The sequence below is a fragment of the Pezoporus occidentalis genome, unplaced genomic scaffold (genome assembly GCF_034315485.1).
Source record: "Pezoporus occidentalis ecotype Australia unplaced genomic scaffold, CSIRO_AGI_Poc_V1 ctg183, whole genome shotgun sequence".
Taxonomy (NCBI): Eukaryota; Metazoa; Chordata; class Aves; order Psittaciformes; family Psittacidae; genus Pezoporus; species Pezoporus occidentalis.
Genome location: NW_026913673.1, coordinates 1,300,237 through 1,360,584, shown reverse-complemented (window position 1 = coordinate 1,360,584; position 60,348 = coordinate 1,300,237). Strand labels below are relative to the sequence as shown.

Here is a 60,348-nt window from a genome sequence, read left to right as displayed (position 1 = left end):
AGGCTTTAACCATCGTGGACACTCAGTGTTTCTTTAAGAGCAACTGGAAGTGATGGATGTAACCTGGAATCAGCGCAGAGGAGGGCTGCTGAACCATCACAGGCTGTTCCCGTCGCGCACCCGTCGCCCTGGCCCAGATCTGTCTGTACCTGGCTGAGGCAGAGATGTAACAGATTTACAGCACTGGGGACGCAAGGGACTGGTCGTTGGGAAGAGAAACGTGCCCGCCTTACGGACGCTCCTCCAGATACGATCTGCACCTCACCTGGAATTCATTCCTTGCATCAGGTGAACAGCAGCCTCCCGCCACTTCCTTGTGAACAGGATCCCAGGAGAGAAGCCAAGGACTGAAAGGCCCCCGTTGATGAGGAAATGCACTTGATCGGGACCGAGCCAAGGCTGCTGCACGTGGACCAGCGCCAACACAGGGATCTGCATCAGCCAGGACGGAGCAGGAGAGCTGCAGGACCAGGGCATGGTGTCCTCTCCTTCCATGGCACAGGCAGGCAAAGCCAAGGTCTGGAACCTCACTCGAGAGGCTCTTACCCCTGGTTCACCTCACTTTACCTTCCCTTCATCTCCTTATCAGACTGAGCACCCCGAGTAGGGAAAGTACATGCTGTGCCACCAGCGCTGTGGCCTTGGCTTTCTTCTTTGCCCTGGGGCTGTCTGGTTCTAATTGCTGTGCTTCTTACCTTTACCATTCCATTTATTATTTGTTCCAACAGACCTCTGAGGCAGTCACAGCAAAACAAGTAGCAAAGAGACACCCTTAAGCGTGTTAATATTGTGCAAGGATGATTTTAGAGCGCTCTCTGCCATCTCAGCCCAGCCACTGCTCTGGGCAGCACAGCTGCTTCATAGCCTCTAAGTGCTGTGGGAGGCAGCATCTGGGGATGGACTCAGGCAGGGCTGCGTTGGGATTGAAGTCTGAAAGCCAGGAATGTCAGCGTTGCCTTCCCAACTTCTCTATTTGGCACAAAATTCCACCAAACCCACACTTTGGGGGGTGTTCCTTTTGTCACCGATTTATTTTGTGGTTTATTCTTTTTAGACCTTCTTAACACATATTCCTTTTTCCTTGTCCTGTTTTCAAAGCGGTGCTGCAATGTGTGTTCTGACAGCAGCTCCTGCTTTTGTGATGCCCTCAGAAATCCATGACTGAAAGCAGACTGACACTGCTCATGGGTTTAGAAACCAGCCCAGAGCTGGGTTTACAATCAGAGCCCAGATGCTGCAGGTCTAGGGAATTACTCCACTGCAGCTGGTGATGCTACACCAAGGTACATTTTATGTTTCCTCACCCTTCCAAACCCCCAGAGGAGAGCAAATGAGGTGGAGTATGAGGGAAAACAGCACAAATCCTCGACTGTTAAAACTCTGCTACTGTCATGCAAATACATCTGGTTCAGCAGCTCAGAAGCAGACTTCAAAGGACACAGAAGTCATTAGAATCACAGTTCAAAGAAGAAAAGTGAGCAGCTGGTCTGGGCCATCTGGTTGGGGACATAAAATGGGCTCTTTCTTCCCCAGTCAGTGTATGACATTCTCATTAATCGCAGGAGCATCTTAACATTAACCAAGATAATGCTGTTCAGAATGTAAGTCTTAATAAATCATCAAAACTGTTGTCTCAGCAAAGCTACAGTCCGGTCTGATCCTTCCTCCCAGCATGCCAGAATGGTGATTTTAAGTTGGTATTTTCAAAGCAAATTAGTGGGAATTGCATTCCTCAGGCTCCTTTGAAGGTCTCAGGGAGGAATGCGGTCAGGATTCCCCAGGCTGTGGAGGAATCACCTTCTCTATTGATTCCAGAAGCCACCTTTGGTTTAAAAACATACGGAGGAGGTGCCCTCACTTGGGCTGGTTCCATCCCACCAGTGGGATGGTGCTGGGATGGGGCTTAGGCCCAGGACACCCCCCAGCAGACATCTCAGCCAGGGCAAGTTCCAGCCCCAGTGGTGTGAACAGAAATCCCTGGTTTAGCTGCTCTGATCTCAAGGCCCTCAGGGGCTCCTGGAAGTTGATATCCCTGTTGAATACATGGATGACTTCCCTGAAATTCAGGCAGGTGGTTTGATAGTGCAGGGATGTGACAGCTGCCAGGGGGAAGCCAAACTGAACAGGAGCCACAATGGAGAGCTCAAGGGCATGGCAGATACCTGCTGATTTTGACAAAGTGATGATGACCTGGGAGCTGCTGCTGCTTCTCCTGCCTCCTCCTCGCCTTGCAGAGCTGTCAGCTCTGTCTCTTCCTGTAAAAGGCAAAATGGAGAGAGTTCATCTTCATATTATTGCTCTGGGAGCATACCTGGCCCAAAACCTGCACGGGAATTGGGGGTTTTCAGCCCCAGGCTTTCCCAGACACCACTGTTTCCATCAACCCTGCCTTTGCTGGTCTTTCCTTGGAAAAAGGGATGCTTGCAAATGTGTACATGCAGGTAATACACCCCTGGGACTGGGATTTACCTGCACCCTGCTACACATCTACCATTCCCCACAGGCATGTGCACATTCAGCTCCCCATACTTAGTGGGTGTCTCCCAGCCTTCCCGGCTGTTTTCCCAAGCTGTGGCCAGCTGAGAGGACAAACAGCACTGGCTCTGGGCTGGTTTGCCACTGAACAAGACACAGCTACTTGAAACCCTTCCCTAATCTCACTCTCTCCTGAAAACGACTGCTGGGTTATCAGGATGTTAGCGAGAGGCAGCAGCAGAGACTGGGACATGATTTGATAGTTGGGATAATTCCTCCCCCGTAATAAGGGCCATTGCAGCCAAGCCTGGTACAAGGACTTGGTTCCAAGATTTTGGGAACAATGCTACTGCCTTCATGCTCCTCTCCCGAGGGTTTATCCTCCCAGAGCTGGTGAAGCCGGGATGTTTCCATGTCTGCCTTGCCTGGGAGATGATGGGGACCCGGGGGACTGTGGTGAAGCCTGGCTGGTGTGAGCAGAGCCTGCAAACACCTCTACACAACACAGCACAGACTTGCTTTTGGAGTTTCCGACCTAAATCTGTTCTCATTAGACCTTGATGAATTAACACAGAAAAGCTACCTGCCTGGGTCCACGAGGGATGAAGGAGCAGAGGCTACCATCAGTGCCGCTGGGCTGGATCCCAGGAAGCTCTGTGAGGAGCGAGGAACACAGGACCCGAAATCACAGTGACCTGCTGGGAGTTGGAACCACCAGCAACCTGCCAGGGATACACACCAAACATGAGCTAATCCCAACAAAAATAGGAGTGAAATCACAATTCAGATGCATAATTCATGTGCATAATTTTATCTCCGCTGGATATTCCCCAGGGATGTATTCTAGAAAATGCTTGCTTTCCCCTCCCCTCATCCTTCCAAAAGTGCCGTAGATGCAAATCACTGGAGGCAGTGAGGGGTAGGAGCTCTGCTGGGTTACTAAATCAATGCTAAATTTGTCTGAGTTTCTAGCCCATGCCTTGGCAAGTTATGCAGATTGAAGCTGTTGTAGAGACATGCAGGCTTGGAATAATCACAGGATTTTAATTGCTTTCATTGTGAACCCCAGCTCCTGATTGTATCCGCATGGAAAACCAACAGTTTGCACTTGCAACTGCTAAAAATGTTAAACAATAATGGCAATTAAGAGATAATTATAGTTACTCGGAAGCCCGGGTTGGAGTTAGGGCTCCAAGAAGAGATCCCAGCCGACCAGGAAGCGTTGCCCTGTTTACTGCAGACCTCAAGCTGCTCGTTCTGTGATGTGAGATCTGCCAGATTTAATTGCTTAATGATTTTCTATAAAGCATTTAAGTCCCCGCTATCTTCAGCCAGCCCAGGCTCTGCCTGAACTGTACTCGTCAGTGCTGGAGGACAGTGGCAGTGTCAAAGCCCTGGCCCGGCACCCGATGCGTGCTGAGTCACCCAATGGGTTTCTCCTGCTAATTACAACACCGAAAAGGTCCTGGGACTCCTGGCCAGGGGGATGGCAGCACCCATGGGTGGGTCCCTGCTGAAGGAGGACACATGGGTGCTGTCCCTCCACAAACCATGATTTCAAATGGAGCCTTCACAATGTGTGCCCAGGTTGAGCCCATCCAAGCTGACCCAAAGGCCACAGAGGAGCAGACACTTTTGGCCCGGGCATTTGGAACCCTTAAGAGAAATAAGGACTTTTAGAAGTGGATTTGAGAGGTTTTGTCCTTGCCGAAGCATTTTGGGCTTCCCTCAAGAACAAAAAGGCATTTCTTTCTTTCCAGAGCCATGTTCCAGGCCGGGTGCCAGCTGCCTGCGTGCAGGCTGCAGCAGAGGCACGTCCCAGCTCCATGTCAGCCCTGGGTCCTTTCCTGCCAGAGCAGCCCCAGCACAACCACCAAGGAAACCCTGCGAGAAGGGCATGAGATTAAACCCCAAACCTGTAATCAAACCCTTGGTGCAAAGAGATCTGTGTAAGAAGGGATTTACATTCCTCTGACTCAGCTTCAGCAGCTAAAGCCTGGGTCACTCTGTGTGTACACCCTGGAGCTCATCCCTGCTGGCAAACCTTGGGGAAGTCCTTCCATCATGCCCGAGCAGCACCTCATGCTGCTCACCCCTCTGCTGCTCATGTTGGCTGGGGTAAGACATGGAAAAGCCCTTCCCAATGGCCTCAGTGCAGTGGGGCACCCACGCAGGGGGTGCTCAGGCCAACGTGGTGGTGGGAGCACACATCCAGCTCTGCAGATTCCAGCCCCATCAGTGTGTAGGACTCCGTGGCCAGGGCTGCAGGAACAAAGGGTGGCTTTCACCGCACTCACCCTGCACAGGGACTGCTGTGGTGAATTCCTCGGATGCTTTTATGGGCTGCGACCAATGCACAGGGAGAGCGCAGCTCCCAGCAATCTCCTCCCCCTGAAAGCACTCCATTCACACCCGGGATGGAAGGAGGTGAAAGAAAAGGCCATGCATGTGTTTAAATGCAGGGGGGCCTTACTGCATGGGGGGCTTGAATCTATCCCCAAAAGCCTCCCTGTCCAGCAGGCCAGGGCACAGGCAGGCAGGGTCTGGGCAAGCAGCTGAGCTGCAGACAGGCTGCTCCGCAAGGGCCATAAATCAATGGAGATGTGTAAGCAAGGGAAGGAACAAAGGACATGGAGAGGTGCCATGGCCGCTGGCAGCCATGCCAGAGCATGGCATCTGAGGAAAGCCTCTGACCAAGCCTGCATGGGATGAGAGCTGTGGTTGAGATGGGATGAGAGCTCTGGAAACTGGGTTCTCCACCAGGCCACAGCAAGCTCTGTGCATTTGATCTCAGTCCCCAGCACTGGGACAGAAGTGGACGGTGAGGCCACTACAGCAGCCTGTGCCCACAGGCAGAAGGAAACAAGCTACACCAGGGCTGGATAGAACTGCTCCTCCAGCTTAACCCAAGGCTACATCCCTCTGAGAGCAAAGCAGTGCCTGGGGTTGCCCCTGCTCAGGCTGGGCAGCTCCCTTCTTACCCCCTTGTTCTGGGTGCTGAGACCACTGGTGCTCAGTGCAGAAGCAGGGTGCCTGCCTCCTAACAGCAGGGCTGGTGGAAGCACTGACCTGACAATAAGCAGTTATTTGTCTCGTTGGTAATGAGTTATTACTCAGCCTCAGTGAGACATTGCCTTAAGGGAGGAAGCATCTGATCATCTTTTAATAAACACAGTTGACTCCTGCAGCTCCTGTATCTATAAAGCACTCAGAGACACATGGCTTATGCACAGACACTGCTGCTATGAGTCACAGTCTGGGAAAGGGTGTTGGAATCATTGCTCAATAAATAGAACAAAGCAGGGAAACCTCGAGTGGGCAGGGATGGCACAGCCCTGCTTCCTTCCCCGCGTGCCACCGGCCTCCTAAGGACTTACCCGATGGAGACTTGAAAGTGAGATAAAAATCATTTCCATGTCTTCTCTCTTCATCTCAAATCCCCCACAAAAGCACGGAGAGAAGGATCCATCCCCTGGGTACCGCGTTCAGCAGCAGCAGGCTCTGCTTCCGCGTGCTTGAGGCTGGATGGGAGGGAAGGAGAGCACTGACAGGCAGCCTGGGTGTTCCCACCGGAGCAGGGTGCAACGCCCGGCTCCTGTGCAGGACGCCCAGGGTGGGGAGGATGCTGCCATCACTTTCTCCCTTCCTGGAGTCCTAAGTAGTCATGGAGAAAGGGAAGAACATTGTGCCACAGGCGGAGCAAGGCTGGCTCTCCCTGCTAACACCTTCTCCTGGGGCGCTGCACCATGCTCCCTCCACAGAATGAATCCCAGATCATGGCTAGCAGTTACACACATGGAGCACAGCTACCCACAAACAGCCTGCCTGCTCTCCAGTGCCACAAAGGCCACATCTGGAGGAAACATTCCATGTGAGGAACTGAATAACTTGGCTTGTACAACAGAAAGTAACGGGACACTCTCTCTAACCGCAAACCACAGTTACCCACAGCAAACACACATGCACATCTGCAGGCACTGCCCCGCACCCAGACCCCCACCCACAGGCACGTCAGGCTCCCCTGCAAGCAGACATCTTCTGAACCTTGTAAAGCAAGGCAGTAACATGGACTGAGTTTACCCTTCAATGGCATGTTGCCCAAGCACATCTGGAAGCAGTTTCTTTCCCAGGATACATACCTTCCAGCCAGTGCCCCACGTCCAGATGTTTCCGAACACCTTCATGCCCCCGTTGAAACTGAGCAGCCATCCTGGGGATACCCTTGGCTCCTCCAGCACGGGAACAGTTAATGCTCATTGCAGGACACCTGCGCCTGGTGGAAACTGGAGACAGCGGAGCCCAGCAATGGAAAAAGCCAAAGCTAAAAGCTGTGTCCTGCAGCTGCTGGGGAGGCCGAGGGGCAGGCAGCAAGGACAGAGAGCCCCATGCTAACACCTCACATCACCCTCAGCCATTCAGAGGGAAGCTCTGCACACCTTGGGGCAGTCTGTGTCTTCCAGAGCCCCAGGGCTATGCAAGGGATGGATTAGGGGGGAAGGCTGAGTACACAGTGTCCACTGCAGGACTTAGGGCAGCTGAGCAGGGCTCGGTTTCACTGCCTAATTGCTAAGGGTGTGAGTTAGAGCTTCTCTTCCTGAGCCTGAAGCAGGACTCCCACTGCAGTGATGCACCCAAGGAAACACCAAACTCATTTTCTACTCACGTGTCAACTCTGTCCCTCGAGCCTGGGCAGGGCCTCCCCATCCCTCCAGAGCTGGATTTACAGCAGCACCACAGGCACTGGATTCATGGCTGGAAGGGGGCTTTCCCACAGGTGGAACTGGGGCTAGGAAAGTTCCTCACCTCAGGTTTGGATGAGCCCTCCTACGCTGCAGCTGCACTGGCTTTGATTAAGAGCCCTCTGCACCAAGGGGACCCAACCATCCCACAAGGCTACAGAAGCTTTCCTGGAGCTGCAGCATTAACCCAGACCTAACCAGGCCAGACCTGCTTAAACCCTGCAACTACACTTCCAGCTAAAAGGCTGACTGGGACTAGTGAGGAAGGAGCATCATTCCCAGCTTCCCCAAAGGAGAAACCACCTCTGCTTTTCAGCACTGCCAGGCGTAGGTTATAGCAGATTGCCTGTGTGTAACAGCCACACTGCTGCCTGCTCAGGAGTTTTGGGTTCATCTCATTATAGAGCTGCTTTGCATGAGTCATGGTTGTCTGCAGCTCAGCTTCCCCTCCTTTCTCATGCTGGTGTTACTGTCCCACAGCAGAGCTGTTACACTACAGTGCTTGGCAGGCGCCCACAGCGTTTCCAAAATATCAGGAGGCCACAACCCCACATTTAGGTTGCATCAGGAGCAAGACAGCAAGCGGAGGGGGTTGTTTAAGGCCAAGCCCACAGTCCCTGCAGTGCTGGAGGCATTAAATATACATCAGCTTCAGGCAACCGGCAAGAGTTTTAGATCTCACCTTTCTACTGAGCGCAGGGAGGAAGCCTGAAGGGGAATCCTGAAGGGGAAGCCTAATTCCTGCAAAGCAGAGAGACAGCTCAGAGTGTCCTGGAGCCAGGGCCCCAGCTGCTATAGCACCCCATTCGACTGGGATCATTAAGAGATTCAGCCCAGAACCTGCACATCCAGGTTACTGGGCACAGCAGCATCCCATCAGGGCTGCCTGCAGGAGTCATACTCCCCTCAGTCCCACTGTCTGGAGCAGGGCTGGAGGTCAGCACCAGCAAAGATTGGCCACATGCACTCCCCAGGTTGAGGTTCTCCCTCTGCAGACATGTGTCCTTTGGGTCATTAGCACCTTCAAGGGCAAGGAACTCACTGCTCACACTCTGTGGACAAGTGCTGGCTTTGCTTGGGACAGCCGGTAACGAAGAAGAAACTAGAGGCTGTTTAAATGTGTCAATTCACCTTTAATGTTTGAAAAAAAGAAAAAAAAATAAATGGTATTTGAGCCATTGCAGTTATGAAGGGAACAGATTTTGCTCCACGAGAGACCGTGAACAGATTCACATTAGACTCATGCTTGGAAAAAACCAAACCCAAAACATTCTCCTTTCAGATCCAGAGTGGAGTTCTGAATAGACAAAGACCACACGAGTGCCCCAGGCAGCCCAAGGCACATTACCCCAGTGCAGACATTTCCATCAACGTGAAGTTATGACAGCTACATTCGTTCTAGTTACAACATTGTTCTATCGATATTACAAAATTAGGCATACTTTGGATTTTGCACAGAGACAAGAAGGACTTTTACTTCAGGAAGTCATCAACCTGGGTCATCAAGTCTTTCCACAACAAAGAGTCCCTTCACTCTGTTGTTTCCCCCCCCCAGCAATGACTTATTACCAACACAAAGATCATCTCAGTAACACAACTTAGGTGCAACCAGCCTAGTGATATTGTCTATGCATTAGTTAACAAGCCAATAGACCTGATGACAAGCACCAGGCATTTACTTGCCATCACACAGCATTTCTCCACACCCAGATAAAAGAACTTCCTGCAGCATAATCCAAAAGTCAGTACATACTAAGACAACATCACTGCTGAACCTATTGGAGACCAAGACATTTGTCTGCCTTTGAAGCAGATGTCACATGAGTTTCCTTCACACAAACATCACATGTAAGTTTAACTTCTTGGTACTGTGCTTTAAGAACAAAAGCAGATATCAGAACATGGAGGACACTCCTCCAGAAATAGCTTATCAGCTACAGAAAATAAAGAAAGGAGACAGTGGCCACTTACAAGTCTTCCACATGACTAACTTGCTTTAAGGAGAGCATCGAGTTAAGGCAGTGTTGAGACAACTGGCTAAGAACATGCCAAATAGAGCTGTTGTCAGTAGTCACCAATTTGATATCCTACTCCATTGCGGGGACGGGCCATGTGGCTTTAGATCTCAGTATCAAGGTCTAAAGACTTCAGCCACAGGATGCCACTTTCTGCAGCAAGCAGCAGCTCAGGGGGATGGCTGTTGAAGTCTTCTAGACCAGGCTGAGTTGCTTACAAGTCTAGGTCAATGTTTCAGCAGCGCCAAAAATACAGTGATGGACACTGAAAGAGAACACCGAGGGTGCCAGCTGCAAGCCTGTTTATCACAGTCCGAGGTGGAGTTCAACTTGAGTGTGAAAGCCACGTAATCAAGAGCCCCACCAGCTTTCAGGGAAGGTCTAAGTACCTGCACTGAGGTTACTGGGAGAGCCAGCTCTCTACAGTCTGCAGGGTGGGTACAGAGGCTCACACTGGCTTTGCTCCTCTTTACAAGATTAACAGTCTAATAAAACTCGGTAAGGAAGTCAGGATCTTTTGGCCTGCCCAAAGAAGTTTTCCCAGCCTCAAAGAAGGAGTTACCACTGAGGGAGCTGTTGTGGAATAGTTTTATTTCTTCCCACGTAAAGGCCATTGTTTTAAGCATTTACAGGTTTCCTAGTGCAATACAACCAAAAAAAGCAGTAACAAAAAAATGCCGCCTTCTTCCCAGGCAACTAAACAGAAGTAGATTTTTACTGCAACATATACACATTAAATATAGTATACAGTCCATGCAGCGGCATAGCCATGTTAAAGGGAGTCGTGGCTTCAGCCATCAGTGCATTACAGTCCGAATTTCACTTGCTCCTACTTCCTATCCAGACTTGAAGAGAAGAATTGCAACCTGACCCAAGTAAAAATAGATGAAGTGCTTTGTCTCGTGTGTTACATAGCTGCCAAAGTTTCTGCCAACAATGCAGTGCCAAGTTGGGTTGTATTTCTTGTCAAATTCCTGAAGAAAGAGAAGAGAGGCATTAAGGCCAAGAAAGCCCACATGAAAATAGTTCTAAGCACAAATTCTTAGCTGGTTCTGTCCACTCACTATTGCCTCTCCTCCCACCTCCAGCATCTTTTGATTCCCCACTGCAAGACACTGTCATATTAAGCAACCAGACCTCTGCACTGGATAGTTCAAAGGATCAAACACAAGCAAATCAGCTTCTGAGACTTGAAGCACCCATCAGCCCTGGCAGAACCAGCAGACACAAGAGCTCTCCTTGGTGCAGCCTATTCAAGCCCTGTGTGTAGGCTTGCTCAGGGGAATATTTCTCCTCTCCCATTCCAAACCCACTCACAAAAAATAAGGTTCTGGCATGTCTGTTCCAGCAAAACATTTGAGCTTAAAGGTCACCTAAAATAAGGAAGGAGAAGTCTGGCTTTTACTGTTGGGGTCTCTTCACGTAAAGGAAAGATAATGTACACTGAAAGCAAGCAGGCAAATTCACAGGCCAGGCAGCACACAAAAAACTGAGAGGTCCGAGGTGAGCAAGCTGAATGCTGGCTTAATAGTCCTCTATTTAGCAGCTAAGATGGGGTTAAAGACCATTTTCTTCCCTCTAGTTAATACCCAACTTCCAAGAACACCCTTTCCTCCACCAAGACAGAGCCAAAAGAACAGACTAAACGTTCAAGATTAAAGCCAGTGTTAGTCCTCAGACAGCAGCAAGACAGTTTGAGCTCTTTGCAGGTAACCTTTAAAGTAAGGAAAAGGCTTTCTTGCCAGGGCATGAAGGGCCATCAAATTGCTTTCCTCCTCCCAACACACTCACAGGAAATAAAGGCCAGCTTCTTTTCAGATGCCTTTTTTGTGTCACTCACTTTACAGGCTGCATTGCCCCAAGCAGTTTGAGAGAAGTCTTGCCTCAAAGTGATCAGAGAGGTTAGGAGACACCTTTGAATCCTTTCTACTCAAGCTTAGATTACAAGCAAGGCTCAAAAGCCAGGTGCCAGGACTGCACTCTCTATGAAGTCACTTTCCTCCTTCAAAAACTCTTTGCCTGACCATTCAAAGAAGTGGCTAAAGAGAGGACTGACAGCTCCCCAGATGCCATCAAGCATGAGCTCCTGCACATGGGGAGACACCTCTTCCCAAGCCAGGGCAGCTGCCTGCATGTTTTTAAAGCAGCACCTTGCACAGTCCCACCAGCCAGCACAAGGCCCCATCCTCCCCCACACCACCCACCCCAGAGCCAGGAACACAGCAGGGAGAGCTGCACGTGCACAGCTGCCCACTTTGAGTGAATCAGTAATCCCACCCTGCACTGGTACTGCAAGTGAGGCAGCAGCATCTCCGGAGCAAGTCCTAAACAGAGACTGCAGCCAGCTCTTTCTAGGCTGGCAAATCTAGAGGGACAGCACTCAACATTGCTCAGAGCTTGCCAGAGCTCTGCCATAGCCCTCCTCTGACCTTGGAGGAGTCATTCCATCCTCTTGGGAACAGCAGTAAAAAAGCCAAGAAGAAAGCATCTTCTCCCTCCAAACACACACATATCAAACCTCAGACACTCAGGCTCACGACAGGCACACATACTTGAGACTTCCTGAAGCTCTTAGCAAGAGCAGCCCCCTCAGCCCGTAGTTACCTTCTTTATATATGCTGCAATGTCCTTTTCTATGTTGTACTTCTCCATTGCCTGTGTAGCACAGTCCACAGCATCTTGCTGCATGTCCTCAGACATGTCCGCATTCTTGATCACAGCCTTTCTGTCAGACATCGTGAACCTAAGACAGAACATAGAATCCTTTAACTCCTTCCCAAGACAGGAGAAGCTTCCTGTGCATCAGAGGTTGTCCTTTCTATGGCACGCTGCGTCACAAGCAGATACTACAAGCCCCCTGTTACAACCAGGGTGAGTTTCACAGGGCAGTCTACAGTAGTCCCTTGTAGGCTAAGGTGCACCTTACAGCTGGAGCACGGTAGCACTGGCACTGTCTGGAGGTTAGATCAAAGATAGCCCAACATCAACACCTGCATTAAATTCATGCAGGAAAAGCTTACTGTGTGGGAGGAGACGGGATCTGCAGAGAGCCAGAACCCTCCTATAGATCAGTAGGCTAAAGCCAAGTTTGCCTTCCAGGAGCACCAGCAGTTTGGAGCATCACCTGTTCAGAGCCTTGCAAGATCCCAGACTGCCCATCACCAACAGGGAGGCTCAGGAAGCATATGTTAGCAGCAGTGCTTTTATGCACCACCACCATCCCAGGTGTTATAGTTACCACTGCTAGTTTAGCCTGGAAGGAGTGCTGTTGTTCCACATTCAGCCTATCATCATTCCCTCAACCTCACTGCTGCTTTGCCACGGAAACCCAGACTTCAGCTGCTCCCATGGGACAAAGCTGGTCTGACAAGGCAGAAACAGGTTAACACCATGCTGCAGCCTAGAAAGAGGGGCAGGGGAAGCAAGCCCCACCACAGAGCTAGCACAGCCAGGGCCTGGCAAAGCAGCCTCCTTTTTGCCCTCCCACCTGAGAGCCACACCACAGATGCTAGATACCAGCATGCCAGTGCTACTAAAACTCAAAAGCTGTATACTACAGCTGAGCATGCAGCCCTCTTCGGTCTGTGTTAGTTCAGGTGCATCACACCAGTCCCTGAAGCCACTTGCACATAGATCTGCCATGGCCTTCCCAGGGAGACATGGAGCACTGGGAAACTTCCAGTGCAGTCAGTATTATTGCAGAAAACAGAAACTGGGCAATCCCAGCCCTGCAGCCTTTCTTCAAGCAAAGGCCACACACTTGCCCTGTGGAAGGAGGCCTGTGCAGTCCTGCCTCCAACAGACCCCTGGCTCCCCCAGCCACACAAGGCCCAGTCAGGAGGCACATGTTTTATCTGGGGGACTGGTCAAGCAAAGGTCTTCACCAAGAAGGACCACAGCTGCTCACCTTGACAGCAGGTCTTGCCAGAGCATGTTAAAACTGTGGGAATAAGCTCCCTAATGACAAGGAGTACCTCCAATTAAGCCTGCAAAGCACCGTTAAGTTTCCCGAGTCTTTTTACAGTGCTCTAAGTCTTGAATGATACTACCAAGCATGTTTTGAAATAGTGAAACTACACATTTTTAGCTCTACTGGGGAGTGAAGAAAATCTGCTGCAATGATCACTTCCTAGAATAGTCCCAGAAAACTGAAGGAGTAGCTTTGTTACAGCAATTAAAGGAGCCTGCTATCCAGAGAGCAAGAGAATCCACTTACATAATTGCAACCCTATGATTACAATACTTCAATTCTTCACCCTGCCTGCAGTTGAAGGCTTCTATTGCAACCTTAATTTATACGGTTTAGATACAATGTTTAATAGAGCACTGTTATTAACATACGCTAATAGCATCAGGAGGAATGACAGGAACTGAGCTCAAATGCCAACAGAGAGCACACGCCCCTATCACAGCTCTGGAAAAGCCACTTCCAGGCAGGTTGCTCCCCTCCATGCTGTGGTTTAAGCTGGGGGCCAGAAAGCCCAGCAGGACAAGACACAGCTCACAACAGCCCAACCAACCGCCTGTAGATTTGGATTCACTATCCAGGAATGTGGCAATCTCTTGGAAAAAGTCTTCTGGGGGTTCAGCCCACAGGAAAAGGGAAGTAGCAGAAATTCACTCGTGGGTCATTCTTCCAGGAAAGCTTCTTTAGGGGAAGAAGAGAGGCAAGCTCTCGCACACATCAAGCCTTCACACACCTCTGCTACATGCCGAGTTCAGAGGGCCATTACATAACCAGCCACGGAGTGACCTGCAAAAAGCATCTCCCTTCCTCATTGTTTAGGCAAGGAGCATCTCAGTGCAGGCCCGTACTGCCAAGGGCCAACAGCGCCATAGAAAAGGAGAACGATCCTCCTTCAGCAGAGTTGCAAGTGCTGCCCTCCCCACAGCACCACACTGCTCCAGGGCACAGCATCCTCCACAGGCCAACCCACAGCAGGGGCTTGCAGCTGACAGCACTGCAGCAGAGAGGGTCCCCTGTACCCATTGTTGGGCAGGGAGCAGCTCCAAGAGTCACCCCATTCCACCCCCCTGCACAACACAGGGCAGGGCCCCAGTCCCAGCTCATTATCCCACAGGATTAGAGGCATCCTCCCCACAAGCATCCCAGCAACACCACATACACCTCTTTTCCCTAAGCCACAAGATCATGGCTAGCCCTCAGGGCCTCACCACATGAGTGTCGCCCTCTCGGACAACAACCACAAGGCCTCTACATCCAGCCCAGGACAGGACAAGGTTGGGAGGGGGAACAGAACTGCTCCAGCAGCCACCCCTTCCCCAGTGCAGGGCAGGATGCAGTCTTGAGGAAGCCAAGGCCACAGCCCCAGCAGCCATTCCAGAGCAGGACGAAGTCCTGGGGTGGGGGGTGAGGCCCAACCCTTCCCTCACCAGGGCAAGATGAGCTCTTAGAAAGAGTGTAAGAGGTAAGTCCAGCATCCAACCACTCCCCCAGCAGGACAGTGATGGGACTTTGAGAGCTAAATGATGCTCAAGATCAGCACCCGCTCCTTCCCTCACCAGGACAAGATGCAGCTTTGGAAACGAGGTGAGACACAAGCTCCCACACGCACTCTTTCCCCCGGGCAGGACAAGGCCCAGGCCCAGCACCCATCACTTCCCCACCAGGACAGCACGGAGCCCGAAGGTGGCGACGAGGCCCAAGCCCAGCACCTACCATTTCCTCAATCACGACCCTAGGAAAGGGGTGCGGCCCAGCCCCTTCCCCACCACGGCACAACGGGGCCCGGGGAGGCGCTCCCAGGAGCCGGGCGCATGTGCAGGCCCGAGCCCCGCGTGACCTTCACGGGGGGAGCCCCGGGGCCGCCCGAGGCAGCGGTGACCTTGCCCGGAGCGGGGCCGGCAACAAAGCACCGTGGTGGGGCGGGCTCCGACCGCCGCCGGGAGCTCCCTACAGGCCGCGACCGCCAGCCGGCCAAAGCCAAAGCCGCCATCCCCGCCTCCCTCCCTTCCGGGCGGCCGTGCCACCACCTCTTCGCACAGGGAGCGACCGGTACCCACCACCCGGGCCGGCGGAGAGTGTCGCTCACCTTCACAGTGACAGGGCCACCCCGGGAGGGCGAGGCGAGGCACGGCACGGAGAACAAGGCGGTGTGAGGACGCCCGGACCCGCTCCGCTCCCTGCGCCGCGCCGCGCGCTCTGCGCCTCACCGCCGCGCCGCGCTCAAATACAGCCCCGCCCGCTGCGGCGCGCGGCCCGTCGCTTCCCCATTGGCTACACCGCCCCGAACGCCGCGCTCCCATTGGCTGAGCTGAGGCGCTACCCGCCGCCCCGGCCCGTCCGCCCGCGCTGTTCTGCCTACATCCTGTTTCATCCCACAATGCAGCGGGGCGAGCGCGGAGAGGGGCGGGGCCTCGCGGGGGCGGGGCTACCCCGGTTCTGTGAGGGGACGGGACCCGGAGCCGCCGGGACCCCCAAGAACCGGCCCCGGGACCCCGATCCCGGGCGGGCTCATTCCTTTGGAGCGGTCTCTGCTGCCCAAGGGAGCCATGGCTCCTCTGTGGGAGTCCCCTCTGCCGTGGGGACCCCGATCCCGGGGTGACCGTGAGCCCCTGGGAGGGGCCGACTGCCTCTGGTAGACCTGATCTCCTTCGGGGTAACTGCTGAATTCTGTTCCCCGTGCAGCACTGTGATACCCTGGTTTGCATTACTGCTCTGCCTGAAGTAAAGCCGTAGTAAAGCTCAGCTTTAGTAAGTCAGCAGGTGCCAGTGCCGTCCGAGCAGGATGAAGTGCTGTGTGTCCACCACAGCATCCCTGTGGCAGGATCCTTGCGGCGGGCAGGGGCTGGCAGTCAAACCTCATGCTGTCGTTGTGTGCACACCTCAGGGTGGGAGACAGCGACGGAGGCTCATGCTCATAACCACTGCGCTGGGGCTGGCAGCGAGGGAGCACCCATCAGGATCCTGGCACACTGCTGTGATGCTGCTGCTTCGGGCCCTTGGAACTCCGGGCACGCACCTGCCCCATGGGCCTGTCTGCCATGGACACCAGGCAGCCCCTGCTTGGGTTGCTCCGTTTCACATGAGCTGAGGTGCCAAGTGAAAGGAACCACCTGAAGAAAAGCCCGGCAAAACACAGTCCCGGTTCCCTGCTGTGAGCAGTGGTGAGATGGAGACGGTGCTGCCTGCGCTCATCCAGCTTTCAACGAGACCAGTGTTAATTGCACGTGTTGGCCTTGAGAACCAGGTACTGGAATCTGTCTGATGTGATTGCTCAGGGAGGACAAGCACTCAGGGGACAGGCTGGAATTCCCTCCATGGCTGTGTATTTGCCTCCCAAGCAGGCAGCCCATGAATGGGCTGGTCCTTTTTGGCTAATGAGATGGGTATTTCATGGTGTGACCTTTGCAGCCTCTGAGGTACTGGTCAAAACTCCCGCCAGCAAGTAAGATATTTACTACTCCCAAATTTGCCTAAGCTTCAGCAGTAAGACTGCAGGAGCCAGAGAGCAGCAGAAAAAGTGAGGACTAAGTCTGCACTAAGTTTGTAAACCCAGTGCTGGTGGCACAGGACCTGCCTTCAGACAGGTAATAGGAAGGCATCAGCATCCCCTCAGACCCCAAACACATCAGGTGCATCAGTTGGGAGCGGCTGTGGCTCCCTGCTCTCTGCCTGCACCGCACACAGGGGCGGTGGACATCCCATGGCAGCACCAAGAGCTGCTTGGGCCGAGAAGTAAAGTGTCAATAAGTAAATACACAGCCAGAGCAGAGGGTTGGGCTGCAGCCATCAAATTGCAATCTTAGGCTTACACACAGAGATCCCTCTGCATTGCTCTGAGAAAGAGCTGATGCTTTCCCTGCACCCCTGGAGCAGTGTTTTTCCTGCTTTCTCCTGCAGGTTGGCTTTCCTTGCTCCATCTGCAGGAAGGGGAGCGGGCAGTGCCCATCCTGCTGGGATGCAGGCGATGCCCTGCACCCACTGACATGCTTTGGGTCAGCACAGGCCACCCCAGCTGGGCCCCTGGCTTTGGCTGGGCTGCATGCCGGTGCTAATGCAATAACAGGCTTAGCTACAGCCCTTTATGAGCTCCCATCTCAACAACAGTGGGAGTAAATATTGTTATAGTGCTGTTTCCAGGGGCTCTGGATGGCTGGAGGGGGCTGAGGTGCTGATCTTGGGGCTGAGGAGGGGGGAAAGGTCCTGTCTGGGAAATCAGTGGGCCAAAAAGCAGGCTCCAGCATTAGTGGCTGCTTCTGTAACCCCATCCCAGATCCATCCTGCCTCCTTCCCCAAAGAGTCTGCAGCAAGAGGAGGCGGAGGAGCTGTACTCCTGCCCAGCACAGCCTGGCTGTGGCTTGGCGCTGCCCTTGGCATGTGGAGGAGCACGGCCTTGATGGAAGAAAGTGCTCCAGATGCCAGGGAGGGAGCTGCGTTCCTGAACAGTGACAAAAAGCATTTATTTAGAAATTCCTCTGAGTCACTATATAAGGCACTTCACAGGGATTCACAGGAAAAGGGTCTGGCAGCGAGGAGCCGTTTGCCATCTAAGGCTCTGCTCCTCCTGCCCCGTGGCCACGCACTTCCCATGGGACACACTTCCAATCCCAGATGATTTGAAGTCAAAACCCACAGACTGCCATAAGAAATGCAGAGGTCTGGGATCCAAAGGCTGGGAGTGTAGCTGCAGCATCCCACAAACTGTGCATCCATCCTGCACCTCCCCTGTAACACCCCTCACATGAGATTTTTCCTCTTATTTAATCTAAACCCACTTTGCTATAACTTAGCCCATTACTTGTGCTCTGCCCTGCCATGGACGTGGCACACAGATGTATTTTGTAGCATGGGTCTGTAGCAGACGACTGTCGAAATGTCACCTTGGTCTCCTTCCCTCGTGTCTCCTTGTGCTTCTCCAGGCTCCAGCATGAGTCACTCTCTTTTGCCAATAATCAATAAAACCAGCAGAAGTAAAGAACCTTCTTTTATTAATTCCCCTCCTCACTCTCCCCACATGTCCCAAAGGATGTGTGTGAGCACCAGGCACCCTGGAGCAGAGCCGCCACTCCACACTAAGGGAGATTTGGCCACTTCATCATATCAGCACAAACCCTCTCTGTCAGGCCCTGCCTGCTGCAGCTGGAGCACGAACATCACACGCTGCGGGCACTCTTCCTGTCTGGTGACATTGCAATCACCGATAATCATCCTCCTGTGGCTGAGGCATCGAGCAGGGAGCCCGCAGCTCCTTGCAGAGATGCACTGCAAAGCAACTGCACTGAAAGGAGATGTAAGGGTGAGAGGGAAGCACTGTCAGCAGCTCAACCCGCACACAGCTCCCGCCACAGGGGAGCCTTGCAGGGTCAGACCCCTCACAAGATGCAGTATTCTCCCCTGCAAGTGACAGCCCATCCATGAGGCAGCCATGGGGTGAGCTGGATCTGCCCTTCCACAGGCTGCAGTCCCCATCCACCAGCTTCCCAGCTGCTGCAGCCACATCCTCACCTGTTATTTTGTACCAGGAGTTGACTGTTTTGGCAAGTGCTTTGCAAACTGCATGAGGGAGGGTTTGTGATCAGTCCAGGGCTGTGCTTTGATCAGTCTTGTCTGTGAAGCAGTTTTCAGCGCCCTCGTTAATGTACGTTATTGTCTCCCTGAATCCTGCTATAGAACCTGAATAAATCCCGTGGAAAAAGAAAATGCCCTACAAAAGGAAATGTAAAACTCCAGCGAGGACCTGCAATGCTGATGCTGAGGATCACTCAATATAAGACCCCAAGTCCTTCAGTTTATGGTTCACAAATTTGGGAGGATAAAGTGTTTTCACTACTTGCCATCCTCTTTGAGGCACAGATCCAGTCTGGGTGCATTTCTGTCTCCCATGAGTTACTCTCACATCCCATAGGGAATGGGAATCACGTTCTCCTTGTGCCTGATGCTCCGGGCACCTCATCCATGCCTAATCTACAGACCAGAGTGCACAAAACCAGCCCTGGAACTGTCCCCCAGGCTCCCCAGCTGGGAAGAGGGCCACTACCCATTATTGCTGCTGGGATCAGTGTGTCTCAAACCCCCAAGCACGTCCTTGGGCCATGCAATGCCCTGTCCCCAAAGCCACCAAGGCCCTTTGGTGTCTCCGGTGTGCACTATGCAATAGCTAGACTTGTCTACTTGTGCACTAGACAATAGCTCATGTCTTCTGTTGGATCTGCCCTGGAGCAGTGGTAGCTGCAGCGTGGCACCACGGCAGGGCAGCCTGGGCTCATCTCCAAGGCAAACGGGCTTAAAACTGTGACAAGCCGTAGATGGCTTCTTGTCTAACGTCGCTTTCCAGGAGGTAGCGCGTTCCTTGGCATCCTGCAAGCGAGGTAGGAAAAACTAATACTAAACCACTTGTGAGCCTTATTAATATGGATTCAGGTCATCCGCTTGCTGCAAGTTTTGCAAGTGACTCGCGGTGTGCAGTTCATGCAGGAGCTGTAAATAAGAGCCTGGAATCTCAGCGGGGTCCTATCAGTAATACAACATCTGCCTTTGTGCATGCGGAGGGACGAGGGGTGATGCAGCCCAGCCCTGGCTCCCACACCAGCTGGGTGCAGAGAGCTGGGAACTCGCATCAATCTGATCTGTCCCGAAGTGAAAGATGGCTTTGGAGACAACATAAACAAAGGAATCTGGTCCTACAAGGAAGTTGGTCCTACAAGGGGCCCTGCCTCCACATCAAAGGCTTCCTAAATCTCTTAAGGCTGGAAGTGCTGTTGGGATCCTCTACTGCACCCTCCTGTGAGCCACAGGGCCCACCAGTGTTGGTTTCGTGGTTGAGCAGACCACAGCATTGCTCTCGGATGAGCTGTGGGTGCCAAGGCAATGCCGGGTTGCTTTGGGGTGGCTGCAGGTTTGGGGTTTCCTCCTGCAGCACATCCACAGCAGCCTCTCTGTTTCCTCCTTCCTCCCCTGCTCTGAGGCACAGGCTTCAGCCCCATGGGGTGTCCCTGCTTCAGGAACCAACTGGGAAACCAGTGTAAATTGGTGCTCATGCATGGAATAGCTCAGCAGTCATGTGCACACTAACTGGGCATTCATATGCAAACCAACCCTGTGTCCATGCATGGACTAATCCTGCACTTGTGCAAGAGCTCACTGTGACTGTGCAGGTTCACTACAGGACCTTTTTGGTTGCTTCTGCACTGGTCAGGCACTCATGCACCTCCAGGGCACTAATGGGTGAACTAATTAGGTGCTGATGCACTAATTGGGTGCTAATGTGTGAGCATGTTGGGTGCTCAAATGTAAACGAACTGGGCACTTGTGCATTCAGTGATTAGACACTTGTGCATTAATTAACTGGGCACTTGTGCTTGGCCCAACTGGATGCACAGCAGCATTCCCACAGGGCAGGGAATCCCACCAGCGCCAGGCATGGGATGGTACAGCACCACAATACCCGCTGAGCTGGTGGTTCTGTCTCCCCAGCAGCCACACGGGAGCTGATCTCACACCTTCCCCCGAGCTCCCCAGGGTGTGGGAAGCAGCTACTGCCGCACAGACAGCTTAAACTCTGTGCTGGCACAGTATAAACACGAGCTGCTCCAAAAGCAGGCAAGGAGGTCTGCATGGTGTAGAACGATTTAGGTCAGTCTCACTTCTGCAGTGATTTATTTAAGCTATAGCAGTTCCTGGCCTGCGTGAGGGAAGAAATGAGGGGGAAAAAACGACAGAATCCCCCATATTTACACTATTTTTCTGTAATGTTTATGTTGCAGAAGCTACCGCCAGCACCATTTTCATCCAGGCTGGCAGACGTTTCCACTACACACTCACATTACTTGGGGTTGTTCTTCAAGGTAGAGCAACTTACTAAGCATAAAATTAGCCCCAAAAAGCTTCTGAGTGGTTGTTTCTCAGTGGAAAACACGTCCCGTCCTTTGATCACTGCTGAGGCTTTACCAGAAGTGATCCTGCAATGCTAAAAACGACCATCGTGAATGGATTTCGTTGCACTGTGGGTGCAACTCTGCAAACCCACAAACACCCCTTAAAGCAGGACCAGAAATGAGGGGCAGGCACTGGAGGTGATGCTTTGCAAGGCAGCCCTGTATATAAATGTATATTTATACAGGCAAGTGTTCACAGGCTCAGTGACAGCACCAGCCAAACCTTCCTTGCCCTCCTCACCAGCTCGGCCTCTCCTCTGTTAATGCTCTCACTGAACCCTATGGAAGGAGCTGCAATGCTTCATCCCATCAGTAATGGAATTTATACATCCCTGAAGTCTGTAATATCTCTCTGTATATAAGAGGCCACAAGGGATTTTGTTTTAATTAGAGGAATGCTTAAGGTTACTCTGCCTATTGCTTAATCTGCCATGGAAGTACAGCAAAACACACCAGAGTTGATTTATTGGGGTGTAATTCACTCCAGGGGCTGTGAGTGCATCCCATCCCCTGCCTGGCAGCCCCCCAGAGTGGGAGTTACTGGGCAGGATCCTGCCACATTCCCAGTGTGAGGGGTGCTGGTTATTCATGGCGAGACAGGGAGGAGGTGTCAGGAATGCACTTCATGGCAAGGGAAGAGGAGAGGTTTCGAGTGAGGAAACTTGGCAAAGCCTGCAAAGGTGGTGGTTGGTAATGGAATGCAGCAGCTGCTGAGGTCCCATGGCAAGGAAACATCCGTGGAGGAGAGCAAACCTCCGCACAGATGGCATGTGTCCTTGGAAACAGCGTCGGTGGCCTCAGATGGCTCTGCCTCCGTGCTGGGCTCCACGCAGCAAACACATCTGTGCCAATGGAGCACCGGGGACACAGCAGGTTCCCCAGGCTCCTGTGAGCACCCAAACCCCTCTCCTTCATGTAAACCCACCATGTGGGTGTCTGGAAGGTGCATTTCCAGTTCAGCCCAGCCCCACCAGTGCTCAGGGGGTACTTAGGTCCATCACAGCACAGGCAAGCAATCGGTTAGGGAGCAAAGCTGCCTTCTGCTGTGGATAAGGAGGAGTAAAATGGGGAATAATAATAAAAAGAAAGCCCTGAAGACAAAAAATTACTCACTGACATCTTTGATGCTCTCAGAGCAAACAAAAGTACACAGAGGCTCTGCTTTATGTGTGCCCATACAACCAGGCAGCACACATTCATTGTTCTTTCTTCCTCTGCTCTTAACAGCAAAAAAAGCCTCGCAAGGGATGGCCCAAGACCATGGCTGTAAGCCTGATACCATAAAAGACAAGAAAATCGACTTGGTTTTGCTTTGCCCCACATAGTTTGGTGCAGAACAGCCAGTAGCAGATAACCAGGGTGCTTCCACTCCTCATTTCCGACTACATAGTCTAACTTGCTCATTTAAAAGCAGTTGATTTTACCTTTTACCTTCGCCTTTCTCAGCTGTTCATATAGAATTATGCACGTCAATGAAACACTTCCAAAAACTTTAGTTGCATTTAAAACTACTCTGCTTGAAACACATTTTAATGCCTTTCTCACTCATTCTATTTCCTTGTATTAAAATAAACTCAGCCAACCCACAATGATGCCACAAGGTCTGCATCCTGATATCGCTGAAAGCCCCAGCCAAGGAGGCAGCGGGGATGGTGGCATCGCTGCCGGCGGCTCTCTGATGGAAAGCTAATGGAAAGATGGAAAACCTCCTTTTAGAAGCCACTCAGGCCTAGCAAATGAGGGTTATTTTGGGAGGACAAAAAGATTCAGCTCTACCCACGCTCCCAGGGCTCAGCTCAGTGGCACAGCCACCATGAAGATGTCCACAGGATATCTAAATGCAGTGTGCTCACTGATGTGGTTTCCTGGTGGGGAAGGTGACAGATGCCAGGTGTCAAATAAGAAGCCATCGATACTGGTAATGGACAAATACAGCCTGTTTAAGAGCCCGGCAGCACAGGGCTGCCTCACTCAGTGTTTTGTCACCACTCGCTGTTTCAGTTCCCTCTATCAGGACAGCACCACTTGCTCCAAGACAAAACCCAAGTGGTGGGAAAGCAGGTGTCAGATGGGGTCGGTGAGCTCCTGGTGCTGGTGCCTGGGACGTGGGAAGGTGTCGAGGAGAAAGGAGGGAACTGCAGGAAGAGCACAGGGAAATAAAAACGGCAACAGAAAAAGGAGCAAAGGAGCGTTTGAGGTCTCTGCCTAACCACAAGGATCGTTCTCAAATCAGCAACCCAAACAGATACGCTCCTTTTTGCTGTTTATTTTCATTAACAGTTTGCATCCATTTTCCTCCATCCACATCAGGCTGTAGGAACATAAACGTTTTCCCAGGGATAGAAATCAATTAAAATAGGTTTGGCAAGGGGGTCATTTAAACTCTTCAGTCTGTGCTAACCACTGCCCCCAGACATGGTGCAGGAATCAAAGGTGAAATAAGGCACTGAAAATCAGAGTAAATTACAAACATGAGAGCAGAAATCACATCAAATCCCTAAGTTTTATTTCTTTGAAAATGGTTTTTAAATTAACCTTTAATTAACTAACTTTAATTAACGATTAATTAACATTTAATTGCTACTAGCCAGGCAAATACCACATAGGATTTAACTACATTCCATTTCCTTGTGTCCCTCCAGCCAGCTGGGCAGATAGAGACCGGAGTGGGGTGATGAGGTGGCTCGTGGTCCTGCAGGGATGGGCTTGGGCTGCAATGGATGCTCTTGGAAGGGCCCCAGGCATCTGCTCCATAGGATCAGATCTCTGCTGAGCACATCATGCCCAAGCCTTGCGATGCTGTGGCTGTTCTAACGACATAAAGAGAGCAGTGTTTCGGAATATCTATAAATGAACACTTTCATGGCGCCTGCCAGGCATGATCTGAATCCAGGTGCTGTTATCTACACAAAACACCAGGGTTCTCCTGCAGCCTGCTCCTCTAGGTGGCTTTGCTGCTTTAAATCCCTACCTGCGTGTGTCCCTGCAGGAGAAATCACACAGTCAGAGCGCTTTGTGGTGTTTGTTTGCATCACGACATGCTGCAGCATGTGCGTGTGAAAGCGTGGTGCTGACATCTAAACCTACATAACTAAAACAAGCTCTGTCACCATGCACTTGATGGGAATCGTTTCCAACTTGCACATGCTCCCCCTGCCTTAGCTGTACTCAGTTTCCCTGAAAGAAAATCATAGCCTCTATTTTTCTGTCTTTTTCTACAGGCAAATGAGTAACTTTGATCACATTGAGGCACTCTTTAAAATCAAAGGCCCCCAAAATATGAGCTTTACATTTCAATCTCCATAGACACTGTCTGTGCAGCTTCATGTTACTGTCGAAATGGCAAAGGAAAGCATTTGAGCAGCGTATTCACAACTGTTAAGGGAAGGAAAAAGCAAGTTTGGACAATTCAAAGCTTAGTTCTCAAAACCCCTGTCACAACGTAAGGCGCCATTGTGAAAATGACCCTTTTCTTCCAAACAATCTGGGCTTTGATGAATTGTTATTTTGCCACCAAGTAAGATTAGTGAAGACTAATCCCAGCTGGATTGTGCAGTCTGAGGATTAGGAAAAACAGGTTTTGTCTGATGGAGCCAGGCAAGTGGTGAAGGTGATGGGAGCTGCTCACAGAACCGCGGTGCAGCCCGCTCAGCCACGGCTCTGAAATGAAACCAAGTGACCCCATTATAAAGCATTTCAGTATCTTTGCATAAGAAGAAGTACCTGTGGCCCAGGCTGCCTCATCCCTGGCAGTGTTCAAGGCCAGGCTGGATGCAGGGCCTTGGAGCAACCTGCTCTAGTGAAGTTGCCCTGCTTCCGTATACTGCGACACACCATCTTTGCACCATCCATTGACGTTCACAGTTGGAAATCCCTGTTTTCCATCACTCCCATTCTGAGAAGGAAAACTTTGTCATTTTACAGTAGCTGCCTTTTCCACCAGGATTATTTGCCATTTCCTTCCCAGTCATTTCTTTCCTCCATAATTAATGTCTAATGGTTCTCCACATACACATTCAGCCAGAAAGCCAAAAGTGACTCAGACAAAGCAAACAAATGCTCTGCAGCTTATCCAAGTGTTTCAAGCCTCTGCGGATAACACAGGGCTAAGAAAGGTAATGAGGAAGAAAGCATCCCATACTTCTATAAAGAGACACTTCATTAAGGTAATTAAGGCAGCCATTTAAAGGATTATTAACACACAAAAGAAATTATGCAACGGGCTTTTGGGCAGACTCACTAGTATTTTATGGTGCCTTTAAGAAATAAAGTGGTTTAATAAGCTTTTGAAAGGAAAGACTGGTTTGTTGGCAAAGGATGGAGCCTTTCCTGCACTGGGGAAGAGCATATTCGGGGTCTTTGTGATTATTTTGTGAGGAGATGAGTTGTTCTTTGGGCTTTTTAAGGGACAATGAGTATTTCTAGTGAGCTGGCAAATAACTGAATTAGCTGGTTAAATTGTGCTGGTTTAAAGTGATGTTCTATTGCTCCAAAGCACCCACTGAAATCATGTAGATCAGTGTTGGAACCACAGTAGTCACTGTCACCATTCCATTACAAATGCAACAGTGAAGCTTTAAGACTCTTAAAAACATACGAAACCCCTAGAAAGACGCTAGTTTAGACTTCACAAACCTCCTCTTCTGAGGAAGGGCTTTCTCCCAACATCCTTCAGTGATTAATGCCAGTCCTTATTGAACCACAGGCAATCTAACACAGATATCACCAGTGCTAAAATCACTAGAGACAAGCATGACTGATGTCACCTCCATCTGTAAGTTAAACACATCATGCCATTGCCCTGCAAGCCTTTCTCTAAGCTGGGTTTTCTAGAGGAAAATGCGTGGTTAATGAAGAATGAAGCACACAACAGCTCTGAAGAGACATGACACACTTCTCAAATCCCTTAATTAACTTAGGGAGCCTAAAGGGGTTTGCTACGTGCTCAGGTACTGCTCCGACCCCACCACAGTGGTTGCAGAGCCTCAACCCTCCCGGCACTGTGTGGATTTGCTTGTGCTGATAGAAGAGATGCCAAGGGATAAATGAGACATCCAGGCTGCAGGAGTACAACTATTCCAAGGATTTTGACAAGGATCCCTCCCACCTCTGTTCTTTCTTGTGGATATGTTCTGCTTTAAACGGATTTAATTGAAATTATAACCTCATAAATGTAACATAGTCCTGTTGTTTTCTTGCTGCTTCCCCAGAAATCCTTTTCCACCCTTTTTTGGGCCCATTCCTGGCATAACTCTGCAGGCACAACACAGAGCAGGCACTTCCACAGCACCCAGTGCCTGGGAAGCGATGCGCTCATGAACGTGTCCACTTCAGATGTGCCTTTGCCTCCACCTCCAGTGCTCTTGTGTTCTTTTCTTCACTTACAGACACGGAACAAAGCCAAGTACTCTTCCAGATCTGCCCTGTGTCGGTTTGAGAGTCCTTCCAGAGCACACCACTGAGATGAGTCTGATGCAAGAGCCCCTTAGAGCCGCAACACAGCAGCGTCGGGGGGATTAAACCCAACACAGCCATAACCCCGCAGCCATAAAACCTGACCCTACCTCTCTGCTGACGGGCACTGAGAGCAGCAGGCTGGCACGGCTGAGCAGCGCACCCAGGCCTGATTCGGCTCTGCGTGCCCTCAGGGCAGCCATTTTACCTCAGCGTGGCCGAGCCCCAGCCCTCCCGCCTGCCCGGCAGCAGCACCCGCTCCTGGGCACACGGAGCGGGGCCCGAGCGGTGCATTGTGGGACACAGCCTCCCCTGCCCCGGCCGGGACTTTTTGGCGCGGACGCCGCAGCGGACGTGACGTCATACGGCCTGCCGCTGTAAAAGCCGCGGTCGGCCGTTGCGTTGCTCCCTCACCGCGGGCACCGGGAGCCTCCCGGGGAAGAACCGGGCCCGCTGCGGCCTCCCGCGGAGGAACCGAGCTGCCAGCGCGAGTTCGGCCGCTCCGGGTGGAGCCTCTGAGGGGCGAGAAAAGAGGGACTTCTTTTCACCGGATCCGCGCATGCGCGTTATCGAGGAGTGAGGGCGCGGCGGAAGACACCGGCTCCCGCTTCATTCTGTGTGGGCGCGGGAGGTGCTGCGGCCCGGGGTGAAATCAGTGCGCGCATTCCGAGCGTGAGGGAGCCGCGGTCGCCATTTTGAAGCGGTGTTTGGGGAAGGCGGCGCGCTCGCTCCCGTGTGCCCAGCCCGGCCCCGTGCCCGCCGCCCGCCCGCTCCCTGCGCCCCGGCCCTGCACCGCCGCAGCCATTGCCGACCTTGCCATGTCCGGAGGGGGCGTGATCCGCGGCCCAGCCGGCAACAACGACTGCCGCATCTACGTGGGGAACCTACCCCCCGACATCCGCACCAAGGACATCGAGGACGTCTTCTACAAGTACGGGGCCATCCGCGACATCGACCTCAAGAACCGCCGCGGGGGCCCGCCCTTCGCCTTCGTCGAGTTTGAGGACCCCAGGTGAGACCCCCACAGCCTCCCCCCGTAGGGCAGGGCGGCCCGGGACCCACTGCGGCCTGCCCGTGTGTGTGTCCCACAGCGCTGGGCCCGAGGCGGTGGCAGCCGCCCGCGCTGCCGCTCCCCGCCCTGCAGCCCCGGCTCCTTGCGCCGCGGTAACGGGCCCCGCGCCGTTGCGGGTGTCGGGGGCCCATGGAGGGGGGCGACGGGCGGGCGGGAAGCGGGAACAAAGGCGGGGGGGCGGCGCGTGGGCAGGGCGGGGCGGGCGGCCGCGCTCACCGCCCCGTCCCGTCCCGCAGGGACGCGGAGGACGCCGTCTACGGGCGGGACGGCTACGATTACGATGGGTATCGCCTCCGCGTGGAGTTCCCTCGGAGCGGCCGGGGCACCGGCAGAGGTGGCGGCGGCGGCGGAGGGGGTGGAGCCCCCCGGGGCAGGTACGGCCCCCCGTCCCGGCGCTCGGAGTACAGAGTGATCGTCTCGGGTGAGTCCTTGCTCTCTTTTTCTTAACCCCAGTGCTCCCCCGGGGTCCTCCAGGCAGGCTTCCCAGCGGAGAGGTGGTGCAGCTCCAAGTTGTTTTGCCTCGCGTAGCCTGGGAGGAACGCTGTGCCTGCGAGCATCCCCTCTAGGCACGCTGTCTGCTTCCTCAACAGCCTCTGTCGATTCCTTTGAGCTGATGCTGTAGCTGCACGAGGCTAGAGTACAACTCGGTTTTAAAGTCGCTCCTTGCTTTTTACATAGGGCTGCCTCCAAGTGGAAGTTGGCAGGATTTAAAGGATCACATGCGTGAAGCAGGTGATGTATGTTATGCTGATGTTTTCCGAGATGGCACTGGTGTCGTGGAGTTTGTACGGAAGGAAGATATGACCTACGCTGTGCGAAAACTGGATAACACTAAATTTAGATCTCATGAGGTAGGTTTCATACTTTCTTTGGCCAGAATTGGATACAAGGGGCTTAACAGTAGGATTTGAAGGTAAGGAACGTGTGGTGTTTGTTTATATACAAAGCGGCTGAGTAAGTCTGTGGTCAGTTTGTCAGGAGATAGGCTTTAAAGCTTTGTCTGTTTCCGTGCTGCTAGTAAACAATATCTGCAGTCTGTCAGCATGCCTAAAAAGATGGCCCTAAAGCCTAGACTTTTCAATCGAAAGTTCTGTCTATTCAATAGGGAGAAACTGCCTACATCCGTGTTAAAGTTGATGGCCCAAGAAGTCCAAGCTATGGAAGATCTCGGTCACGCAGCCGTAGTCGTAGCAGAAGCCGTAGTCGAAGCAACAGCAGAAGCCGCAGTTATTCCCCAAGAAGAAGCAGAGGATCTCCACGCTACTCTCCCCGCCACAGCAGATCCCGATCTCGCACATAAGCGATCACTAGCTCTGATCTTTTTGTAGAAGCCCATGTTGTACACAGTTTTCCTTTAGTACAGTCTTTCATTATCCTCTTTTTTTTTTTTTAATTCCAACTGTTTTACTCGAATTGGCTAAAGTGTTGAATTGCATTCTTGTGTAAAATCCCTAGTGAGTATTTGCTCCTTCACATCGACATTCCCCTCATGTCTTTGGTAAATTGTATTTTAATTGATGTCAGTCAGGATTGTTTCGGTTTAGTTTCTAGTTCAAATACCAACATTCTTGGAGCTGTGGTATTGCTGTGTAAATGTCTCAGTGTTCAGCTATGGTTTATACGAGCTGGGGATGTTGGGATGTTTGTGGCTAACTTGTCTCTTCTGGGGGATCTTATATTTTATCTTGCCTTTTCGTGTGTCTTTCTGTAGACATATCTGAAGAGATGGATTAAGAATGCTTTGGATTAAAGGATTGTGGAGCACATGTCAATCATTTTAGGATTGTCAAAAGGAGGATTGAGGAGGATCAGATCAATAATGGAGGCAATGGTATGACTCCAAGTGCTATTGTCACAGATGAACTTGGCAGTATTGACCTTATACTGAGAGTCAGGCTAATGGAGTGCGTGCACCTCTGTGTCACGTCAGGCATGGTCTAGTTACTGCAGGCTACAATTGCTCTTTGCTTTAAAACTCTTCTTTTGGGGGGGCAATTGTGGCTAAATACTTGCTTTTGTTTATTCTCTAGTCCATTATTCCATTCTATTTTTAGGTTTTTTAAGGAATAAACCGGGTCGGGGGTGGGAGTTTTGGTTTACTTTGTCATGTAGCATTTGGTTACAAGTGTTAAATGTTCTGTAGTATTTGTGCACTTGTAGTAGATCAAAGGGTATCTTTAAATCGGAGTATAATATCAATACTGCTAAAATCTGCATGTCCTCTGTGTGACTGATACAGCGTTGCTATTGCATTTCTTAAAGTATCAGACTGAAAGCAAAAATACAACCAACAACTTAGACAACCAAGTGGGGAATAACTTAAAGTCTCAGCCCTGCCCCCTCAGACTAATTGTCAATTGACTCACCGATCCGTTTGCGAACTCCAGTTCCCAGCGTTCCCTTCCAGCCGGGAATGCTGTTGTAGCTCAGGCCTGCAGCAGGTGGATAGTGTTAGCAGTTAAAGCTCTTCCAGTTTCGTAGCCCGTTTTTTGCGACCACAAAGCCGTGCGAGCGATGAGTATGTTGGCATTTTCAGTTGACATATTGTAAATATGACAGATGTTTCCTCCCAGTAGTAATTAACATTTCTAAGAAAGAATTATCTGAGCATCACCATTCACGAGTTTGTTTTGGGGAATTGATAGTTATTACTGTACATCTCTGTTAATTGATGGCAAACATAACTGATCATTCCCCAGAATCCTATTTTTTCATTACAGTATCTAACTTTTTGCCTCCTCTTTTTTGGTTTTGCTGGTTATAAAGGTTTGGATTGGAGAGGGCTCACTGGATCCCAATCCTTGGAGCTGGATCATTGGATTCAAATCATAATGTGGATAGGATAGGGAGGCTGAATTACAAGGATTCATGGAGCGGGATCAGATTACCAGGAACATAGGAGTGGATTCCTGCCCCAACCAAACCGCACTCGTGTGGAGTCTTTTTGTTATTCAACTCAATTGGCTATTCCAAAGATACCTTTTTTTTTTCCTATTTTTGACGATGGGAGCCCTTAAGATGCACGATGGAGTTTTTCCATGGTTTTTGGTAAAAGGAGCAAAGCGAGGACCTGGAGAGGTGCGTTGGAGCGATCTCCTTGGAAGGATTCAGCACGAGTAGATGGTAAACGCTTAAAGGGGAAAAAGGGGGGGGTTGTTTAAAACATAAAACCGAAGTCATTTCTCTAAATTTAATGACCAATTGGAGTTAAAGATTGAGCAGGTTTTCAATTGGCTTCTGCCTTTTTCTTTTCCTTTAACAAATAAAATTTTTACAGAAACACACCCGGGGGTTGTGGTTTGTTGCCAAGCTGAGGGCTCCGCTCGCCATCACGGCCCCGCTCGGCCGCACAAAAGCCTTTTGTGCTCCACAGAGATGTAGTGTTCACAGGAAGCGCTGGTGTTTGAGCTGCTCCCAAAGAAAGGGCTCCGTTCCCTGGGAAATGGGTGGAATTTATTACAGGAGAAGGGGGAAAGAAAGACTTCTCGCTGCTTAAAAGAGGATGTGTTAATATTCATGTTGCCTGTGATACTCAAGGGAAAATGGGAGGTTCGGCAGGCTCTGTGCTGGCCCTGCAGTCCTCTTGAGGGCAAATGGGATGTGCAGACCTTGGTGGTGGCTGGAGGCAGCAAGTGAAGATGATTACAGAGGAGCTGATGTAATCTGGTCACAGTCATCCCCAACATCCAGCCTGGGAATGTGGCTCCTTTCTTGTGTGGTGACTCTCATCGCTTAGTATGAAGTCCATGAAAATTCCTTTGGTTATCAAAGTTTGTGTGAAATTTGCAGGGAATTAAAGCGTCAGTGTGGAGCACAGGGGTTGTGGTTCTGCACAGTGTAAGTGTGGTGTACAGGGCTGTCCTGGGGAGCACAGGCTGGGTGGTTGGGTCACTGTTTAAGTGGGTACCTTGGGTTTGTGTGGCTGGGGCTGGGTTTTGGTAGCAGGGGGCTGCAGGGATGGCTCCTGTGAGAAGCTGCTGGTAGCTTCCCCTATGTCTGATGGCACCAATGCCAGCCAGCTCCAAGATGGATCTGCCGCTGGCCAAGGCTGAGCCCTCGGGGATGGAGATGGCACCTCTGGGATCATGCGTTTAAGCAGACGGATAAAGTCCTGCACAACAGCAGCTGGAAGAGAGAGGAAGAGCTCTGCAGACACCAAGTTCAGTGCAGGAGGAGGGAGAAGGTGCTCCAGGCACCAGAGCAGGCATTCCCTGCAGCCCCTGGAGGTGCAGCAGGGGGATTCCCAAAGGAAGCTGTGAGCATGTGGGGAAACCTGTGCAGAAGCAGGGTCGGGGCAGGACCTGTGGTCCCATGGAGAGAGGAGCCCATGCTGGAGCGGGGATGAGCGTGAGGAGCCAAAGATGTGTCTATGAGGTGTACTCTCAAACAATTACTAATTGATGGCAAAGCCCTGTGCCTGAGGGCAAGGTAAGAGCCATGCTGCACACAGAATGCACTTGGCTGCTGGAGTGGCTGTGGGACAATGCTGGGTGGGAAGAGCTGTGGGGATGAGTGGGATGGGGAGCAGGAAGGTGGGGTGGCTCTTGCCAGAGAGCTTTGTTTGTCGGGGAGTGGAGGGGGCAGCATGTGCTCGATGGCATGTAGGTGTGTGCTGTTGGAGGGGAAGTTGGCCTGAAAAACCCCAAACCCTTGTGTGGCCTGAGCTCAAGGAAGGTGAAATGGGAGCGGCTTTAAAGCAGTGGTTTGAGTGCGCTCAGGGAAACAAAACCTCCTCTTGCACAAAAGGAAACCTGAAGAGTTTGGTTTGAATTGGAGTGGTGCTTGGAGCGGATCCCTCTTGACTGCCGAGGGGCTGGGAAGAAGGGGACCTGCATGGGGTAGGAGGAGTGAAGGAGGCCGAGACCCTCAGGGATGGAGGGGCTAAAGTCCCCTCCTCGAAACATGAGGGTCTGGGTTCTGACGCAGGGAGTCCAACGGCACTGGGCGTAAGGAGCTGATTAATGTGCCGAGGCACTAATTGAAGGGGTGGTTCAGCTGATTTCAAGACACAGCAGTACCTGTACATGCTCCGAAGGGGTTGCAGCGTGGTAAGAAGCATCACCTGGTGGGAAGGCCCTTCCTCCCTGGCACAGGAGGGCACCAGATGCTGTGAGGAGGAGGAGGAGGAAACACCAGTGTTCCTCCACGTTGGGATTTGTGGACCGCATCACCTTTGTGCCAAGCTTTTAACACGGAGTTCTCAAAGACCTGATGGGGGGTTTTACCCCTGCAAGGAGGCTGCCGGCCCTCCCTGCTGGGCGGGAATGCTGTGTTTTCACTTGGAAAAGGGGAATGGCGGAATGCTGGAGTTCCTTCTTTCTACCCTGAGGGAAGAGATGTGGGGCTGCTGCAGCTGATCCATGTCCCTGCTTTTAACGCAGCGGTGCTGGAGCAGCTCTGCTGTTCCTGCGCAGGGGAATCTGCTTTTCCTGATGATCCTGTGCTTCCCATAGTGCTGCTTTGGTACAGCTGAGGGCAATTGTCCTCCCTGGGGCTGCGTGGTCCCTCTGTGCCGCCCTGGCTCCACACAGCTGCCTGTTGGCAGCCCAGCACTGCTGGCATTGTGCAGGCACTTCGGGAAGCGCAGCGGTGAGGGAGGGAATCTGTCCTTAATCCCACTGGTAGCAGAGCGCTTCATAAACCTGAAATGGGTGGAAAAGTTGTGGTTTCTCCCAGAAACCACGGTTTGGGGGGTTTGTTGTTTTAATGAACAGAAACTTCTGCTTTAGAACAGCAGAGTCATTCATTGATCTGTTCGTATCGGTTGTGGCTTCAGGTTTCTCGCTCCTGGTAACAGCAGTTCTTAGCTGTACAGCACAATTGGAGCAATTCCTGTGTTGGCTGAAACCAGCTCCAGTAAGGGTAGGTGCAGAATGAGCCTCGCTGCACCTGCGGCTGAGTCTGTTTCAAACAGAAAGGTGAATTCTTCAGAAGGAAACACCCCATCGAATCAAGATTCCAGGCAGCTCCCTGTGGAACCAATGTTCCCTGACATCCCTCTCCCGCATGCCTGCAGAGGTGAGTCAGACTTGCAGGGCTTCATGTAAGCAGCCACACTGTGTGCTCCTTGAAGGGCACAGAGCCTCGCCTGCCCCTCGGCCATAGAATCCTGGAATGGGTTGGGTTGAAGGGACCTTAAAGCCCATCCCAATTCCCTGCCACGGGCACGGACACCTTCCCTGCTCCAAGCCCCTGTGTCCAGCCTGGCCTTGAACACTGCCAGGGATGGGGCCGCCACAGCTCCTCTGTGCCCTGTTCCCGGTGATGCGAGGGTCCAGGCTCAGCCTGTTCCTGCCCCTTCCCCACCGGAGCGCTGCGTGTGTGTGCAACAGTTGTAGGGCCATTAGCATAATTTTATGCACTAATTTGTGTAATCATTAAAGAGCTGAGAAGGGCATTGTTCGCATGAGTAATTACCTCGCTGTTCTAATAGCTCCCGTTCATCCCGGCAGCGAGTTTCATGTTTCTGTGAGTCAGCCAAAGAGCCCTGCTTTGGCTATAACAGTGTTTTAAGCAATATCCCCCTGTTTCGCATGCCTCGGTTGTGCTCTGCGTCGCTGTGACGCAATGGAGCTCATGAGCTTACACCACGCAGATGGCTACTGGGGACGCGGGCCAGCACGCATGCAGGGCTGGAGCAGCTCTGCTCTGGAGCCAGGCTGGGAGAGCAGGGCTGGGTCAGCCTGGAGAAGAGAAGGCTCCTGAAGGGGGGACCTGAGAGCAGCTCCAGTGCCTGCAGGGGCTGCAGGAAAGCTGGAGAGGGGCTTGGGACAAGGGATGTAGGGACAGGCCAAGGGGAATGGCTTTAACGGCATCAGGCACGTAAGGTCAGTGCATTCAGGGAAAAACACAGCCACGGAATTAGAGCAGCCGAGGCAGCGAGGAAATCCGGGCGCTAATCCCTGATCTTTCACTGACACACGGCAAAGCCCGGGCGAGCCGGCTGCCTCCCTGCTCCCAGCCACAGCTGGAACACACGGATAATGCTGCATTACCTTCCCTGCGGGCCTGCCGCGATTAAGAGCGGAGAAGAGCTCACAAATCCTTCGGGAGAGGGAACGGTGGGGATTAGTGCCCGGCTGGAGGGCCGCGGTCCCCCTGCACCCGCTTGTGCCTTTGCCAGCGCCGTGCCCCATTTTCCTTATTCTTTGTTGTTTACTCTTTTCCCAGGGCCCGGGTGTTGGTTAATCCCATTTGGCAGCTATGGATCGTCTCCACGACAATCGATGGTTGTGCATTCGGCTGCATCGCTCAGCTGATCCCACAGGAATGAGCATCCAGCACCAGCAGGAGCCTCGGGCACAGCATCCCTGCTCCACAGGCAGGGACACCTCCCACTAGAGCAGCTTGTTCCAAGCCCCTGTGTCCAACCTGGCCTTGAACACTGCCAGGGATGGGGCAGCCACAGCTTCTCTGGGCACCCTGTGCCAGCGCCTCAGCACCCTCACAGGGAAGAGCTTCTGCCTAAGAGCTCATCTCAGTCTCCCCTCGGGCAGGTTAAAGCCATTCCCCTTGGCCTGTCCCTACATCCCTTGTCCCAAGCCCCTCTCCAGGTTTCCTGCAGCCCCTTCAGGCACTGGAGCTGCTCTAAGGTCTCCCCTTCAGGAGCCGTCTCTTCTCCAGGCTGACCCAGCCCAGCTCCAGAGCAGAGCTGCTCCAGCCCTCACAGCAGCTCCATGGCCTCCTCTGGACTCACTCCAACAGCTCCACGTCCTCCTTATATCTGCGTATCTCTGTAAAACATACATGCGTATAAACACGTTAATATACATGTACCAACCCATATGTATAAATTATATACATGCATAGAACTGAGTATTTGATGCTAAGCATGGGCAATCCTCACTGCACAGCACCAGTGCCCTGGCACTGTGCATCTCTCCGTATACCGCTTGCTCTGGGGTGTCCCTGGTGAGCGCACCCACAGCGCGCAGCCCCATTTAGAGCAGGGGCAATCACTTCGCACATGCCTGGGGACAGCCTCAAAGCAGGAGCTTCCCCTGCCCCTCGTCTCCATGGGTGCAGCCAACGACAGCAGCTTCTTGGTGGGAAGAGCAGCTGTGATGGAGACACCCAAAATAACTCCCAAGGGCAGGGGATGAGGAGTGCGGTGCAGCTCCGCTGCAAGGTGCAGGGGGCAGATTAGCCCAGGCACAGCTGAGGACAAGGAGGTGGGAAGAGATAACGGCACTCTCCCTGCTAAACATAGCCAGGATGGCTCCCGGCCCTGCCGCAGCGCTGAGCATCACTCATGGCTATGGGAGATGGGAGCCAGCGGTGCTGTGTGCCATAAAGGCAAAGCTCGGGCTGCAGGAAGGCAGGGATCTGCCTGTCTTGGGGACGGTGCTGGATTCAGAGGGATGGCAGAGAGGGAGGAGGATGATATTCCAGGGAAGCGGGAGGGTTTCCCATAGCGGGACAGCTGGGAAGGGAGTGTTCAGAACTGCACGGATCGGCCATGGCAGGGCTGTTTGGGATGGGAATGCTTTCACCAGGGAATGCTCGACAGCACGGAGCAGCTGTAACACTATTCCTGCCTGGCTCTTGGGGAGCCCTGGGCTGGTGAATGTGTGTGATGGGAGCTGACACCCAGCTCCATATGGACCTGGGAGTCTCTCTGCCACGCTTGGCATCACACTGGCTTTTCCGTGTCCTTCCTATGCACATGGCTGCAGCAGCAGCACCTCAAAAGTTTGGTGCTAAACACATGAAAACAGGGAACGCAGCGGTATTCCCGCAGGCTCCTGCTTAGGAGGCTCCTTCCCTTTGATAGCTCCTTGCTGCTCCTCCATGGATTGCCATCACGCCTCTCCGCAGCGATCCAGCCGAGCCGGCTGGTGAATTCCTGCATCCTATTTTCCTCCCCTGAAAACTGGAGCGATCCTTCAGATGTGCTAATTATGGGAAGGCGACGGCGCGCTCTGCACCAGCAGCAGCAGCAGTGCTGCCTCCAAGCCCCGGCGCTGGTGCGTGTGGTGGTCCTGGCATCGGTACTCAATGGCACAGGATGGAGAGTGGATGGGTGGCAGCAGGGGGTGGCTGTGGGCAGCCATATGGCAAAAGCCTTCCCTTTCCCTGTGCATGCAAACACGCTCTTTACCCCTGCAGCACCTCCTATCCGTGTTTGCTGCAGGTCAAGGATGCGCTTGTCCAGCAGGCAGTGGGATGCTCTTTGGAGGATGCTGCCCCATCCCATGGTGTAGCTGGCACAGGGCAGCCGTGCTGGCGGCTGAGCCTGCAGTGCGTGCTCCCCGTTGACGTGTGTTACTGTCTCTTTTTAGCTTCCCTAATCACTTGGAGAGGGAAGTTGAAGCTGCAAAGAGAGACGCCAGAGAAGACACGAGCTGGGGAAGCAGCTGAAGGGAAGCTGCCTGCAGGGAGCACATTCTGTCGCTGCAGCTTATTTACACACTCGAGGGCTCTTCAGCCCCACGGAGCTGTGGAATCCACTCGGGGAGCAGAGACAAACAGAGAGGGGCTCCTCCAGCACTGAAATGTTCAATGTGTTCTATTCTGAGCGATGCACACGCAAACTCAACACAGGAAGCAGAGCACGGCGTGCCAGAGATAGGGGCTGGGAAGGTGCTGGGTGAGGAGGGTCCCTGCCATGGGACCCAGCCCATCAGCTCTATAACCATGGGAGGTGTGCAGAGAGCAGATGTTATGACTTTATCACTCATGTCCACGACAGTCCACGCGGGTTCTGCAAGGATAACAGGATAAAATGAACAGAGTTTAGATGGAATTCAGAGTTTAGCCCTTCTGGGCTCCTGGATGGAGGGGAGCTGCATCCTTGCTGCAGCAACACCCACTGGTGCCCATGCAAACAGGCACCTTACCAAGTCCTGTGGCTGAGCACGGTGGAAGAAGCTGCTCCTCTCCGTATGAGTCGTGCCGTGAAGTGGCTTTGACACATGACCCATGGGTATTGCCTCCTCTGGAGGTGGAACACTGGAAGCAGGGGATACCCCAGCAGCATTCCCGACACCAGCTGAGCGAGAAAGGAAGGCAGGTTTGTGTTTGGAAAGGCAGGAAAGAGCACCCTGGGGATGGTTAAATGGGCCACGCATCCTGGTGCCCTAGAAATTCCCTGTGTGGGTACCCGAGCGGCAGCACTGCATGGAGGCTGATGATGCTCTCGCTGTCCCGGCTCCATGGCTAAGGGAGCTGGAAGGTGTAAGTCAAACAGCAGAGCACCTGGAGCCACCTGTGATGTGGGTTTGTCCAAAGCAGCGCTGCTGTAATGAAGATGGGGAGTTTGCAAATCAAACCTTTGTTTATTCTGCTTTGGGGCATATATAATGTATATGTACATCTATAATGTATATGTACATATATAATGCAAATAACGTGTTTTCAAACACTGTGGCTTTTGCATTTCCAGTTATAATTCTGGGTAAAGGGAAGCTCGTCAGGTTTGGCATAGACTTGCCCTTTATTAACAGAGCTCCTCCGAGCTCCTGCTTTGCTTTGCTCCTAACACAGCTCCTCTCCCAGTGTTGGCTGTTGTGGGACGTGCTGGGATGCCTCAGCTGCATGCTGGTGAAAGGAAAGCGGCTTCCAGCTCCGTTTTCCTCTCCTCTCACTCCATAGGAAGGGTTTGAGTTCCCAGTTTTGTTCCCGTAGCCCCTCCTCGGTTGCAAAGCCCCAGGAACGGGGCTCAGCCTCCTCCGTGCTCACCGGGATTTCTCCCATGACTCAGTGATGCTCGGGCAGTTTTCTTAGCCTTTAATTGACGCCAGTGCGAGCCCTCCCAGGTCTTCATGAACGGGCATTAACAAACAAACCCGACCAACAGGGAGGAACGTAGCCAGGAGCAGCAGCGGCGTTCCCCCTGTTCCCAAGGCATTGCTTCCCCTCGGCTCTCCTGCAGCCCCTGCTCTGCTGAGAGCGGTCGCTGCTACTGGGAAACGGCAGGAGAGGGGAATGCGGCGGTGCGCGGGGTGGAACGGAAGATGCTGTGGTTATCCCCGTGCCACAACGGGAAGAGCATCTCTGCGAGCGCAACAACCGCTCTGTGAGCGAGCTGCGAGCCGCTCGGTGTGATCCCAGCGGGGCTCAGAGCGCTCCATGTGCGAGCCCCCTTGGGCTCCTTTATTTGGGTTTGGTTTTCCCAATCCAAGGCTTTTGCAGAGCAGGGTGTGGGGGGGGGGATTTGCGCATCCCCAGCGCCGCCCACCTGAGGCATCGGCACAGGGGGCTGCGTGGTGCCGATGGGGTGGGCAAAAGCAATCAGGCTCCATATTCCCCCAAGGGAAAAGAACCCGAGAGGGGGTCAGAGGGCTCCGGGAAGCCTCATTCCCACAAACTTCCCTCAGGGAGCACACGGACGAGAAACCCTATTACTGTTCTTTTGAACGCAAACAGAATTTGACGTCACCACTTGACCCTGGCACTGGGATTCAAGGAAAACAGCTTGCACATGGCCAGGGAGGCGTGAAACGACCGCAAGCATCCCGAGGGGAACAACGGCTCCATTGCAACGCTCCTGGAAAGCAAAGGAACGCCCGGGGAGGGCTGGGACCCCCAGTGGGGCATCGGAGCGGCGCCGCACCGGGGTTAGGGGCTTTGGGACCTGCCTTTGTGTTACCGGTAGCAGGAGGCGAGACCAACCTGGCTCCTCGCTGAGGTCAGGCTGTGCAGAAGCCGGTGCAGCGGGCACCGAGGCCTCGGGTGCAGCGGGGTCGGCGAGCACGGGATTGAATGGAGCTAAGGGGGGGGAAGCATAATAAAGTGCTGTCAGGCTGTTGTCATCTCCCCCCTTGCGTGAGCAGGGTTTGGGTTCAGAACACCCCGTCCCTGTTGCAGCATCCGGTCACCACACCCGTGTTCTCCCTATCCCCGCCATCCACCCCTTGGGTCCCTCATCCTCAGGTGCCCGCGGTGCCCCCGCATCCTTCCCTGCCTCCTGGAGCACCCAGGAAGCAGGAGGCGTCCTCCCGGCACAGGGAGCCCAGGGCCCCGTCCTTCGCCTCTCAGGGATGCGCTTGATGTGTGTAAACACGTAATTAACGGTAAGTATACACTTAATTGCTTGCGGCTTTGATTTGCATTCGGGTGCTGCGCTGGAGACGCCTCGATGCGAGGAACCCGGTCAGTTCGGACCCCGGCGTGTGCGGGGGGGGGGCCAGGCTGGAGGCCGCGGGGCTGCGCATCCTGAGGGAGGGAGCCTCGAACCGCGGCCCCGCGGGGGGACCGGGGTCAGGGCAGCCCCGGGGATCCCCTCCCCAGCCCCATCCCCGCGGGGCCCGGCGGCAGCGGGCGGGGCGGCACCTGCGGGGCCTCCTCCCGGCGCCGTCCCGCACCCGCGGGCGCAGCCGCCCCCCGCCGCCCCCGCGGCTCCCTCCCTGCGCGGCGGGCGGAGGCGGCGGGCGGGGAGGGAGGGGAGAGGGAGAGGAGGGAGGAGGAGGAGGAGGAGGAGGGCGGGCGGCGCAGGCGGCCCCCGCGGGCCGGGGCGGCGGCGGCGGCGGCGGCGGCGGCCCTGGGCAGCTCGGCCGCTCCTCCATCTTCTCTCGCCACAGCTCGCCTCGGCTTCCCCAGCTCGGGACCGGCCCATTGCCAGCCCCGCGGGGGGGGGCGGCCGGCCCTCCGCGCCGCCCCGGCCCCGCCGCTCGTCCCGACACCCCGCCGCGCCGGCCCGGGTCCGCCGCCCGCCCCGAGGTGAGGGGAGCGGCGGGGGCGGCGCCGCGGCGGCCCGGGCCCGCACCGCCCCGCCGGGCCGCCGCGCCGCCGCCTCCCCCCTCTGGGCCGCAGTGGTGCAGCCCGGAGGTTAGCGGAAGCGGCCGCTCGGCGCTGCCATGTTGAGCCGCCGCCGCCGCCGCCGCTTTGTTGTCGGCTCCATGTAGCTGAGGCCCGGGGGAGGGAGGGGGGGGACCGCGCCGCCGGAGCCGCCGCCGCCGCCGCCCGCCGAGGGCCGGGACGCCCCCGCCATGGAGGCCAACTGGACCGCGTTCCTCTTTCAGGTGAGGCCCCGCGGCGGCCGGCGCTGCCCGCGCCCCCCCCTCCCCTCAGCGGCCGCCCGCCGGGCTCCCCGCTAGGCCGGGGCTGTCAGTCAGCGCCGCCGCCCGGCCTCCCGCCCGCCTCCCCCCGGCCGGGCCCGCGGCGGCGGCGGGGCTCGACCCGGAGCGGAGCGGAGGGGCCCGGCCCGCCTGGGGCAGCGGCAGCCCCGGGCCCCGCGCCGCCGGCAGCGCTTTTCCCTCCTCGCCTCTGCCTCCCCGCCCGCCTCCCGGCTTGGCCGCGCTCCGCCGCCGCCCGCGATGCTGCTCCCTTATTTATTTATTTCCAGAGGAAGCCGATATCGTTCCGCACCTTTCATTTTCCCCCAAATAACCTCTTTCTGTTGTTGTTGCTTTGCTTTTCTCCCAACAACCCCCTTCCCCCCCCCCCGCCGCCAAAAAGAAAAACAACAATAAAAACCAGCGCAGCCTTCCACCGGGCTCTAACAAAACCCCGATGGAACAAACACCGTGTCTGGGAGAATGCATTAATCCCTCTTTAACCGGCCTGACTCAGGGCCGCTGGCGGGGGGGAGCTTGTTTTCGTTTAAAATGGGACGCGAGCGGGCCGGATTCGTGTGAAAACTGGCGAAATGCTAACGGTAACGGGCAGGAATAGGGACGGTGGAGCGGGCAACCCCTCCCTTTGCCAACTGAGTCACTATTTTCCCCCCTGTGTCTGCGAGAGGCTGACTTAGGAGCACCGCTGTTTATGTAATTCCAAGGGAAAGGCAGGGTAGCGATGAAAAAAGGAGGAGGAAAAAAGAAAGCACGATCCTCCCTTGGCTTTTGTGAGCCGAGCCCTTTCACGCCGGATCGTTTTCTGGTGCCTCCTGCTCTTTCGGAGCTTGGGAATGTGTGACTGCAATAGGAGGCAGAGGGGACAGAAATAAGCAGCCCCGCACATCACCTTTGTCAAGGTACAGTAATCCCCTTTGCACGTTCCCGGCGGCGGGCACTCGCTCCCTGTCCTCCTCGGGATTAATCCCAAACCCGCCCCGTGACACGAGTTCGAAAGCCTGAGTTGAATGAATAAATCCGCCGAGAGCGAGCACCAGTCCTTCAGAGAGGGGCAAAATCATTCCCTTGCAAGTACCGAGGGATGAGTCACTCGCTCGGGTGCTCTTGCCTCCAAAAACACGCCGGGAATGTTCCCGGGGAGCCGGTACCGGGAGCTGGGTTTTCTGCCTTTTCGCCATGGGTGATGCCATCGAGTTTGGCTGAGGGCTGGCGAATTATTCCTCACTCTAGTGGGCAGTTGTGATTCGCACGTAGGAAACTTCACGCTAAGAAGTTAATCTCCTTAGTTTAGGGCCATCTCCCTCCGAGCTGGGGCTGCTTTTATCGCCTTGCTGCCTCCCAGCTGAGCGTTTCCCAGGCTGGCAGCGTGGCGTTGCAGGAGCCTCCGTTAAGAAACGCCGAGTAATACTTTTAAGTACGTGTCCAGCGTCTTCCTGCTCCTCTTGATGCTGGAGGAGGGTTCTGCCTTTTGCAATAGCGGTGCCGCACTTGGATTTAGGACTAGGATTTTGCTGCTTCTAATTAAGGAGTCAGCAGCTCCCTTTCCTAACGTGCTCAGCTCTGTGCGACTTGGAAGCATCTTCGTAAAGCCATGACATGGAAGTTTTCCTCTGACTCCTTTATTTTTGCCCCAAAGAATAAAGCCTTAAGACCTCGGAAGAAATGTTGGATATCGTCCCTTGAGTCATTTTGTTCAAATAATGGTGTAGGGTGCGAGCATCCTCATGCAGCGGGCAGAAAGCGCTGTTCAGACAACTCCTGATGTGAGTTTAGTTCTCCTCCTTGCTCACCAGCAGCCCGTCAGCCGAGATCCAACTGGGATTAGTTAAAACTAGCAGGAAAAAGTGGATTTAAAAGCCCTTCCCGGTCCCTCCTCGGTATTGGTTAAATAACAAATGCCAGGGACTGAATAAACCCCTCATTCTTCTAGGGGGCTTTTAGCACGCTCCAGCTGTGACAGGATTTCTCAGGGACAGCTCACGGCGCTGTGTGTAGAGTTGTAATTCTTAGCTAAATGTGTTTGGAGGAGGCTTCGATGCCTTAATTCGAGCCTTGGCGGCGATGGGATGCGTGACTGTAAATTGCTCCTTCCAAATAAAGTTGTCTGATTGTGTTTAGGTGGCGTTTTGATGACTTGTAGCTCTCTCTTTAAAGGCTGCGCTACTGAGTAAGCGGTTCTTGTTTGGAGCAGTTCTCGTTGGGATCTTAATAGTGCCTGAACTGCTCATTTTGAAACCCACTTTAAGTATCTGCTGGGGAAAGTGAAAGTTGTATCTGTTAATGTGAGGAGGACTCATCCATCAAGCAGAGCGCTGGAGATATGACTCATGCTAATTTGTTGCTCTCACATTAAGGCTGGAGCGCGAAAAAATGTTCGCCTCTGGCATTGGGAGTTCACAATGCCACATCCTAGCACTGCGGGTCAGGAATTACAGCTCGCTGGTGTTTACTGCCCCCCAAGGAAAGCACAAATCAGTGCTAGAACCAAGGGGGGCTTGGCCCGGGCGAGCCAAGTATCACTGAACTGTTGACTTGATGTGAATGCTGGGTCAGGCAAAGCCGGGTCTGTGCCTGAATAGGAATGACTTGCCAGGGGCGTGCAGCAGGTGCCGGCTCCCTTCTGGAGCAGGGAGTGAAACAAATACCGCCTGATCCTTTGCTAAAAGGCTTTGATGCTGCAGCCCTCGGGAAGGGAGGAATACTGCTTGTTGCAAACAGGGGTTGTTAGGAAGACAGCCCTGCTAATAGCGCTGGCTATCTGGGAACCAAGATAAGCAGACTTATATAAGCAGCGGCTCCGTAGCCTGTAGCCTTATGAATATACATTGTTTTATGGCTCCCATCCGGATCGGTTCCGTAGCAGTAAGTGCATCATTACCATCAAGTGCTGATGGTTCTTTAAGGCTTAAAAATATCCATAAACTGCGTAAGTTTGAACCTTGTCCAAAGGATTTGGGCTCTCTATTATCCGATCTCCTAGCTCTGCCTTTGTAACTGTATCTCTGGAGCTATCCTTAGGTGCTCTTAAGTGTCTTCTGATGCAGTTTAACAACATTGTCTAACGCTTATTTCAAGCTGGCTGTAAAACATCTCAGATTTTCTAGTTTTTAAATTAAAATTGTCTTTTAAGTACACAACTTGCTTAATATTGTGCTTTCAATGTGTGTGGTGCATGCTGGTTTTATGCAACGTCGATGTCCCAGTGGCTTTGTAAAATCATGGAAAAGGAGCGGTTGGAACTCCGCGTTTGCCACTGAAGTCAGGCAGGAGTTTAGTGGAGATGCTGGAGTTGGGACCGTGCTGGTTCCAGGAGAGCTCTGCATTCGGCTCCTCAGCAATCACAAAGCAGCCCCTGAGGCTGTTGTTTGAGGTGGCTGCTGTGGCCAGGCCCGGTGTGGTAATTCTCAACCTACCTGTTGCATCCCGAGCTCCGGCGCGGATGGGATCCAACCGGACAGGCTGGCCTGGCTCCTGCCGAGTCCTGCACGTTGTCACACCGAATCCAGGCTTTCTCCCGTGAGCCGTTTTCCTGTCAGATAGGCTCGGAGTGTTAGGGAGCACGTATTCACACCCACGTGGGTCAGTGTTTGTGTCCACCGGTGGCTTCTATCCAAAGATCACCGGCATCGTGCTCCTGAAAAGTGAGTGGCTTGAATGCTGCAGGGCCCCAGCGGTGGCAGGAGGAGGTGGGACCCCCCCCCCCTGCAGCCAGGGGGGAGCCCCACTGAGGTGCTGTAGCTGCTGCAGCAGTTGGGAGAGTCAAAGTGGCCAGAGCTTGGATGCAACTAAGAATAAAGTCCCCGAGTGAGCTCGTGGAGGTACTGACTTCTCCAGAGGACGTGATGGAATGGATTCCCATAGGAAGAGTATTAGCCTGAGCGCGGTTTGTAGTGCTGCCCGTCCTGAACTGCTGTAAACGGAGACAGGTTGGGGGGCACGAGCCAGCGCAGCGTTTTGTTTGGCTCTGACAGCCTCGGGTCGTGTTATTTTGTGAAGGAAACCATAGGAAAGAAGTCCTGGAAGGCTGCAGCACTGATCCAATGGGAATGCAAGTTTCCCCAAACTGAGCTTCAGCCCTGGCACGCTGCGTTAATAACGAGACTGATTTAAAACTGGTCTGATGAGACCGAGGCACATCTTGAATACAGATGCGCTTAAACTGGCTTAGGGTGCTAGAGTGATTTATTTTAATGCTCCATTAGACCGAATTGGTTTGTGTGGTTTCTAAACCGCTTTAAATTTGTATCTGCTAGGGTTTTGTCCTAGTCTGACTGGAGGAGTTTTAATCACCCTGTTTTCTGCCTTAGAATAAACAGCCTCCAAATACAAGCGGCGTGTAGGACAGCCTGTAGCAGCGCAGGCTGCAGCTCAGCTGAGCGGGGGATCCCCTTCTGTCTCTTCCCTTTAGCTTCTCCCACTGATTCTGTAGTTTGCAGGCAGTTGGTAGTGGCTGTTTTGAAACAGTTCTATGGGCTGTTTCTTCCCCCAACGCCCCCAACTGTGTTCTCCAGCATCTCTAGGTATCTACAGTGCTCATCCAATTAGCTCCTCTGCCTATCACACAGTAGCTGCTGACGGAGAGAAAAAGGACATGTCACTATTCTCATTCGTTTCCAGATGCAAAGAGCACGGTGTTCAGTGTATAAATGCGATGGGAGCCTGCTAAGTGTAGCAATGCGGCTTGAGACAGCCCTGGATTCAAGCTGCTTTGGTTCAGTGCTAACGCGCCAGTACGAGCCCGCTGTTTAAATAAGACACCTTAGCGCATCCTGGCTCCCTGTGGCTGCAGTCTGATTCTCAGCGTGCACTAAGCTCGGCTTAAAGGTGGGGCATTATTTTGCAACTCCTGTCAGTGCATTCATAAGCTCCAAAGATAGTCCCAAGGTGGCGTCTGATACGATCGCTAGCAAAACAAGTTATCTGTTATGTAAAGATCAAATGCTGTGTTAGGAAAAGATCTGACAAGCGCCTCCTTGTTTTCCATAGGAAGTGTTGCCCTCCGGAAACTTATTAATTATTTGCTTGTTATGATGTGTGCCATCCCTCCGCTTGCCACAGAATCTGCACAGCCAGTGCATGTACAGCGTGAGCGGGTTTGTTCTTGTCCAAAACCAGAGTTCTGTTCCCTTTTCCAGTTGTTAACTTCAATGGCTTTTGGTGTAGAATGCGCTTTCCTGTAGGTTGTCAATGTTCTCACCGTGTCAGAGCGAGCACCCATCAATAGAATTTAAGTGTGAATGTTTGGTTTTAGGCACACGAAGCCTCACATCACCAACAGCAGGCAGCACAGAACAGTTTGTTGCCTCTCCTGAGCTCTGCTGTTGAGCCACCCGATCAGAAGCCGATTCTGCCCTTACCAATAACGCAGAAACCTCAGCCTGCACCAGAAACATTAAAGGATGCTATTGTTGGGATTAAAAAGGAAAAACCTAAAACCTCCTTTGTGTGCACTTACTGCAGCAAAGCATTCAGGGACAGCTACCATTTGAGGCGTCACGAGTCCTGCCACACAGGGATAAAGTTAGTGTCACGGCCAAAGAAAACTCCCACCACAATGGTGCCCCTTATCTCCACCATCGCTGGTGACAACAGCCGAAGTTCACTGGTGTCGACTATCGCAGGCATCCTGTCCACAGTCACTACGTCTTCCTCTGCCACCAACCCCAGCAGTAGTGCCGGCGCGACGGCCATGGCAGTGACTCAGACAGCCAAGAAGCCCAGCAAGCCCGTTAAGAAGAACCACGCTTGTGAGATGTGTGGAAAGGCCTTCCGGGATGTCTACCACCTCAACCGGCACAAGCTGTCCCACTCAGATGAAAAACCCTTTGAATGTCCCATTTGCAATCAGCGCTTCAAGAGGAAGGATCGCATGACCTACCACGTGAGGTCCCACGAAGGTGGCATCACGAAACCCTACACCTGTGGTGTTTGTGGAAAAGGCTTCTCGAGGTACCATGTAGAAAATCCCAGGCGAGCTCAAGTATTGGCTTTTCATAACCAAGAAGGGTTAAGCTATCATAGCGAGGGGCTAGGAGAACCAGACATCTTAGAAGATTGGTGAGGGGATAAAGAGCCTTGTTTACCTCTAGGGTGTGGGTCTTGCTGTGAGCCAAAAGTGCTCGTTCTTTTGTGGGAGTGTTTTAAAACCATCTTGTGACCTCATCCAGGTCCATAGGACGAGTGTCCGTGTCACTGATGGGCGTCACAGAGCCCCTGGACCAGCCTTTGCAGAGGCCAGTGGCTGGATGGGGCACAGCAGGCAAACTGCCTCCTCGTCTGGTAGCAGGGTTGAGGTGTACTGACAGAGCAGTGCGGGGGAGCTTGCATTGCTGCTGGCTGTATTTACACCCGTGCTCGTGACAGAGAGAAAGCTTCAACCTTTAGAGCCGTTGCTCTGTCACCTTTACACAGGGTACCACCAAACGTGCCACTTTCAGGTGTGTTAAGAGGAACGTGGTTAAGTTTTACACAGCAGGTTGGGTCTCAGCGTAACCGTGTGTTACTCTAGCTGAAAGCCACTGCGTAGGTGAGGGGTGGATTTATTCGTGCTGTGCAGAGGGGGTGGGCTGCAAGGGGTCACCAGCAGTGTTCAGCACTGCTAGCCGCCGTGTCCTTACTATGTATTTGTAACAGTGTGCATTCTCTTCTCTGTTCCTCTCTTGTTTGCAGGCCTGATCATTTAAGCTGTCACGTTAAACATGTTCACTCAACAGAGAGACCCTTCAAATGCCAAGTAAGGGCTAAAGTGATTTGTTAAGAACAATGCCTTATTGTAACGTTAGCATCTCAGGTGAACAATCTTCCCAGAACTGTATTTGCTCCTGGACTGTTCGTTCACAAGGAAGTTTAGGAATAAAGTTACATCTGCCTTCCGTACCAGCAGCACTGTAGTTCTGATGGAAGTGTAGATGCAGTTTAAAAGGATGCTGCGGCCGCTCTTTAAGGAAGATGAGAGGCTTTTTGCTTTCTTGGAGATCAACATAGGTGCTCTGTTTTAAGATGTGCTTAACTTAGCAGTAGGATTGTAACAGCATCCTCAGCTCAGTGCTGATCACTGGAGTCATGTGTGCAGTGTGTTGCTCAGCATGTTTCAATTAGATATGTTCCTCACTATATCCATGTAAAATGGGTTGGAATAGTTGGTCCTGGGTCCGTTACTTTGCTGGGAGGTGAAAGCAAGTTGGTGTAAGTTGATGACTGAGTCTAAGAGAAGAAAACTTGACTGCCCTGGAACAATTAACTGTTTTGCTTGGAATAGCCATGCTTGTTCCAACCTGTGTTTTAGTGACTCATCGCATTAAATAAAAGCCTTGTGTAAAAGGAATAGCGTTAGTAGAAGGTTTCATTTCCTTGTTCTGATTTGGATAGGAACAAACGTAATTGAGCAATTGAGGGTATCAGGTTCATATTTGTACAGTTAAATTGTATCAAAACCCAACTTTGCCTCTTCTGGGCTTTGTTTATAAGATACCTCTTGTTATGGTAGGTAAAGCAACCACTGTTTAAAGACGGTTCAAATAGCATAGAGTGTGATTTTTGCACGTACAAGGTAAACCAGCCTTATGGTGGGCATGTAGTTCATACTGTAACGATGCTGTCTGCACTTCAAGTGTAACTGTTGTCCTCTATATAGACGTGCACTGCTGCCTTTGCCACCAAAGACAGACTGCGGACACACATGGTGCGCCATGAAGGAAAGGTATCGTGTAATATCTGTGGTAAACTTCTGAGTGCAGCATATATCACCAGCCACTTAAAGACACACGGGCAGAGCCAAAGTATCAACTGTAATACCTGTAAACAAGGCATCAATAAAAGTAGGTGAACGTTTTAAAAACATTTCTAATAACAGTGTGTTTGCAAAGGGAATTGCCTTTGGTGATGTTAAAATGCCAAAACGCACCCCTCCGTCCTAGGGGTGCGTTTTAATAGGTGCGAATGCTCTGTTCACACCTATTAAAAATAGATGGTTGATAACAGAATCTTCTTCTGCTCAAGAATTGGCTTGTGTGGAATTGGTTTGCTGCTAGAATGTGCTCTTATCGCTGCAACTTGTGAGGGTAACCCATCTCTTTGAACAACAAGAGTTCCCAGGTTTTCTCAGCTTCTAAGTACTTGCTGAACCATACAGGCCTAAAAGTCCAGCAGGTAATTCTGGAGAGCTTAGGATATTTAAGAGCTGCTAAGATCTGGCAAGTTTCAGGTGTGAAGCCTTCCCTACAGCTCCTCAAAAACAGGAGAAAGATTTCTGTGCTTTCTCCAAGCTTTGACCCTTTGGGTTCGATGATGCCTCCCTTTGGCATTAACTGACAGGAAAAGCATTTAAATCCAGCCCTGAAACGTTTTGAGCATTAATGGCATGTGCCTGGTGGTGTGCAGGAGTTCAGATGGGATGCTCGTAATAGTTCCTTCTAGTCTTAAAGTCTGTGGAAGTGCTGAAGCCTGAACCTGGGAGTGCCTAGTAAGCAAGGAAAGGCTTGGTTTTCGCATCTTCCCTATTAAAATACCTGTAACTTAAGTTAACCTGCACGGTTAATGATACAGAATGGGTTTTCAGAGGAATCTAGAGGGATAAGTAAGGGTTGTCTTTGGAAACTTTGTCCTTAATGCCTTTTAAACAGTATTAATTTACAGCATCTTTTCAGTGCCTGTTACTCCTGGCTAATTTGAAGGTCCTGGGAATGTCTGAAATGCCTGATGGTTGAGCTTAACACAGAATTTGGGTGTGAAGTATTTTTCAAGGTATAGGGTTACAGCTCTGGCTTCCCAAGCCAGTTTGGGGCTGCTCGGCCAGTTCACATGAGGCATTTACAGCAGTTGTTAGAGGTGGAAATGATGAGCTGTTGGGCGGCCAGAGAGTAGTAACGCACTGTTCTGTGATGTAAAGGTAAACTGAAAGTGTGAGGTCATACTTGGAATAACAAGTTAAAAGGCTTTTTTCTTTCAAAAGCTGAGATTTAGAACCAGCGCAGTTGGCTCAGCAGCTCGAAGTCTAGAGCCTGGAGACTTTTCTTCAATTCTTCCTAAAATGCAAACAAAATAATCAGAAAGGAAGTCAGAGCAGATGTTCCCGACTTGCACTTGTGTTTTAGCTCTTGGAAAAGTAGTTTTCTAAAGCACAGAATTAATTATGTGGTTTTAAGCACCTTTGATTTTTGCTCTTGGAATCCTGTGAGATTCCACATGCTCTTTATGGAAGAAGCCTTTGTGATGTCAGCAGAAAACAGAGTAACTTTTCAAGGTGAATTTGTGTTCTTACTTAATTGGCATAGCATGCATGAGTGAAGAGACCAGCAATCAGAAGCAGCAACAGCAGCAGCAGCAACAGCAACAACAGCAGCAGCAGCAGCAGCAGCAACAGCAACAACAACAGCAACAACAACAGCAGCAGCAGCAACAGCAGCAGCAGCAGCAGCATGTAACAAGTTGGCCTGGAAAGCAGGTAGAGACCCTGAGACTATGGGAAGAGGCCGTCAAAGCAAGGAAGAAAGGTAAAACAAACCAATACTTACAGTCTTGGCTTTGTAAGATATTGGAGTTGATAGTTCTATAGGGAGTCTAAGATGTCAGAAAAGGATGTCTTACAGGAACGTTTCATTCTTAGTAATAGCTAGAAACTAGCAGGAGGATAACATGGCCAAAATTACCCTGTTGTAAATGAGCTCCTTATTACCCGCTTCCCTTTGGTCTGTGCACAGACCAGTCATCATTATAAAGGGATGCTTGTGTCTGCTCCAAGGCAAGAGTGTGTTTTTTATCCTTGCATGTGGTTTTCAGCTGTGTTTGTGCATATTTACCAGTTGTTAACTTGTGTGCATATATATTTATATGTATATACACACACAACACCCTCGGTCATTGCATCATCATCAGTTTGCATGTGGGTGCTTTCTGTGTCCCTTTCATCATTTCTCCCCCAATTAATTCCATTGGCTTTAGCATCATGTCACTGGCTTTGCAGAAGGTTTTCTAGAACACATTGTTTGTTTGTTTGGGGTATTTTTCACTTAATTGCAGAGCTAACTCATAAGTGATCCCATTTGTCGTTATCACTAGCTCACAGCTTACATATATGTGTGCTGCTGCCATTGCAATTGAATGGCTTCCCGTTGTTGGTCAACGTGTCAGTTTGTGTCAAAGAATAGGTTGCTTTCAGTTTAGTGTAGGAGTTCAGCAGCTTAAAGTCTTCAAGTTACTGCTTTCTTACTCTTTCACAACAGTTTGATTTCTAATGCCTATCTGTGACTCTCCTTTTAGAAGGAATTCCTAGCCACCGCTTGCTGCTTTCACTAGCTGTTCTAGTAATAAATGTTATTGACTCACCTTGTTTTTCCTTTTCTCCTAAGCTTACTTTCAGTATCTTCAGTCTTTTTTCTTTTCTAGGTCTTGTTTGTGTATTAGGCTGCTTAGCTGCTTTCGCCTTGGTTGTTATTCCAGTTGAATTCTGTGATCAGACAGTGTAGAAACAGCTTCATCATGTTCAGATGCAGTGATAACAGAAACGTTAAAGACCATCAGGCCACTAGATAAAGCAGAAGGGTGTCAGAGTTAGAAAATCTCTGAGAATTTGGGGTTTCTGCTTGTTCCTTCCTGTGTCTTGTTCCCTCTCCCTTTCCTGTTCAGATGATTGAATATGCTCTCACATGAAGAGTGGGTTGGGGCAGACTGGTGGGTGAGGGAGGTGGGTGGGTAGAGGTGCTGTCAGTTGATACGAGCTTAACTGAACTGGGAAGGGGCACGGGTGGGATGTGTCTTCACGTATTACTGTGCTTGAAAGGTGAAGCTAGATCAGACAGTGCCATGTCTCGTGCTGCTCTTTCCATGCTGATTCTCCTGTGCTTGTGCCCCCTGTTGCATTGGCTTTACAACACATTATGGGATACTTTTTTTTAGTCTAATACGATTCATTTTCACAATTTATTATTATTTTTTTACTCTTTCCCTTCCTTTCCACCCCTCCTAGATATGGACTTTGAAGAACCAACAGTAACCCTTGAATGGGGCTAATGTTGCTTTCAAAGTTAACTCTGTCTTGGTACATTTGTATTGCCCAAGTGGCAAGAGTGGACTCTTTGCTCCTGGCTTACCTCCTGAAACGTGGGTGTAGACTGAGCTTGGTGTCCTACCCTACAAATGTGGAGCAAGACACGGCTTAGAAGTGCTGTAACGTTGATGTAGGATGTGTTTTTGTTGGTTTCTCTAGCACTCATCCCTTCCCTTTACCCCTGTCCACCAACCCGCTTCTGGTTTTGGAGCCTTCTCGTATGGGTAGCCGGCAGGTGGTGCTGATGGATGTGTAGTGATCCCTCCACGTCCTGGACCGCTTCTGCCCGCTCCCCAGTGCCCAGCCCTGCCAGAGCCACCCCCCGCTACCCCGTGGCAGCAGGGCCGGGCACTGATCTGCTCCTCGGCTGCTTTGTTCGGCACTTAATTCCTGCTTGCTGCAACACCCAACCCACCCCACCAACCCAAAACCCCGCAGAGCAAGCCAAGCTGGTGTGGAGCTGTAGCTTATGTGGAAGCTGAGGAGATGCTGGGGGTTGGAAGGGTGTACTGGGTAGCCTTGAAAATCGCTAAGTGTGACCAGTGGAGCGGTATTTAGTAGCAATAATTAAGACTGAAATAAGCAGGTAAATATTGAAACGAGCTTTGCTTAATCAGTCCCTAATAATGACTTTTTAAAACCTTCACAGAATGTCAGTTCACCTTTGAGAAGGCTATAGAGTACGTACCATTCGGTATGTACACTCTCTCCTCTATTTATAATGTTCCTCTTGGGAGGATTTCTTTGACTGTACAGTACTGTTTTTATGCACATGGAAACCCTCTTTATAAGACAACCTCGCTTGACTTCTCAGGAAAAAAAAAAAAAAGATATTGCATTGAAATGAAGTGCATGAGAGTTTGTATTTCTTGTAGGCTATAGAATGTTAACAGTTTTAACTTACTAATAATTCCTAAAGAAAATGATGCCAGAATTTGTACCTGTTCTTGTTTGGGTTTTGTTTTTGTTCTTTTTTTTCGTTTTTTTTTTACTTTTTATTTTTTTTATATATATATCTTGTCCATGGTTTTTTTTTATGTGTTAAAACCTTTTTGTCTTTTTATGTCTCATTTTTAGAAGCTGCTAACTTGTGCCAAACCTCCACTGCTGCTACTACGCCTGTGACTCTTACTACTCCATTCAATATAACGTCCTCTGTGGCTTCTGGGACTATCACAAACCCAGTCACAGTGGCAGCTGCAATGAGCATGAGAAGTCCAGTAAATGTATCAAGTGCAGTTAATATATCCAGTCCGATGAACCTAGGGCATCCTGTAACTATAACAAGTCCATTATCCATGACATCTCCATTAACGCTCACCACACCAGTCAATTTACCTACCCCAGTAACAGCTCCAGTGAATATAGCACATCCAGTCACTATAACATCTCCCATGAACCTCCCCACGCCCATGACGTTAGCTGGTCCCTTAAATATAGCCATGAGACCGGTAGAGAGCATGCCTTTCCTGCCCCAGGCCTTGCCCACGTCTCCTCCCTGGTAAAAAGAGTTTCTAAACAGTATTAAAAAGGATTAAAATGGAATCCTTACCAGCAGTTCTTTTCTGGGTTTTTGTTTGGGTTTATTATTATTTCTGTTGCTGGGGTTTTTTTGTTTCGTTTTGTTTCGTTTTGGTTTAGTTAATAATAAATTCAGACTAAGACACTGGGGCAACATGCACCATCAGAGACCATAGTAGCATCTTCCCCTGTTGATTTGGCTCGTATGGTTCAACCTTGAGTTTCACTGGAGCACTTGAGTTAACGCAAGTTTTCCCTCTTAGCTGACTGATGCTGAATTAGAGCAGATACTTATTGCCAGAGTTTAAAAAAAAAAAAAAACAACTAAAAAAAACCACCAGTTTTATGTTTTATCCCCCAAATTATAACTTAGAGAATTACTTTAATGTAAGCACTAGCAAAGACCCCTCTGCGTGTTTAACAGGGCGGATGGCTAATCTTAACTTGACAGTTGTTTAAGTTTCTGAGCTAGTGTAGAATCCTTGTCTGTGTTGATGTTTTTTCTTTTACGGAGTAAATGCATTACAATGTTGTCATTTAAAACAAAAGAAAAATGCATTTTGGAGAAAAATATGCATTTTACCTTTGGGAATATGGTAATTTCAGGCAGCATTCCCTATGGGAAAGGTGATACCAGCTCTGATATGCAAAGCATATGATAACTTATCATTCTAACTTCAACGTATAATAGGGATTGTGACCTGATATTTGGAGATGTAAATATTACCCAACATATTACCCTAAGGGAATAGAGCATTGTAGTCAACATTTTGTTTAAGAAAGCTTATGGTTTGGTGAGAAACAGCCGTGGCTGACAGAAGAGGAGTCGAGATGTATGTAAACATGGTCTCTGAACAGTCAGACCCCTATGGGACTCTTATCTAGGAGCAAAAGGAGTGCTTTGAAACTTAAGAAATATTGCTTTAAGCTGGAAGATTCTGGAGGCACTGGGTATGATTTTTATGCCCTCTGCCTCCCAATCAGAGCCTGCTGGTGTTGCAGCAGGGGACAGACGTGTTAGTTGTTCACTAGAAGTTTTGTCTTATATTAAATTGTATACAGTTTTTATTCTAACCACTAACTAGGTAGGATGCCCCTCCAGGACAAGCAGAGAGCGTCTTTTAATTTCTCCCCTATTTCTTAATCAAGTGTTGTGCAAATCTGTTCAACTTTGTAAATATTTGCAAACATCATCATTTTTACGTTACTCTTCTATTGTGTTAACACATTTCTATCAGTTTGTGGGGCTTTCTGGGGTGATGGTTTCAACTGTGCAGCCCAGAACGTCTCCACAAATGGTCACACATGTTTAAGCTACATGTGCTTTTTATTTCTTAACCTGTTTATCTGTACATAAAGTAGAAAGCAAGATCTAGGGAAACAGCTATACTTTTTCGACTATCATGTCACATATTCACGTTTTTAAACCTTTGTTTAAAAAAAAAAACCAAACACCCTAAACCCAAGACTCTACATTAAAAAGACAAATAAAATAAAGATTACAGTTGAGATGTCTATATCTTAATGAAGTTGAAAGCTACAGAGATTAGAGTGTGTGCATTTTCACAAGAGTGCTAGCAGGACTGACTAGTCAAAATGGACTGGCTGCTTCCGTTCCTACCCTGCCGTGTCAGTAACAAGCAGTGATTGCCAGGCTGCTGGCTCAGGTGACAGGTATCTGTATCATTACGTGAAACTGTTCTAGGGGCTTGGACTACATAGTAAAACAACAAAAAAAAACCCACAAAAAAAAATAGAGCTTAGTGTAAAATAATTTTATAAATGATCTTTTGTACTTTAGGACATCAAATTGTACAACTTTTGTATATATAAAAGCTTAGGAACTTTCTGTTTAGCAGAAAGGAAACACATTCCTACACTTTTAATGTATATGTTTGTTATAATGTCCATGTAAACATATGCCCTATGTTTGTGCCTTTTAATTAGTTTGTCTCAATAAACAAAAATGTAGAGAAGAATATGTAGCTATGACTTTGTTACCACTGTTCTTACTCCAGATGTGTAGAGGTCTTCGTTTTTGCACTGTGTAGAGCATTGCGTGCAGACAGCTGCATGACTTAGGCTGATCCGGCCGGAACGAGGCATGTGAAGGGAATGCACCCCAGGAAAACTCCCTCCTCCCGTAGCGTAGAGCAGCCCGTGCTGGTGGGGCCGTGCATGTTGGGACGTGTAGTTTCCAAAGCATCTCTGCCACCCGTGGCAGTGACACCAGCTCGCACCAGTTTTACACAGTAGGTGTGTAGCGTTCTGCACCCGGGGACGCTGCAAAGATGACCCTTAGATGAAGTTTGGGTGTCCCTGAGCTTAAAGCAACCCCCAACAAGCATTAAAAGCCAAGATGAAAATGTGTACGAGAAGTGGTGATCTATGAATTACTGACAATAAACAGGTGTGAGACTTAATTGTACGTTGTCAGTTCCTGTAGCACTGACAGTGGGTCCGTGCAGCCCCGCTGCTGTTATGTATACCCCAGCAGCGTAGCAGTAGAATAAACCCATTAAACCCCGGCAAGGAGACTTTTCGACATGACAGAGGCTTCCCAAACCACTAAACCACGGTGCTCTTAGCAGGGCATAGGAAAAGGGCTGTTTCCTCTTTTATTTTATGTTGGTTCTGCTCGAATGTACCTGGTTTATGTCCACAAAGCTACATTAGCTAATTGTCAACCTGTTTCATCTGTACTTGGGTAAACATTTGCTTTGTACTGTGTATAAATGGTTCCGAGGTGTGCTCCTCGGCTGTCTCAACGCGGACATGAATTTCACGTTGTAATGCCATCGTACGAAATACATTTAAGCTGTTTTTTGACACCCAAAAGCTACCTGGTCAAGTAGTTTATACGGCATGCATGCTACCTTCTAATCGCTGGTTCATCCACAGTCTAACGAGGCGGCTGCTGTCGGGAGACGACGTCTCGTGTCACGACAGCGATGAGCCATTCGCACGGCAGCTCGTGCCGCTGCGGCGCCGGGGAGTTTGAGGCTGTAAGCAAATGGTGGATGTGAAGAACAGATGCTCCTGTTACACCGAGTTAGTTGCGATGCAGCTGATGCGCTTAGCCTAGTTTATTTGATGGAAACTTTTAAGCTGGATCTAGTCCAACATCCAGGGAAGCCTACTGCTGCCGTTGATGTGAGCGGCGTTTAGATCCAGCCCGCTCAGGTCTCCGATTGCAAGGAGCTCAATAAGGGGTTTCTTTTTTTTTCCTCCTTAAGTTTCCATAAGCATCCGGCCTTAGGCTTAGCACCGACTGCAAGTTTGGAAGTTGCGTTTTGCCTTGGAAGGATCGGTGCAGTGGAAAGTCAGAGCAGATCAGTGGCACGAGAGCTCGTCCTGCGGGCAAAGGGAGCCACCGGTGCCCGGCTCGGTGCTGGCTCAGCACTGCGGGCAAGTGGGCACAGGGAAGTAAGTATGAGAGCGCAGGCACCCGTGCTGCGGGAGCTGCGCCAAAGGTGTAGCTCGGGCACGGTGTTGCCTTGGTTTGGGGCACCCCACTGCTTCCAGAGGGTGTCTGGGGGGAGGAGGAATGTGGGGTTCAACCTTTTGTGTCTTGCCAGTGGGGAGTTACCCCGGGTGTTGCAAAGAGGGTGGATTTCTGTCAAGATCACGACTAAGACACATGTTCTTCTCAGTGTGTGAGTTACATTCTGTTTGCCGTTGTTCACAAATAAAAGATTGGGGTTTTTTACCCCCCCCTTACAATAACTTTTTCTTGCGAGTGGCAGAAGAAACCCAAGTATTTAACGTGCTTGCATTTGTCCACGAGAGCTTTAAAGCAAAGCAGCACACCCCAGTAAGCTGTTTGAGCTGCAGCAATCCCACGTTACATAAAGGGGCCGGGGATTAGCCGGGGCATTACGGGTGGCGATAAGCCCTCCGAGTTCTGCTTGTTCTTCGCTCACTTTTATTTTAGCAGCAGTCCCTCTGAGCTGTGTTCTCAAGCTGCTTTGGGTTAATTTGAAGGCGCGGGGTTAGCTTCCCCTCAAAGAATGAAGGAAGGAGAACTTGGGTTTAAAGAACACTTGGGAGCATCCAGTCCACTGCTGTTTTCTTACCTTGGGGTCCCTGTATGGGTTGGGAAGCAGACTGCAGTTCTTCAGTGCTGGATCCTGCCTTGCTCTATTGGTGGCTCAGTTTCTCCATCTCAAAAATAGACTTAGCATTATTTTCAAAAGGCAGCTATTAAAAGCACTTCCAGTTTTTAAATGCCATCGAGGTCTGTCTCAGTGCTTAAGTGGCCCTTTTTTAGCAGTGCTTTTCAGGCTAAGTAGGGAGTGTAGAAAGAAATCTCTTCCTCTCCTAATTGTCAGGCAGAATAAAACCCCATCCCCTTCTACCTGTTCGTGTAATTCCGCATGTTTATACTCCTTGCTTATCTTTGGATCATTCACTCACAGCTTCCAGAGCAGCCACCGAAGGATGACAGAGGAACTACGTGCTCCTTTTTATGTCAAAAATAGCTTTCACCTTTAAGCGCACAAGGCTCGGGGACTGCTTCCTCATCAGAAAAAGAATGCCTGAGCTCCCATTGCGAATCCATTTTACAGCTGTGTTCACATTCGACTGTCAGCCTCTGCTGAAAACCGAGCGCTGAGGTCTTGACCTAGAAACAGCCCTTTTTTGGTATTGCTTTGGAAAAAGGTATTCCAGTGCTGGGAGAAGCCGAGCCAGGAGCTCAGGCCCTGATCCCAGGCTCAGAGCCTCGGCAGTGGATCGCTTCCTCATGCCTTGTGTCTCCCTGAAGCCCAAGTAAAGACTGCTGGGAAAGGTGGGATTATGGTTTACAAAATTAATAGGTTTTTTGTTTGTTTTTTTGGGGGGAGGGGGAGGTGTTCAGGTTTTGGGGTTAATTGGAATTATTTTTGTCAAAGTCCTGGGGTTTTCTTTAAGGAAACCTAAACACTTTTTGACAATAAGATACTTGTAAAGCATTTCAACGTGGCCATCTGGAATTACTGCTTGTGGCAGACTTTGGCTTTCCTCACAGAGCATTTCCAGTGGCTACCTCCAAACCCGACCCATGTAGTAAGAAAGCAAGGGGCGTTTTGAGAGCGTGTGGACCCTTTTGTTTTCCAGGGAAGGCAGGGAGATTCCATTCACCTTTTTGCTTGTGCTCCCCGGCTGTCAAGACAAACCCATTTGTGTTCTGTGTTTTCTGTGCCAGGTTTGTTTTTCAGGGAATTCCTGATTCCGTTGGAACTGGTTGAATTAAAGTCACTGTTGTAATTCCTTATAGTTGTGTATTTCTATTCCCATTTCTTCTTTACTTCCTAGTGCCATTAGCACCTAAAGCCCATATCAAAGGACAGTAAAGAAACTTGACCAAATCACCCATTTCCCCTGCCTGAATCAAGCCTGGATCAGGAAAAGAGATCATTGCAGTCAACAGATCTCTCCGCACAGCGCTGTGACACGGTAGAGATGCTCATCTCATCCGCGTTAACTTTGGGAAAGCAAAGGAACGCACTGAAAGCCGAAGGTTTGCCTCTGATGTTCTCTCTGTTACTGGTGTCTGTGTTCCTTGTCAAAGCCTTACAGATTGCCAGCCAGGCTCGGCACCGCTTAGCTGCCAGACGTGGATGACGCGGGGATAAACCTCGGCATGGAGCCTGTCCTGCGGGAGGTTTGGACCATCCCCGTGCTCGAGGCCGTCCTTTCGAGCTGGGTATCGGGAGCTGCGGTGTCCCGAAGGCTCTGGAAGCGGGGAGGGGAAGCGGAGGCCGGCCCTGACCCGCTGCCGTGTGCGGTGCCCGCAGAACGGGAAGCGTTCGCTCAGTGTAAATCGGCTCCTGTGATTTGTAAGAGGAGCTCGCTCCCCGGCCTGGGCTGTGCTGGGCGGCGGGATGGCTGCAAGCTGTCAGGCGCCGGAGACCGGAGGCGGCTGCTTTCTGTCTGTGGTCGAAGTGATGCTCTGTTAGAATCCGCCTCCCGTGTTCAGCCCTTTGGGGCAGGAGTGCCGCATCCTCCTCCTCCTCCTTCATCCCCTGTGTGCACCGGGATGGGGGTCCAAGAGCCAGGAGCCGGGAACAGTAACGGAGGCTGGGAACAGAGCAGCTCCGCTGGGGGTGCCGGGGGTGCCTCGCTCCACGCGATGCCGGGAAGCCTGGGAGCAGCACGGGGATTGCTGGGACCCCCCCCCCCCCCCAGGGACCGAGCATCCCCGCGGGGGCTGAGGGCACCGGGCGGTGCCGGCCCCCCAGCACCGAAGCGTGCGGACATGGGGGTGAACCCCAGCCCCGGGGGGGATCAACCCCGGCCCCGAGCGCCCCCCGCCCGGCCCCGCTGCATTTCGGCCCGGCCGCCGCTAGGCCCCGCTCCCAGCGCCCCCCCCCGCCCCGGGCCTGCCCGGCCCCGGCCCCGGCCCCGCCGCGCCGCCCCCAGCTGCCGGGCACGGCCGCCCCCGCCCGCCCGCAGCCACGCACGTCTCGGCCCGGCTCCTTTCCATGGTTCCCGGCGTGACCGGTGCCTGGCGCCTCCCGCACCCCCGCAGCGCGGCGCCCACCGCCGGTAAGGGGCGGGGGGGAGAGCCGGGACGGGGCTCTTTGTGCGCCGGGGCTGAGCCGGGCAGGGCTGGGGCGGGCGGGCGGGCGGCCTGTGCGGGCCGCGGCCCGGAGCCTCGCTGGGCTGAGCCCGGGCCCCGGCGCTGAGCGCGGCCGAGCGAGTCCCGGCGGGGAGAGCGGGGGGTGCGGCCGGACCGGCCTCCAGCGGGGCCCGCGGCCCGGCGCGGCGCCTGTTGCGGCTGCAGCCCCGCGGCCTGGCCCCGCCGCGGCTCCCGGAGCGGCCGCTCGGCCCGCGGGCACCGGCGGGGTGGGAGCCGGGAGCGGGGGGGTGCGGGTGCGGGTGGAGCCCGGCGCAGGGTGCGGGGTCCCCGTCCGTGAGTGGGGCCGGGATGGGGCCGCCAGCCGTGGGGCAGCAGCGGTGTGAACCCTGCGGGGAGCGGGCAGGGCCGCGGTTCGGGGGGTTCCTGCTGCAGGACGGCGTCCGCTCCTCTGCCCCGCTCCGTGGTGAAGCTCCCCGGTGAGCTCCGCACCCCGGCCGGGCTGGGGCACAGCTCGGTGCAGGCACCGTGGGCTCGGTGTCAGCTCCCGGGCTC

At 51.9% G+C, this 60,348-nt stretch overlaps 3 protein-coding genes and 2 long non-coding RNA genes across 11 annotated transcripts; 2 read left to right on the top strand and 3 right to left on the bottom strand.

Moving 5' to 3' along the window:
- Positions 1 to 414: 414 nt before the first annotated feature.
- Positions 415 to 6,753, bottom strand: LOC134162165 (uncharacterized). The gene is made up of 4 exons (XR_009964229.1): positions 5,853 to 6,753; positions 3,059 to 3,197; positions 2,163 to 2,255; positions 415 to 2,016 (listed from the first exon to the last, which is right to left on the bottom strand). It is a non-coding gene; the product is annotated as an uncharacterized LOC134162165 (long non-coding RNA).
- A 3,050-nt stretch (positions 6,754 to 9,803) lies between these two features.
- Positions 9,804 to 15,395, bottom strand: DYNLL2 (dynein light chain LC8-type 2). Of its 2 annotated transcripts, XM_062615728.1 has the most exons (3): positions 15,283 to 15,395; positions 11,834 to 11,972; positions 9,804 to 10,203 (listed from the first exon to the last, which is right to left on the bottom strand). In XM_062615728.1, the coding sequence occupies exons 2-3, from the start codon at positions 11,963 to 11,965 to the stop codon at positions 10,066 to 10,068; spliced, it is 270 nt and encodes an 89-aa protein (XP_062471712.1). In that variant the 5' UTR covers positions 11,966 to 11,972; positions 15,283 to 15,395; the 3' UTR covers positions 9,804 to 10,065. The 2 variants fall into 2 exon arrangements, with proteins under 2 accessions (XP_062471712.1, XP_062471711.1); XM_062615727.1 differs by lacking the exon at positions 15,283 to 15,395 and having other exon boundaries at positions 11,834 to 11,991.
- Positions 15,396 to 23,611: 8,216 nt separating this feature from the next.
- Positions 23,612 to 26,825, bottom strand: LOC134162162 (uncharacterized). 2 transcript variants are annotated; one of them, XR_009964228.1, is made up of 2 exons: positions 26,790 to 26,825; positions 23,612 to 23,937 (listed from the first exon to the last, which is right to left on the bottom strand). It is a non-coding gene; the product is annotated as an uncharacterized LOC134162162 (long non-coding RNA). The 2 variants fall into 2 exon arrangements; XR_009964227.1 differs by lacking the exon at positions 26,790 to 26,825 and adding an exon at positions 26,306 to 26,506.
- A 124-nt stretch (positions 26,826 to 26,949) lies between these two features.
- On the top strand, positions 26,950 to 30,937 carry SRSF1 (serine and arginine rich splicing factor 1). Its single transcript, XM_062615719.1, has 4 exons — positions 26,950 to 27,593; positions 27,890 to 28,074; positions 28,332 to 28,504; positions 28,759 to 30,937. Exons 1-4 carry the CDS (start codon positions 27,400 to 27,402, stop codon positions 28,951 to 28,953), a joined length of 747 nt encoding a protein of 248 aa, XP_062471703.1. The 5' UTR covers positions 26,950 to 27,399; the 3' UTR covers positions 28,954 to 30,937.
- A 9,433-nt stretch (positions 30,938 to 40,370) lies between these two features.
- On the top strand, positions 40,371 to 55,213 carry VEZF1 (vascular endothelial zinc finger 1). 5 transcript variants are annotated; one of them, XM_062615676.1, is made up of 7 exons: positions 40,372 to 40,615; positions 45,921 to 46,726; positions 47,339 to 47,402; positions 48,303 to 48,486; positions 49,942 to 50,160; positions 52,363 to 52,407; positions 52,791 to 55,213. In XM_062615676.1, the coding sequence occupies exons 1-7, from the start codon at positions 40,583 to 40,585 to the stop codon at positions 53,216 to 53,218; spliced, it is 1,779 nt and encodes a 592-aa protein (XP_062471660.1). In that variant the 5' UTR covers positions 40,372 to 40,582; the 3' UTR covers positions 53,219 to 55,213. The 5 variants fall into 5 exon arrangements, with proteins under 5 accessions (XP_062471661.1, XP_062471660.1, XP_062471662.1 ...); XM_062615678.1 differs by having other exon boundaries at positions 40,373 to 40,615; positions 45,921 to 46,639; XM_062615679.1 differs by having other exon boundaries at positions 40,375 to 40,615; positions 45,921 to 46,618.
- The last annotated feature ends 5,135 nt before the right edge of the window (positions 55,214 to 60,348 follow it).

What these genes read in the sequence shown, in the direction of transcription:
- VEZF1 (XM_062615676.1), top strand. Translation starts at nt 40,583, where the DNA reads ATGGAGGCCAACTGGACCGCGTTCCTCTTTCAG. An exon ending in TAAACAAGGCATCAATAAAA is followed by an intron (nt 48,487 to 49,941) that starts GTAGGTGAACGT and finishes TAATTGGCATAG; the next exon opens with CATGCATGAGTGAAGAGACC. An exon ending in TATAGAGTACGTACCATTCG is followed by an intron (nt 52,408 to 52,790) that starts GTATGTACACTC and finishes TCTCATTTTTAG; the next exon opens with AAGCTGCTAACTTGTGCCAA.
- DYNLL2 (XM_062615727.1), bottom strand. Translation starts at nt 11,986, where the DNA reads ATGTTCTGTCTTAGGTTCACGATGTCTGACAGAAAGGCTGTGATCAAG. An exon ending in TTGCAGCATATATAAAGAAG is followed by an intron (nt 10,204 to 11,833) that starts GTAACTACGGGC and finishes CTCTTTCTTCAG; the next exon opens with GAATTTGACAAGAAATACAA.
- SRSF1 (XM_062615719.1), top strand. Translation starts at nt 27,400, where the DNA reads ATGTCCGGAGGGGGCGTGATCCGCGGCCCAGCCGGCAACAACGACTGC. An exon ending in GTCGAGTTTGAGGACCCCAG is followed by an intron (nt 27,594 to 27,889) that starts GTGAGACCCCCA and finishes CCCGTCCCGCAG; the next exon opens with GGACGCGGAGGACGCCGTCT. An exon ending in CTAAATTTAGATCTCATGAG is followed by an intron (nt 28,505 to 28,758) that starts GTAGGTTTCATA and finishes TCTATTCAATAG; the next exon opens with GGAGAAACTGCCTACATCCG.